General features: G+C 39.9%; 2 protein-coding genes across 2 annotated transcripts; both read right to left on the reverse strand.

Moving 5' to 3' along the window:
* Positions 1–21,706: 21,706 nt before the first annotated feature.
* On the reverse strand, positions 21,707–26,489 carry LOC140301838 (ammonium transporter Rh type C 2). Its single transcript, XM_072380464.1, has 11 exons — positions 26,197–26,489; positions 25,418–25,610; positions 25,137–25,287; positions 24,874–25,021; positions 24,577–24,743; positions 24,326–24,463; positions 23,799–23,935; positions 23,415–23,539; positions 23,135–23,208; positions 22,978–23,051; positions 21,707–22,895 (listed from the first exon to the last, which is right to left on the reverse strand). The coding sequence occupies exons 1-11, from the start codon at positions 26,420–26,422 to the stop codon at positions 22,862–22,864; spliced, it is 1,467 nt and encodes a 488-aa protein (XP_072236565.1). The 5' UTR covers positions 26,423–26,489; the 3' UTR covers positions 21,707–22,861.
* A 10,123-nt stretch (positions 26,490–36,612) lies between these two features.
* On the reverse strand, positions 36,613–54,523 carry fes (FES proto-oncogene, tyrosine kinase). The gene is made up of 18 exons (XM_072380472.1): positions 54,195–54,523; positions 53,077–53,250; positions 51,241–51,337; positions 50,906–51,089; positions 48,433–48,570; positions 48,238–48,357; positions 47,966–48,088; positions 45,723–45,918; positions 44,857–44,937; positions 43,956–44,165; positions 43,493–43,615; positions 43,112–43,165; positions 41,292–41,410; positions 41,116–41,210; positions 40,900–41,023; positions 38,491–38,648; positions 38,249–38,371; positions 36,613–38,102 (listed from the first exon to the last, which is right to left on the reverse strand). Exons 1-18 carry the CDS (start codon positions 54,417–54,419, stop codon positions 37,960–37,962), a joined length of 2,487 nt encoding a protein of 828 aa, XP_072236573.1. The 5' UTR covers positions 54,420–54,523; the 3' UTR covers positions 36,613–37,959.
* Positions 54,524–56,706: the final 2,183 nt, after the last annotated feature.

Raw genomic sequence — 56,706 nt, forward strand, 5'->3', positions numbered from 1 at the left:
AAAACGTGCTCCACCAATACCCGTGATTGTCAAAGAAAACGCACATCAATGGGAAAAAAAAATACAAATATTAGACTTTAATGTGGTCATTCCAAGACTGCTGGGTTGCATGGATTCTGGTGTTCTATTGATCGTGGACCTGCAGTTTATCTGGTGTTGACATGAGAACAGAGGCGTTCACATCTGCAAGAAGCGGGTGTGGAAAGAGTGCAGCCCGACCACCAGAGGGCAGTATAACATCGTCACTGAACATTTGGGCTAATGTTGCTTTTCATCTACACATAGACTTGGATATATATATATATATATATATATATATATATATATATATATATATATATATATATACATACAACAGACCTTTTTTCTCTCAGACTGAGTTCCCCAGTCACTTTTTAGTCTCGAAACAAATCACTTCTCGGCTTTGTGCTCTGACGGCTCAAACATAAAGATGACAGCTGCTGCTCCACGAGTCTGGAACCACTTACCATCGGATGTTGAATCAGTCTCAGAATACGTGTGCTTTTGTGGCTGTCTGACCTTTCACTCGTTTCAATCTTTATGCTGACACTCGTTTTTTTTTCCACAGCGCTTTTGTCAGCTATTGTTGTATGTTTAAATGCGCTTTAAATGTACTTATATACTTATCTAATACGACCAGGTTATCTAATATAAAAAAGAAGAGATCACGTAGCACTCTTGTAACTGCCATTAATTTAGCCCTTCTTGTGCTGAAATTATGTTGCATAACATTGGGTTAGTTGGGCCAAAGTGTCGCTGCCTCACTTAGAGTTTCCTGGTGTTGCTGATGTCTCATTGAGACCTTCTGATTCAGACAGAGCTGCCAAAAAGCAACCTCCAGTTGTTTTGGAGGTCAAAAGGTAAAAAAAAAAAAAAAGGGATTTAGTTCATAATAAATAAAGATAAATTCATGTTTAGGGGATTAAAGATGAAGCCATTCCACGTTTTTCTAATCTTCATTTAAAATTGATTAAATGCACTTATAAGAATACATACACTTGTAGGACAATGAGAATTGATTACATTTAATTAAATATCTGAGGAATTAATGAGAAAACAACCCTCTCTCGTGAAAATCATTTATTTTGGAGGTGGTACGTTCAACGAAAAGTTAAAGAGTTTCCATAGAAACCAATGTTTAAAGTGTGGTCTCCTCCGAGACCACGCACGTTTCCGTACTCTCTGTGCTGCATTGGTAGGAACAGGACCCAGCAAGCATTGGAGACCGCGGGGTTTGATTTTTCACCCCCAATATTTAATGGTAGTCACCGCCGCTGTGTGGCGCTACAGTCGAGCATCTTCCAAAACTCTACGATGGATTTACCAAGAGGAGCATGTGATAATTCTTCATATCCTTTGGATGCTGTGAGACAAAATATCATTAAGCAGTCTTATTAAGAGATGATCTTCAATCATCATGATTTTTAATTATTTTACTGTTCACTCGTTTCTCCAAGTTCCTCTTCAGCGCAACAACACGGTTTCAACATATGTCCCACGCCGCCGCATCTCCAAAACACGCGCAGACACGAAGGAGATTGTTCGCCATTGGCTACCAGCTTTTTTATCATTTTTATGACGTCACCACAGGGAGGAGGAAGTGCTCAGAGAGGAGGTGGGAGCAGCGGGGAGGTGAGAAGAGATCACTGGAGTGTCTCTCAGCCTCAGGACCGGAGACTGAAGCGAGTCTTTGGACAGGGCGGATGAGAAGCTCCTCTGTGAGGCAGAGCATCCCGCGTCTCTGTTCGTCTGAGGGGAACCAGAGCATTGGACCCGGGGAGCCTCCTGATCACGGATACAAAAATGCACGGTCCACCGAGGATCTCTCTTCCACAGCACGCCTCGCAGCCTCGGCACAGATGATGTGGGATTTATCGATCCGATCCACGCGCTTGCTCACCTGTTTGTCAAAGAGGGTCTGCTCAGAAACTCATGCACATCTGGAGCCTGAACGATGCTGCTCCGGCCGGCCCTCGGTGCCACATTTGGATGTTTTAATCTCCAGGAACTCAGGAGGCATCTCCTGCGATGGAAAGTGAGGCTTTTGGATTGAGTGCTTTTAAAAAAAATATATATATATGTTTTATTAGTTTCCGCACATACAAACCTAAGACGGGCGTGTTTGAATCGGTGCATCTTAGTCTCAGTCTGCAGGTGCACAGTAGACACATTTCAGATCAGCGCGTTCCAGTTCGCATTCATTTCACTGAAACCCTTTAGTGTCATATCCACAGCCGATAAGGATGCACGCGGGTGCTCTAATAGTGAGCAAAGTCACATTTCTGGTCTGAGAGTCGCACATGAAGTAAATCCATCACGCTGTAGCCTGTGTAACAAAGCCAACGACACAGAGTGTTTATTGTTACAGGCCCGCTCTGTTTCACCCCTCACACCCGTCCAGTGCACTCTGTCGAAGGCAACTTAACACCAAGAGTGTGAGATTCAGAGTCCCGTTTGTTTCAAATGGTCGTAAATATGTGTCGCGTGTATTTAAGTGGGTTAATTCACAACAGAGGTATAGTATTTGCCCGTGTTTTCTTCTAGTTATGCAAAGAAAGTGACGCACGCCTTGTCGGTGCATCTGTTCCCCAATTAAAACAACCTACGTCAGACGCACTGACAAGAAAAAGAGGCGTGAGGTTATGATGTTGTTTTGAGTTCACATGTATTTACTAAATATAAACAGACGTGAACGTGCGCTCTTGCATCGTTAGGATTTGATGGACGTTTTTTTCTTTCTTTTCTGTTTCTTTTCCGAATATGACAGATTCCTAAGAAAAGCGGCTTCCTGATAGAGTCATTGTTACAGCGCAGTAAAGCGCCCCAAACTTTGTTGTTGTTAAGGTCGTTACTGTGAGGTACGATGAATTTCGCTCTTGAAAAAAAGTGACAAAGGGCTCAATTTTCATTGCACAAAAAGTGCCACCACGTTAATGCCATCATATTTTTCTCTGTTCTCAGGAAACCTTCAGACTTACTGTTTGCTGCTCTGGTGAACAACGGAGCCTGTTCCCGTCTTTGGTTATCTAGCTGTATGAGTGTTAATCGTCCATCATAAAGCTAGATAACCGAAAGCAGGAATGCCCTCCAAAGCTCCAGCTTCTTCCTCGCATCGGCTGACACAAGGAAAAGAAATTAAGACAAAAATCGAAACAAAGCCAAAGGATATGATCTGTTACAGGTATGTCATGACTAACTGTATTTATTTTTTGTTTTGACCAAATTATATCTACTTTTTGCAAAGAACATTTTATAGTTATTTGACAGAAAGGTTATTTTTCAGTTAATAATGTCAGACTCTGTCTTTGCAGACCTTCTTATTTGTTAGTATTTATTGTGTAAGTAAGTAAAAAAAAAAAGAGGACCTCATCTAAGGATTTAGGCATTTGCACAGGCCCATTTTATTGTTTTATGACAGATGAAAGACACTTTATGAAATCATAAGGTCATTTGTTATAGTCTCATAACCACCATGAGACGGTTTAAGTTAAGTCTCTTGAACACTTGTTCTGATAAAAACTAGTTCTGTGTTTTAATACTAAACTAACTGTATTTTCTTTGATCCTATCCGATTTATAGAGTTATTATTTCTCATGATTTGGAAATGTAAAAGCTAAATAGGCCCCCAGCTGTACATGGCAGTGTTTGTGCTTCACTGCCTTTAAATTCTGGCTTTTGATTTCTAACTTGTAACAGTTTTTTCTTTTTGTCCCACTCAAACTTTGATTTGAGTCCTTCTTATACATTCCGCTGTTTTGCTTAAAATCCTGCAAATGAAGTGGCTGAATACAGTCTGACCAGATTTCACATTTCAGACAAAAAAAAGCAGGCGACAGGCTCACGAGTTCCTTAACCACAATATTTCTTTTAGCCAGAACTGCTGCTGCAGGCAAGAATAAGCAAGGGATAGCTCGGAAAAAAGGACCCAAAATGTCTCCTGTTCTTGTTAAAACACATATTTTTGATTTATTCACAGTCATTAAACAGGGCCTTACTGTATTACATTAATCTCTGACTGAGAGATCTCCTGCTGGTAACATGAAAGGATGTGTGTGTCATACTGAGCATGTGAAAGCTCAGCCTCCTTCAGTGCAGGGAAACACCATTTTGTTTTTTGTTTTTTGAGCCATCTTGATGAAGTCTTTCTGCTGCCTTAAAAACACATTTGTTGATACAGAGCCGGGCTGAACTGAACTATTTGGTCCATCATTAGCTGTCCATCGGACTCTGATCGGACCTTTCTTGAAGCCTTCATCCTCCTCTACGGTGTGATCGAGATGGAGCTAATTAAGATCCATCTCTGTGGCCTTTTGAAGGTCACTCAGTGAGTCACTGTATAACGACCACTACAGCTGAAGAAAAAGTCAGTAAGTCATTATTCAGTCATGACATTTGATCACACCAAAGGTGCTGGAACACCCCCCCCCCCCCCCCCCCCCCCCTGACATCCTTGTGATCCTTCTCGTGTTGTATACAAATGGAGAAACTGTTTGAGCAAATGAAGAATCCTGTTGGTCCTTCAGTTTTTCCCAGAAACAAGGAAAATGACTAACCTGCCAGTTTATAGTAAGGATGATCCTTAAAAAAACAGATATATTCACATTTTATTCCTCAACCTCAACTGAGAGCCACCACCAGTTCACTTCTCTTCTCACCCACAAAGTGACAAAAACAAATATAGCTCAATTATTTTCTAACTGAAAAAAAAAATCAGAATTAATAAAGCATGTCATATCTAAACACCTACAAGGTTCCAAATGCTTTCCTTTTTTTGTTGCCACACAAACAAACCTGTTCCTAATTGTGCCGCTCGCTCAAATTTGCAGAGCCAAAAAGAAATTAGAGAATTGAAAAGAGAAAAAGACCAGGCCTTCAGTGTGGAAACCTCCAGCTCTGGTAAAATGTCATTCATTGTCATCGGCTTGTGTTCACTCAGATATTTCCTGTTTCCAGATGATTATTTTAGGCAAAAGACAAACTGAACATTTAAGCTGGAACATTTTTTTTCTTAAAATGATTAAATGAATAACAGAGGTATGAAACTCTGAAAGGTGATCTTCTTCATTAACACCCCCCAAAAAAAGAAAAATACAAATTGAAGAAGACTTAAAACCAGATGTCAGTTCTTTATTCTAAAATCAACATTTTACTCATTTTACCGTCTAAAACTCCCTAAATTCTGTGATATGTCGATTGAAAACAACTTCCTCTTTTTATTTTCGGTGTTTAGATAATTCTAAACACTTCCGCTGACGATGACATTTAATGTCCTGTCATGATATCGTTTGAAACAAACGTACAGGCTGAAACGGAGGTCTGTTAGTGGGCCTAATTGCGCCTGGTCAGACGGTACAGTGCACTGCTGTTAAAATGGCGCGTACGCGGTCAAATGAGAAAATGGCCCGGGTTATTCCACTTGGAAGATGTAGCTTGGAAACATTAGGACACTGGCTTATTAAGCGGGTTGTTGTATCCGCAGTGATGAAACGTAAAGAAGACCACAACACACAGGACTGCGCCTCCCCCAGCGTTGCCCATCCGACATCAAACCTCGTTGTGGGTCTCCCTAACGGATCCTGGCATGAGGGATAAAGCAGGCCCGCTAAAAAAAAAAAACCGAGAACGCTTGACAACGATGTAAAATAAAGGAAACAATCACGCAACTCTGGCCAATAATGAATAGGAGGCAGACAAGCTTCGCATATTAACATAATTGCATAGAAACTGGGAGCAGAGCGAGAAGGCCTGTTTAAAGGCGCAGCAGCACCCAGCGTGTCCCCCACAGCAGCACCGGGGACAATCAGTAGCTCTTTATTTAGAACATATGACGTTCATTCCCCATCAAATGGTGCTTTTTCTCTCCCTGTAATTTAGCCTGTCTGTAAAAGAGACTTAATCCTGCTTCACAGTTTGAGTAGAAATGATCTTTCTGGTGAAATGAACCTTTTTCAATGTTGGCAAAAAACTATATCTCACCACATCCTTTTGAAAATGTCAAACCAAGATTGTAAGACGAGATTTTTAAAAATCCAAAACTTCCCTCTGTATTTTGCTACATGTTAAATGATTCATGATGACACATCAGTGCTGTATAAAAGCTTTCGCTGGAAAGGCAGAATAATCTTTGATTCCTCACTTGAAATTACCCTGTTTTAATACAGATATTTGACAGAAACGTTTTTGTTTTGATATTGTAAACTTTGCTGGGTGGGAAAGATTTTTCAGAAACAACACAAAGATCGATCAGACCGTGCTTTCACTGTTTTTCACCTTTTCTGAGTCAGAATAATGTATCAGATACAGAGGGAGAACTGTTGAAGGTCTGAAAAACTTTCTGTCCTCTGCACACCTGCCATGCTTACGCAGCAATTATTTAGTAAACTGTTTTCCTATCATGTCAAATACAACACTCTGCTTTTAGCAGTCACCGCCACGGCTTGGAAAAAATAACAGGGGGGACTGTTCCTTTATTAGAACAGCAGGCTGTAATTAGACATGCAGCTTGGGGGAGGGGTCCGTGTGAAGCTGGGTGATTAAAGGAGCTCATCCACCAAAATACCTCATAGCACAGATCACATGAGCAATTCACGCTCACTAGCTTCTTACTGTAGCATTTTACTCACGGATTAAAAAATGAATGTGTTTGGGTGTTTGCTTTACAGAGTCTGCAGGTCGGTGTCCTGCACTGCAGCCACAGGAGACCTGTTGGTAAACAGCGGTCAGAGACCACGTTATAATTCTGATCCTGGCTTCTCTCCACAATGGCTGCTTTGAGAAAGGAGCCCTTGACAAAGGTCCGCCACTTCTCTTTGCCGACATTATATATGTGAGAGGCTGCTGCAGTAAATGCCGGCAGTCCAGACCAGACAGTGGCAGGTGCCTGCATCAGCGCTGCAGACACAAGAGAAAAAAGTTGGCCCATTGTTTTTCTACGTCTTTATGTCTACCGATGGCTCTCCCGCAGAGTGCATGGGCGTGTAATGTGCAGCCTCGTGCCCGAGATAATGTTAATGTGGAAGAATGTGTCCCATGTTCCACACTGATAAAGATAGTCTTATCCATGATACTGAGACTTTTTACGGCATGTTGTTAGATTAAAAAATCTAACAACTCAAAAATGTGAGAACTTGAGGAAATGTTGAAACACTGGACTTGAGCGTGGCTTGAGTGCAGGGAGTTCTAAAGGTTAGAGGATTTTGGGGGGCGTTCTGTTGCCATGTATGAGACAGGCAACATGTTAATAGAGATACATATTCAAATAATATGCACAGATCAGACTGGTTGCCTCTGTCTGGGTGAGTTGTGCTTGTTTGGTAAGTGAGGACTTGTGATGGACAGCTGTCAGTGATGCTTTAGTGTCTCCGCCATAGTTTTACGGGAATATCCATGAGGAGAATGTACCAGGTCCATCTCAGACAACTCGTCTCATATCTCTCTGTCCAGGACTCTTCTAAAAACAAGACATTGTATGTTTTATGCCCCTTCAACCCCCCCCCCCCAATTTACACACACACACACACACACACACACAAGGATACAGCAGCTGCGATCTTGTCTTAATCTGGGGATAAACATGATTATCCTGCTATGGCTTTGTAACAGCGACAGGGGACCTTTCACGGCTCTTTTTTTCCCATGGTCGAGTGGGTCTGAGCAGCTAAGGCCCCCGATGCGGACCTATCGCCATTCATCAGCTTTAGGCCAGAGCAAACAAGCACAGCACACCGACCCTAAGGCAGCTTTAGATGTTAAAAATATTGGCTACAGGCATATTGAGCAGCAACAGTTTCAGAAGAACCTGTCTTCTGTCCGGTTCTTTGTTCTGGTACATGGACTTTGTGCATTTTAAAATTACGATGAGAAAATATTTTTTCATGTGATAAAGAATCTGGCTTCATATGGACTGTGTGTAGTGACTGTATTAGAGGAAGGTGGGAAAAAAATCCTAATAGCCTTTTTTCCCATAACATCTCAATATGCTATTATAATTTACATGTGATAGTGTTTGTTTTTAAATTGTTTCTGATTTTTTTTTAATCTATCCAATTCAATCTGTCAGGTTATGAAATCTAGCAAATTTTCTTTATTTTCCTTTTCTGCCTTCCTGGTCTGACCGAACCTTCAAAGTCTCATACATTAATGTTGCCTAATCCTGCTAAAAACAAACAAACAAACATAAAAAATCTCATTCATGATGCACAAAAAATGTCCTGCATCCTTAAAATTTAAATGAATTTAATTTGACTTCATCACAAAATAAGTTTCCCAGGACCGAATTTCCATTCGAACCCGCCAGTGGTTCAGTCTGTCAGTCAAGTTCAAGTTCACGGGTAGAAGCGTCTCGCCTCTTCATTCACGCTGTCGTTCCTCCCACAAACTCCCACCCACTTTCCCCATGATCTGTGATGACTGCACGGCGTTTCTATGACAGAGGGGCTGTGGCGTTGTTATGGCAGCAGGCTGGATGGCCTGGCTATGTGCTGGTGAAAAGGACAGCCTGTCAGAGAGACCAAGACAGAGTCAGGACCCCTCCCCACCGACACCCAACAGCTGGGCACAGTACCCCCTCTTGCAGCCGCCTCCCCACACTCAGGCCTTTCAAACATCACCCAGACCCTGGGAACAACCAAGACTTTCACATTCATCATTCTCACACACACCCTTCTCAACCTGCTCCCCAACCAACTATACATCCTTAAATCAATCCGCCATACCATGTTGCTCTTTAACTCCAGTCACAACAATCCATTTCACAGGCACACACCCACATACAGATGCACCACACTCCTCCCCTTAGTGCACCACCTGCACGCTGTAATAATCATTTGAGATTTACAACAAATTGAATTTAAGGAGTAAAGATGTTTAAGTGTATCCCCATCAGGAAATGTGTATATGTGTGAGTGTGTGAGTGTGTGAGTGTGTGTGTGTGTGTGTGTGCCGGGGGGTAGGAGGCGGTGGATAGTGAGATTTTGCTGAGGTCTCATTCAAGTTTAAGCATGAAAGGCTGATCATTTGCATAAACTGCTTGCTGTCTGAGGGGTCTGGGGGTGGCAGTAGCACCAAGAAAAGATATGAGAACATGGAAAAAAAGGAAAGCACAATCCCGCATTGTGGAGCTGCAAGAAGAAAGAGGAGGTTTGAATGAGAGAGAGGGTGAAAATTGGCAGAGAAAGGGCCTTAGCATGTGTCCCAATGAGATTAAATTGTCGAGGAACTTCTTTATATATAATTTGGTGAATCTGGCAGCAGCATGGCTGCAGGGCTGAACTCAGCCTGATCATACACCCGTCTGAACTTCATTTGGCCAGATTCACCTGTATTACTAATATAAAGCAAACAGTTCAAAAACAGTTTAAATGCTCGGTGAGGTTCATTTGACATCATTTAATTGGCTACTTTGTACTCAAAGAAAATGTTGCGTTTGTGTTATATTACAGCTGATTTTGATTTCCTGTGTTGTTTTTGTCTCTCTTTTTTTCTTAGATAAGACTATAATGACGCTTTTGATCATGAGAACTTCTATCAGAGTGCTGGATTCTGATGCTGATACATGAGGCCTAAAAGTAAAGTGACAACCTGACTGAAGATGCTCTGAAGATGCTGCACATGGATCCAACTCAACACTGACACATTATAATTCAGCAGTACATCTGTGTTTTGTTGAATAACTATCCCTAACAGTAGTAATGATTCAAATTTACTGCATTTGAACAAAATGAGCAATAATTGTAATGGATTTTTACAAAAATAGAGTTGTCCAATTGACTAGATTTTTGCCATGGATTGTCAAGGCCACAATTCAACAAGGACATTTTGATTATTTATTTAAATTTCTGTCATTTACCTAACCATTACATCTGAATTTGAATGCTTTGTCTATAAATGATGAACACAATGTTGAAAAGCAGTCATGTTCGTTTTCTCTCTTTTTAAATCAATTTTCCTCAATAAAACATACCATAAATATGATGACTGTGATATTATTCACTGTGCTCAAACTCTTCTTACGAGCTGGTTTCTGTCAGCACCTTGGACAGAGGCATTTGACCTGAAACAAATGCTGCACATTTTAAAGCAAATTTGACCAAAGAACTGATGTTAAAAGACAAAAGAGCATAAATCTATGGTCTACTCAGACAAAATCATGCCTGGGTCACCTTGTAAAAATAAAAAATAAAATAAAATAAGCTTAATAATAGGCAAAAATAATGTTACATCACATAATACATATTTACAAAGCCAAAGAATATATAAAAGTACTGCATCTTGATCATATATATGAACAGAAACATGTCACACAGACATGAAGAAAATGTTACAAGCTGTTGATATCGTCACATATTCACACAGATTGTGTCCACCCACTCACTCCTTGTGTTGATATGCAGTCTCTCTCAGAAATCCCCACCAAGAAATCAAACTGGAAGTGAAATCAACTATTATCGGTGTTCTCAGCATACTCATGCATGTCTCTGCTTAAGAAAGAGTTATTATCATTCTGTTGCTGGACAGAGAGTCTTGACCTTTTACTCTCCAGGGAACACAGCTTGACCCGACACAAGCCAACAGACACGTGTGTGTTCCTCCACTGACACTTTAGATGTTGTGTCGAGCGATGTCTCTTTATTTCCCGCTGTAAGTCCACATGAGCCAGACTTCTGAGATGAGGTGAAAAGTCAGATGGCTACAGCTATCCACTATATTTTTTCCACATCATAATGTCAGTTTAAACATTTTTAACTATTTCTGCAGATCAAAATCAATTAATTTCTTTGGTGTAGCATTGCACACCATCAGTGGAGTTGACTTTGCAGAGTAATTGTGACTGGTGCATGTTAACATGTTAGCCAAGGGATGAGGTTCAGGCTGAACATGCTTTCTCTCATGGCCCTCAGTGTGTGAATAAATTCCTTCATTTCGACCAGATCTTCTACCCTCAACAGATCTTGTTCATTTGTGAAGTCAACAAAGTTAAAAAATGAGTTTTCCTGCTGCACCTTGAGAAATGAGGCACACCTTCCTGCACTCTCATCACGGCATTTCATTCATTATAATGTTACAAAGCTAAAATGAATAAAGTAGGTGATAGTTTCATGTGCCAGGACAGAGTTTAAGTGTTTGTCTGAGCTGTCACCCATTTTAAAACATGCACATATCACCTGGTGAGCAGGAAGTGAGACATTTAGAATGAACTCACATGAGTAGGCTGCTTCAGTCTATGGACGGCTATAGATGATTGTCCAGTCATTTATATCTTCCAACTCACTGAGCTTTAGGTCTTGTTCTCCACGTTTGCATAAGAATGGACTCAGGTCCTGTGAACTTCCCCAACCTATTGACCCAGCTCCCCAGACGTGAATAGCACTGCTTAGAGGCTCCCCAGTCTCTCAAACAGGCTTTACCCATGCCTTAAGTCCCAATCATGGTAATTTAATATATCTTAAGCCCCTGGCTGTTTTGCTGGAGCCCCTCCACAGTTTGTTTTAGACATCCTCTCACCTCAACAGCACGTCACAGCAATAAATTCAAGAGGGTGCTTTGGTACTAGAAGTTCCCTTTTAGCAGCTCAATAAGCTCTAGTTTTATATGATTGGGGAAAGTTTTTTCCTTTTGTTGTTTAGTCTTTTTTATTCACAGAATAAAGGGAAATCTTAAGGAGAGTATTGAAAAAAAATATGATGAGACATTTGCTCGCTCATATATGAACAATGAACAAATCAAACCTGTTAAAGTGCTGAAATCTGAATTCTGTATCTCATATTTACCTGTTTTAAACTCAGAATAACATATTTTTCTGTTTTGATAAAAACATAGAATAGAATGTGCTATAATTATATGTATTTTTTTAGAAGAGATGGTCACACTTTTAGCTAAGATTATGCTGATAAAATGTGGGGAAAAGACCATTTAAAAGGTGGCAAAAAGATAAGAATGACTGCAAAGCTAGACAGAAAAACCTGAACTCTGAGGCTTCACAAGGTTTCAGCGCACTTCTGAATGACACCCATGCTGCTCAAATTCACACAGCTTTATCCCGTGCTCATTAGTTGCACAAGAGATTTTTTTATTTCCAAGAATTGGAAAGAGAATTATATAACATGTTATTTTTTAAGGTTTGTGCTTTGATGTCTCACATAATCACCAGCAACACTGACAGACAGATACAAACACCAAATTTCCAAGTTTTCCCACCTGAAACAGCACAAACTACCTGCACATGTACTGTTTATAAATCAGGATAGTGTCATTGTTTAAAAAAACAATTGAATGAACTCAGACACCTCTTAAAGCTTAATTCCCTATTATGAAATGAAGAAATATTAGAAAAAAATCAAGCATTGTACACTTTTGTTAAACAGAAACAAGAGGCAGCTTGATTGTTTCATATTGATAAATCAGTTTCTGAAAGGCTTTTCTTCACTCTAGCAGAAATATCTTTCTATGTTAAAACTCTGCAACACTTCTGTGAGCGAAAAGTGTTTCTTCTCAAGGGATTCCTTCCTTAAAGCTGCCGTGTTGCCTCATTGAATTTATCATTGTTGGGAAATAGGAAATATTAGTTCACTTCTTGGTTTTTTTCACTTTATAAAATTTAAACTGTATGTTCTTCAGTGTCCATGTCAAAGAGATTTGAAATGGTCACATAAACTCAAGGCAGATGTACAGTATGTGAGCATGAGGAGCGTCATGGAAGGAGAACAAAGAATAGCTCTCATATTCTCAAAAGGTAGAATGGGAAACTTGTCTCAATTCTTTTTCTAAATTAAAACATAAATCCTCATTTTACATTTTACTTCCAGAATGTGTTTCTTTGTTGATCTGTCGTCGTCGTTGTGGCACCACCTGCTGGAAATGAGGGGCATGTTCCATCACTTTAACGCCTTCTCACCTGCGTGCACCTCCTCCCACAGACACAACCACATTAGAACTTGGTCACACAGGTAATGTGCACGAACAGAAAGAGTTGGGAGCCCAAAAACCTAAATATGCTTTTGTTTCATGTTGCAAGCAGAGAGTCACATCTCTCTACATTAAATTCAGTTTACAAGTTCGTTTTTCATCTTTTTTTAAACTGTCCTGGGCTTCTTCACTTCAGATCTTTCTCGTCATATACCAGCAAGAAAGCAACAAAAGTCCGGTGGTGCAAATGATTGTTTCACCAAGAAATATTCTGTAAAAAAAATATCAAGGAGTAACTCAATTTTTAATGAAGAAAATGTTTTTTTGCTTGTTTTGAGAGTGAAAACATGAACATAAATAGAGCTGTTAACATAATGCAACAGCAATTTTCATAAAATGCTATACTTTAACTCCTGAGTTGTAAAAATGATACAAAAAAGTCACAAACTTTTGTGGCAAACATTTGAACTCTTATCATATTTTCATGTTTTTTTGCCAAAAAGAGTTTACCAAGCACACGTAGACGCATCCCAACATTCAAAGTAAACCTCTCTCAACTGCTAATGTCACGTCTTCAATACAGAGCATTGTTCCAGTCTTCTGTGATGGCTGATGAACAGTTGGATATTTTCCCAGTGGCTGAGATGGGACTGGTCCTGAAACAAGGACCTCATCAAAGTTCTGGCCACAAAAGCCTTCCGGCTCTGCAGATACGTAAACCTCTGAGAGAAAAGATTTGAACAAGACAACAAAGCACACATTTGTTTCTCTTGTCCTCGCGTCCAAATCAAAGCCTCTAATTAACACGGCTTCTTTTCAGATAGTGAAGATCAAATAGTAGCAATTATCTGTCCAAACTCTGATGAGGTGGAACCCCGTGCGTTTATGGCTGAGAATTCGACAGTATTCTCCGTCTCTGGTCTGGTGGGTTTAACTGCCAAAGCCTTGTGAGGCCCACTCTGATTATTATTTTCTTTTCAAATATCAAAGAAAACAACTAAATGATCTCTAATGAATGTTCATATGTTGTTGTGCCAAGAAATTTGACAAACAAAACAACAGCTCGCACACATACTGACATCCACGTCCCCTTGCTTTTTTTTTCATTTGCAAATTACATAAAAACGCCTCGATTTTTTCACCACTTTAAGCTTGTAAATTGATTAGATTGCAGAAAGTTGTAGATGTACAGGACTGTGCTGAGCATGTTCTCACAGAGCTAATATAGTGGCTGTAAGCTCTCAGTGTATTCATTTGCGATCACATGTTGTGTCAACAGACAGTGATTGAATGAGACTGATTCCGCTTGCATTTAAATCTGATCAGTCTCATTTATCATCTAAATTCTGAGTTCAATAAAAGAGATGAATACGTTCAAACAAAGTACATATATGTGGATTCATAAAGATAATTCATGCATTTAGGCAGGAGCAGTGCTGTGGCTGCTCACGTAGGGGTGCATTATTTCCTGAGAAATTGCCCCATTTACGCCACAAGACTGAAGCTTCCGTTGTCACTAATTGATGGACAGCACTCAAAATAAATCCAAAATCAATCAAATGTCTATCATTCAAAATAATTTTTAATTCAGCTTGTTTTTTTTTTTTTTCAGAAGACTTCTCATGCATTACAAATACAAACAATGCTCATAAAACAAGATCGGGTCTGTGATGCTGGGAGGGAAAGGGTTTGAATTTCATCAGTGGAGCACACAACCACAAGGCCACAGTGTGTCTCTGTAGCCAGGCAAGCCAGTGTGTGCACATCAGGTTTTGTGAGGCTCTGACGAGATGTGACAGCCCAGCTTTCACTCAGAGATCCCAGAATTTGGTCCATTTTTCTGCCTTTTCCATTTACAATGCTTCAGTGGAGATTTCTTTATTTCAGAACGGACAATGGTCTCTTTCTTTCTCATTCCCTACATCTCCCTCGCTCTCAGACACACACGCAGACACACACAGACACATGCACACACACAAAGCCTCGTTGGCAGACGCATGCACACTTGCTTGCTGTCATGCTCATTTTGATGGTAATTAATGACATCACCACTGCGTGCAGGAGCATGGTGGTGTGTGGTGTGTGTGTGTGTGTGTTTTGGGGTGGGGTGGGGGGGTTGCGTTTGTTTGTTGAGCAAACCGTGGGAACAGGGAGCTCTCCAGGGTGGCGAGTCAGGGCCTCCAACAATACATATGCTGTTGCTTTTCACCCAAACACCCTCCCTTCCCAAGAGAATCATTGCTCTCCCCGCCTCTCCTGTCCCCATCTTTCCCTCCTTTTTTCCATGACTTTCCCTCCGTCGTTTGCATTTCGTCGCAGTGGGCACCGTGAGATTACTGCCCCCTCTCTGCCACTATGTCTCATCAGTGTTACAGTTCGTTTGTTTCATTTCTTTTGATTTCATATTTTATTTGTAATTTTTTTTTCAAAACTCTTCACACATTTAATTCAAATAAGTCAAAGTTGATAGATCACTTTTAATGCTCTGACACTAGATACATTCAGAGGCCACACCCTGTACACATACATAATTTCCTGTGGTCGTTTTGTTACGTCAAACACAAAGGTAAAAAATGCACATATTCCTAAGAGGGGTACACAAGCCTTTGCTTCATGTTTTCTTTAAAAACCTTGTTCCTGGCATGAAGAGGGGACGAGTGAGGCTGTATCCATGTTGATCTGTAATTGTAGGGGACAATCCAACTTTTCATTGCTCTCTTCCAGTCACAGAGTGGCTTATAGCCAATCGCAGGATGGTGTCATTTTTCCTTCCAACTTACTCTCATTTCTCAACACTGCGGGAGACTTTCTTTCCTCCCGGATTTCTGAGTATCTGCAATTTAATGTTGAGGACGAGACAAAAGAGTGTTTCACTGGTGTATTGCAGGACAGGACACTGGCTATGGTTTCTATAGCAGTAGGTTCTACTGATGCCATTCATTTACTTTTGTAATTTGTGTAAGAATGTTGTCCATTTTTGCTTTGGCTTCATGCTGTTAGCTCTTTTTTAATATATTGTGGCAAACAGTTGTTGTTGGGAAGTAGGTGGTCACCAATCTTGAACAAAAACTGCAGATCCAGAAATGTGAAATAACTGCTGCGTGGCACAAGTATCTTTAAGATGTGAAATTAACTCTACTGAGCTTCAACTGACTGAAAAGAATTGTTTGATCAAAAGGTGCTTGTTACCTGGTCTGGTGGAATTTCAGTGTCTAAAAGGCAAAGGTGTAGTCCCTCTAAGTCATTTAATTGAGAACTGTCATTAATCAATGAGAAACTTTGGCCAACCACTACAATTCTGGACAATTACATGTGCAAATACATTTTAAAATTTTACTCACAATAAAAAAAAAAGGCAGCACTGACTTCTCTGGGCCTTGAGGCATCTGGAATGGATCATCACAGAGGAAATGTGTATTGTGGTCAAAACAATAAATGTTCTAGATCCTTTTTGGAAGAACTGGGTGCAGTGTACTATGGAGCAAAAGCACATTAAAAGAGACGTTTGCACAAAGAATGGGACAAAATAGGAACTAAAATCCATGCCACTTGTGAAAGGAGCTTTTCAATCTCAAACAGATATACGTTGGTTAAATAAAGTTTAATAAGTTAAAGTAAAAAAAGTGAATGTGGAAACTGCATCACTTCCTTCTTTACTTTTACATTTTCCATATGTTCCTACTTCAACTTTTTTTTGATAAAGGGTTTTTAAAACCTTCAACTAATTCAGGAATACAGATAAAAATTCTGACCATTTTTCTCTTAGACAAAGTCTCTTCATTGGAACAGACTCTGTGAAACATAATTAGTGACTTTTAATGAAATGATCAACATAACATTATGAATATTATGATGGTAACTGTTATTATATGTATACAGTCCAGTCACTATGACCATCTATTACACTGACACTTAAAATACACATAAAGCTCTCACTAACTGTACTTGTTTAAGGTGGGTTCATATAAGTACTCAGCAGGTCTTGGGAAAGAGGAGTATTGATCAGGTCTTATTGATCTATCATACACGTTGCATAATTGAACAAATCAAACTCATGTGTTGGCCAACAATTGAGGACCATGACTCATTTTAAAACTTCATACTAAAGGCTTAGAGAGAAAGAGATTTTCAGACTAAAACATAGAATTTTGAACTTTCTTTCTGGGTACCTGGGGGTCTTAACAGTGGAGTTTGGGACATATTATAACAGTTTCAGAAATAGAGACAATGTTGGCAGTAAAGACAGTTAAACACCATCACTTCCATATCAAAACCAGTTAAATGTCCTTTCTTTGTGAGCAGATAAGTAGTTCACTCCCATCCCTCTCGGTAGTTATGTCCCCATATCTTACTTGAAGAATTTGATTTCCATCACTTTCCAAACTCCTCATCTTATATTGCCACACGAGTTCAGTTAATGGTCTCATAGGTCTTGTTGGATTAAGACTAGTTTGTTTGTCTGTCAGTCTGTTGATTTCCCCTCTAAGGTTCTCAAACTTTCTTCTGAAACAAGTTAATCTGCAGTCTTCCTGGCATTCACATCTGCCAAATTGCATTGAATTAATTTTTTTCTCAAGGTTTTACGTGCTGTTAATAATTCAAAAGTAGAAAACAAAGTTTCTGTTCTGCTGGTACTTTCTTCCCAACAAATCTGGGCTGGATTTTCTCAGAACATTGTTGTAGAAAGAAATATTAAATGTTGTAGTCATAGTGTTGCATATCAAATTGTATGCTGGTATCGTCAATATTCAGAACACAAGCAGACAGCTTTTTTTTCTTTTCTTTTTAATTTGTATTATAAGAATCACCTATTATTTCTTCATCATTATTTAGGGCTTCGAGGGACAGGTGCACCTCATTAACTCAACCATTCAGTTCGGATCCCTCACATGTTTTAACCAGCTCTGATTTCTACTTCTTTCAATCTAAGCAGGGAACCAGTGGCCTTTGTGCCCAAATCAAAGCACACCCCTGCCATGAATAGTGATTTCGCTGGTTCTCCTCTTCACCAGATCTGGGTGAGAGGTCTTCCCCCCTGAGACTTTCCCCTTTGACCCCAACAAATGGACTTTTGTGAAGTGTATAAAAAAGTAGTGATTGGTCTTTAGTGATGTCTTGTGTTCAGGCAGTGAACATTTGATGAGAAATCACAATGGCAAACAGGATCGGGCAGAGAGACGGGTGGAGCTCTGCATTCAGTTTGGCATCTTGTCATATGACATAAGCTTTAGGAGCCCAGAAAAGTGAGGCGGTTCATTACAGGGTTATCTTTCAACAAACCACGAATGCAGCACAGAACAATGAGCATCATTAGCCTGTTGTTGTTTTCAGATGAGAAAAAAAATTATGACAGAGTCTAACTTCTTCAATGTGACTAATGATTGTCGCTGTCATGTAGCAAAGAAGCTGGTCAACTCAAGAGTTTTACTTAGGCCACAACAGCCCCTGATATCTAGCTCAGTGGCCTGGGGAGATCATTCATTAGGAACAGTGAGAATATGCAGGTTGTCTCCATTTATCCATAAGCCCACATGGACTCTGAAGCCTGCGCCAATCAGCTCAAAAAGGTGATATAATTGCCAGGGCAATATGGGACAAGGCCGCTGCCTTTGGAATCCCCTCTTTTTTTCCTTTGCACCTATTCTCTCTGGCTCTATACTCACTGATTGTACTCCCCTCCCTCATTGTCCCACTATCCCCCTCCAACAACAGGCCAATTTGTCCCTCCAGCTTGGCTCCCGCCTCCCCTCCTGCTGCGTTATTTAGCCCCTCTTCTGCACTTCAATGGCAGGTACTGATTAGAGAACTTCCACGACCTCTTCACTAGTCCTTAAAAATCCCTCCTCCCCTTCCCAGCAACCTTTAATCTGATTACAGGCTTTCTGCGGCTTTTCAGAGGAGGCTAGTCCCAGGAGGACAATAGCAGAGCAAGTGGTTTCACAAACACTCTCCCCAGGGTCATATGATTCACAAGAGGAGGTGCGTTTACTCTCCTCTGGCATCAGGTCCTTCAAGCTCCTTCTGTGCAGTGATTGAAGAGAAACATCTCTGTCAGAGTGCCTCTATCTTTCACCTCCTGCATCATGTCCTCAAGAAAGATTTTCAACATTTCTAAACACCCTTAATTTGAGTCAAGATCCATTATGTCAATATTTTTACTGTGTGAGTGTGTGTGTGTGTGTGTGCAGCCAAAAAGAATGAGAGAACATTAATATCTTCCTTTTCTATTTGGTCATATATAACATCATATTTAACATTTGTGGAAGAAAACCTGCCTGAGCTGATTCTACCACTTGGTCTGATTACTGAAATACTGAAATGAAGTGATGTCTCAATCAATAATTGCGCCCAGGAGGTGAAAGACTGCTCAGGGAGGACATTAAAGGGTTAGCAATGACACTTTTGATTGTACAAGCACACAAACATTTCAACACTACTGGAGTCCAAATCTGATCCTGTTTGTTTAACAGTATGTGTTTTTTTTAGCTTTGTTTGTCTTTTACATTAAAATAATTTAGCTTTGTTTGTCTTTTACATTAAAATCATTTTATAAACACCACTAAAAATACTTTTTCGTCCTTAGAGAGTTTGAATTTTCAACTCAAATTTTAAGTCAAATGGCAGAATATAGAAGATTAATTTGGAATAAAAAGCATGTCATGCCTGCCTTCTGGTAAGATGAAATATATTCCAATGCAGCAAAATATATATTTACAGATTAAAACGATTAACAATTAGTCTGGACTATTGGTGAAGAGAGCCAACAGCTAAAATGACATTTAAATTAGAGTTCAGGTCCAGTTACATCTTGCATTTTTAGAAAAAGGACCAGGATCTGGAGAGTTGAGATTTATATCCAGGGCTGCACGGTTCCAGGTTCAATCCCCAGCTGGGGCCTTTCTGTGTGGAGTTTGCATGTTCTCTCGTCTATGCGTGGGTTCTCTCCAGGTACTCTGGCTTCATCCCACCGTCCAAACTCATGCATGTTTGCTTAATTGGCAACTCTAAAATTGTCCTTAGGAGTGAGTGTGAGCGTGTGTGGTTGTGTGGCCCTGTGATGGACTGGCGACCTGTCCAGGGTGTACCCTGCCTCTCGCCCGATGACCGCTGCGATAGGCTCCAACCTCCCCGCGACCTGGCCGACGGATAAAGCGGGTATAGAAAATGGATGGATGGAGATTTACATCTTAATTCATCTTAATGCTTTACACAGTTTATGTTTAAGAATGACCCAAAGTGACACCCTCTGACATGTAAAATGCTGTCACAACAGAGCTGAATTTCAGTATTAAATGATGTTGTATTTTTGACATTCAACAGTGTAAACAACCAAAAAGCCTAAATATGCCACCAACATACGCTTATCTACTGTATGCAGTGTATATTTATGGAAAGCTTGCTACAGTATCATCTGAATGTTGCTCTAATACACAAACACTTAGATCGTCTAAACTCTGTCTTTTAATGATACCATTACAATACAACATGACACCATGTCAGTAATGTTGCTTCACTGAACTAGTAACACACACACTGAGGTCATTCCAGTGGTGATTTAACCCCACAGATAACTTATTTAACCTCATCACACCTTTTTAGAGACCTCCTAACTCAATAAAACTTCTATCCACAGCTGACCTGACAAAGCCAACAAATATATGTCAAGCCTGTGTATTTAGAGTTCATTAATGTCACAGTGATTGGTCAGGAGATGATCCTATTGACTGGCCTGTCCAAGCCTCATTACCATCAGAATGAAGGGAGCAAGGAGGCCAAAAGCCTCAGGCGAACAAGTGTGCCTACAATAACCTCAGGGAGTTGGTTTAACAACCTCAGCCTCTCCAGACTCACAGTTTAAGTCCAAAGGAAGCTACAACATCTGTGAAAGAATTTGACTTTAAGAAGGTGAGAAACGGCTTTGAAATCTGTGACTGTTCAAATGTCATCCTCTTAAAGTGAGGAGTTGAACTTAACTTTCACTGATATCATTCAAAGAAAAGACAAATAGAAATAAATTTAGGGGGAAACTAACAAAAAGGTTTTGTCTTTTAGTTTTTCTCCATTTAGAAAAAAAATGCCTGTCGTTTTGGGCTTAACAACTTACTGTTGTTAAACATAAAATGTCCCCTGTTGATAAAAAACTGATTCAAACTCAGAAGTTGTTATGTTGGATAGAGAGATGTGTGACGATCCTGCATTCATCCATATTCATTATCTCATAGCTCTACCTTGTGGTGTGAAAGGGGAATTTAATCAAGGAAAAAGTGGACATGTTTTCTGAGCTGTGTGTTCTGTTCAAAGATGCAGTGGCTGTCCATTGTTCTTCTCTCAGTACAGTAAGACTTAAATGCACCCAAAGCGTGTATTTATCCACATACTCTGTATTGTAATTGCATTACTTGATTTTGCAGGGGTGCATCAGCACAGCTGATACTATTTCACTCCAGAGTGTGAGACAATCCTCTTCTGAGATGAATATATTCTTATATTTTAATAGACAATGATCACTGCTATATCACTACACATATCAAATATTACTACCACTTATGACTACTTTGAACATGTCAGACCTGAGGCCATATTTACAGCATTTATGGATATATCAAGCCACTTTGTTAATTTATTTAGGCTACTTGCAATGCACAGATGCAAAATCTCACATTCCAGTTATTGAGGACACATGGTCACTCAAAAGTACAACTGTTTAACTTTAACATTACAATGTTTTTTATTGTTTGTTCCTAGCTGATCTGTGTCAAAAAATGAGAGAAATGGTTAGATGTCAAGACAATAATATATCTTTATTGATTTTTAATTCCAGTTAAATGAGATTAAAGTAAAGATTTTCATTTGGAAAAATAACATGTCAATATAACATGCAGACTGTACACATGTACTGTATACTGATGTTCAAAGAATGTGCATTAACCCCCTCCACATACACACACACTCACACATTGTGACAATATGTATGACATATTGTATCACGTGCTACTTTCAGCCAGATAAGGACGCCCTGCAAGAGTTGCAGTCATGTCCTGCTTTTCTGAGGACGGGCGACCCTTAGTGGACTTTCCAATATCTATTAAGAATGACAGAACGGAGCAACTCGAACACCTCCAGAAACATTTCAGCTAATAATGTTGTGTTAACAGAACAGTAGTAAAATGTTTGGGTATTTTCATAGCAGCTGTCTTTATCCTAAACTAATGTATTAGTAGATAACTCTATCCTTAATGCAACATACTGATGTAAAGTGTTGGAACTGCAAGGGTCCCATTTCATGTACTTTCTTTAGCTATTGGAATTCAACACTACGGCAGTCAAACTGGAGGAAGTTGTATCATTGTTACTCTGAGTTTCTACACCACAGTAAGATTAGTTGGTTTGTTTGTTTTTGGGATAAAGGTGGAATCTTACATAAACACATTAATGCTTACAATAGCTAATTGAACAAAAATAACTAAATATGATATTGTATAAAAAATTTCATTATTTGACAGCACAAATACTTTTGATTCCTAAACACCCTCTCTTATATCTGCAATACACAAAGTTGTCCTTTTCAACATGGCCACTAAAGTGATTTTTATATATACTCGCTCTGATGAATGAAGTAATACATTTCAGAACTCACAGATATTGTTCTCTGAGAACCATTCTCAGCTTATATTACATATAAAACATATCACTACAACTTACCAAACCTGACATTTTCTACACAATTTCTATGACATTCATCCAAATTGAGAATGAAAGCAAATCGGATTTAGTCGTTTGAATAGGAGCCTGACAAATCTATCAGGTGTAAATGGTGCCAAACAAGAGCGAACAAGGATCTTTGCTCATTTTTTTGTCTTCTTTATAAATAAATGTTGCCCCACAGCGGCATCAAGTTCAACTTGATATGATGGGTTTGGTTTCCCACAGCAAGGCTCTAACTTTGATCCACGGAGAAGTTTGACTCGGATCTGTTATACATAAAGAAGTCACAGTTAATGGAAGATTCATGCGAGGAAGAAGAAAATTATTTGCAATTGGGAATTAGCTTACATGTCTTGCTGCTTGTGTATCATGTGGTTGTTGTACTCCAAAACAGGAGGAATGGTCTCCTCATCCTCAGGAAGCTTTAAAACACAATGTTGAGTGTTTTCAAAGTTGCAAATCAAAGGCAAAGACCACCATCTAGTGGTAGAAAATGCTCTCTTACCTCCCAGTAAGCCTCATCATCGAAACAGTGGTCATCAGCAGGATCGCCCCAGATGGGGAACTTCAGGATGAAACCTTTAAAAATGAATTAAACTGCAAGTGAGACTTCCTACCTTAGTTATTTTCCCCCCTGATGTAACAGTTTCTTATTTTACAATTAAAAGCACAGCATCAAGTAGCTCAGCATCTTCAAGGTGAAAAATCTCTGAAAGCTGCATATGGCAGGGAGATTTTTTTTCATTGTTTCTGAAGACATTGTGTTACACCGGACAACAACTCACCAACGAGGGCTCCTCCAATAAGTCCAAATGCAATCGATACACATGTGCCAGCGGCCTGAAAGCCCCCCTGTGTTCCCAAAGATCTGTCTGCAAATTCGCCTTCCAAGTCGAATGTGTTGATCAGCCTGAGCAGATACAAAACAACAATCTAGAAACCAGATGTTCCTGCGGGATCTTGCGGGGTTACAGGATTTAAACCTGCTAATGTGTTTGTGAGTAAATGTGAGCACAGCTGTTAATTGGAATAATTTGACCAAAGCTTGTTACATGGATGTGTGCTTTCATGCCAGAGCATGTATTTCATCCACTAATATGACTCAATAAACACGCCTGGTTAGGTTTCCTGAATTTCAGGTTAGATGTGTGCTTATGTCTGTCTCTCACCCCTCTTTGCTGTACACTTCTTCAGAGGCTGCAGCAGCAACGATTGCACCGATGAAACCACCAAGCATGCCTGGCACTGCATGCAGGTTGTGGACACCGCATGTATCCTGAATCTTGAAAACCCTCTCTAAAAAGGGCTGAGAAAGGTAAACAGTGATATGCTGATTAGAGATCTGTTGTCACATGATTTAACAGAATACTCATAGTCTCTGTGATAAGAATGTGGCCCCTGCATGCATTTACTTATTTTGCCCAATTTAACTAGAGGTAATTCGTAAAATACTAATGGAAATTTGCACTACAAAATGCTCTATCAGACATGCCACAAGATCAAATAGTTTGTGGCAACCTCTTCTAACTCTTTGAGGCGTGGATCTGCACAGTTTCTGTCTCACAAACAGTACTGAAAGACAAAACACCTAAAATAACTCCTTATATAACCTTCCAGTAACTACGTACACAAGCGAGTTTTTGTGTGACACAGTAACGACAGAGACTTGAGATTAAAAAAATTACTATGTGCTTACCGTGACAAACAGGTAGCCAAAGGTGGAGATGATGCCCATGCAGAAGCCAACAATTAGGGAGCCGTAAGGGGTGATCATGAACTCTGCAGCTGTTCCCATGGCAACAGCACCTGCCAGAGAGGCATTCTGGATATGTACCTGCAGGATAAAACAGCACCTTAGCCTTGTGAAATACAGGGGTGTTACCTGTCTGGTAGCAGAATCATTCAGGATTGATGTGAGCATTTGCATGCTTTATTTTGTAGCTTTACCATGTCCAGTTTTCCTCTCTTCTGAGACATGCTGGAGATGGCCACAGCAGTAAGAACGGAGGAGGCAAGGGCAATATAGGTGTTGATAGCTGCTCTGTGCTGTCCGTCACCATGGTCTGTGATGGCAGAGTTGAAACTGGGCCAGAACATCCACAGGAACAGTGTGCCTGTGAGATAAGACAAAGAAACCAAAACATTTTAGGATTAATCCAAAATCTTCAGTGTCCTAAACGAACCACTGATGTGTGTGAGGTTAAAAAGAGTTCAAGTGTAAATTGTAGATAGCCCGTCACTTACCAATCATTGCAAACAAATCAGAGTTGTAGTTGGACCCTTGGAGGCGTTTACTTTGGTGGAGGTTTGGTCGGTAGAGCACCCAGGAGATAGCCAAACCATAGTACCCCCCAAAGCAGTGAATGACCATGGAGCCACCAGCGTCTCTGCACTGTGAAAACAGCAACTCATTACAGCTGACTGCAGTACAAACTACAAAGCAAAACTCCTTCCACCGAAAAAATGATTTGGTTTCTTGTGGGTTGACGGTGGCTGATGGGACTCACATGAAGGAGGTCGAGGATGATGTATTCCTCCACAGCAAACAGTGTGACACCAAATAAGGTGACAACCAACAGCTGGACAGGGCTCACTTTACCCAGGATTGCACCGTATGCAATCAGAGAGCCGGCACAGCAGAAGTCTGCATTGATCAGACTGTTTGAAACAAGAAGAGCTGATAAATAACAGGAAATATTTTTTTTATAAAGATCTTCCCCTCTGATAGGCAAAAGAACGCGGTTTCATTTTTGAGTTATGCAACACACCTCGGAGCGAAGGCACTTACCTCTCAACTCCGATGTAGATTTTTCCTGTTTCGGGGTCAAGGGAGTGGAACCAGCCTTGCATCAGAAGAGCCCACTGCAGACCGAAGGAGGCGATCAGGAAGTTGAAGCCCACACTACTAAAACTGTAACGCTTCAGGAATGTCATGAGGAAACCAAAACCAACAAAGATCATGACATGGACATCCTGGAAACCTGTAAGAATGGAAAAAAATCTTTTTTTAATGGGTAAACACAGGCTACAAAATATTTTTTACCCAAGTGAAACAAAATCCAAAAACAAATCAGATTCTTACATCAAAAATCTATCTGTTGCATTTTTGATTTTGTATGAACTAACTGGCATAAAAGTTTGCATTGTACTGGTATGTCTACACTGTGCTTGTATGTTAGACTTTTATCAATTAAGAGCTCAAAGATTAGAAAAAAATACCTTTTTTTTAAATCATTGTAGAACATTTGTGGTGTTTGTTTGCTGGCAAGCTGCCAGATTGTTGTATGTAAGCCCAGAAAAATAAAGAAAGTGTTGATAGCTTATTATTACACATAAGTGATGGTCTTTAACCAACTGATAAGTAAGCAACAGGATGGGTGAAATTCTTTTTCTAAATGGTTGCAGATTCAATGACTGTAAATGGATCTTCAACTCTTTGAATCAGAAGGAAACAAAATCTCACCAGGTCTCACCAAGAGATTAAAAAAACAAGTTATACAACACAAACAAAAAATAAAGCACTTGCAAATGTGTAATCTGAATTAGGTGTGTCCCTGCTGTACTTACTGGGATATCTGAAGTAGAAGTCATTCTCAACATCACTGGTGATGTTCTCCTCCCTTTTGGTCTCCGGCCAGTGTGCGTCTGACTCCTTATCATACCGGATGAAAACCCCAAAGAGAATAATCATAGCAATCTGCCAGACGAAGCAGACGGCCGGCAGGCTGACACGCACATTGGTGTTCTTCTGTGGGCCGAAAAAGTTGGCAGCGCGATCACAGCAGTTCCCCATGTTGATGACTTTCTCCTGGTGATGCTTTAATCACTTCTTGGACAGGCCTCTGTCTGTGACTTCAACCTGTGTGACAGCATCTATATATACAGATCTTCGGATGTGGGATGTGACACTCTCCACCACTCACAAACAAGGTGTGGACTCATCATACCTGTTGGGAGGTACACCACTCCTTATCTGCTTTTTTTTTTACGGTCTCCACCCGCGAACTTGATTAGACAGCAGGAGGAAAACAAATGTAAAGTAAATGCACACCTTCATTTTGGGATTTCATAAGCTTTCATAAGCTTTCCCAGGAGGTTAAAAACATGGCAAACATCATGCTCCTGTGTAACAGTCAAGATACTCAGTATCTGTAAGAGCAGGGGAGACAATGACAATGACTTTAGGTGTCACCTTTGTGCTCTATACTAACAGTAGGCTGTTCTCAGGTGAACACAACTATCAATCGAGCTTATGTTACATAAACTGTTTGATCAGATATATCTCAATTAATCAGAAAACGTCCCAAGACAGCTTGCAATGGGTACATCAAAAAAAGGTAGTAAAGTCTACATTTAGCCTTGAGAATTCTGAGATGGTAACACATACATATTTTATAAAACAAACTATGCTTTTACATCTGACCGTGTTTATTAACAACCCCCAACCATTTATTTCAAATTGATAATCCTAACAATTAGCAAGCACCACATGATGTCCTGCATGAGAGTCACCAGACGAACACCAACCACCGCCGCTCATCTTTATATATGACCAAATCTACAGTGTGTAATATGTGCCTCTTGCAAAGGGAATGAGTTTGGGAAACTATGGTGATGGTACCATTTTGAGTACAGCAGACCAAAATGAGTTATTATTTGTTCTGTCATGAGATTCAGTTTATAAGTTACCTTCAGGAGGATTTAACAGACTCTGGAGTAGTTGTGCGTTGTTCTGCTGTGCACCCACATAAATATGACCTTCATCGAAGAGTCACTGAAAGAAAACCATGCCTGCTCTTTCATGATAAAACACTGAAATTTGCAAATCAACATGTAAAGAAACTGTGGATTTTGGAAGATAGTTTGGAGGGCAACGATGCAGGAAGTGGGACAGGAAAAATCCCATTTTAAAAGAAGACTAGATTTGATCATGTGACAGCACATTTTTTGAAGGAAATGTGGAAATAAAAAGTGTTCCAACTCTAATTGATAAAGAATTGATTCTTATTTAACTTTATGACTGTCAGAAATCAGGCCATCCTTTACTCACTTAACTACTAACAGTCACCGAAGTTTGGAAACTTTTTTCCCTAAATCAAAGTGAACGTTGACGGTTGACTCCAATCATTACCTTATAAGCTCAGTCATTATTCAGATCATTTTTGTTTTGCTATACATATAAGTGATCATCGAACACCAGTTGAACTATTCATCATATGTCAGGCATTGCTCTCTGACTGACACAAAGAACATTCCACCTGATATCTGTTTTCCTGCTTCAACATACAGGTGCTGTCCTTGAGCTCCTTATGCAATACAACGTGCAAAGAGATTTTCCTTTGATAGTAAAAGGAGATGTGCCAGAGAGTTATGTGAGTCACACTCTCCAAACGGTGAACTCAAATTAGCTACATTTCATTCTCGGGGCACGTTGAAAAAAAGATGACAGGAAGTCTTGTGTTAAAATCTGAGGGCAGGCTTGATGCTGAGACGATTGCCCTGCTCACGTTGCCATGTGTTGTCTCCTGATTTGAAGAGGCAAACAGAAAATATGTAAATAGTTTAACTAAACTCTCGAAGTTGATCAATTAAGCTGTGTTTAGATAATCTAATTCCAGTTAGGGAATGGCATTTATATATTCCTCCATGCAGAAAAAAATATTTAGAATGAGTGTTTGTGACTCATTACAAAAATTTCTATGAGTTATAAATTAGTCTTTTGTAGCTTAAAAGCAGAAACATACACTGAGGCATTTTTATTTGTAAAGGTTACTTTATTATTACTACTTTTTTAAGACAAATCTAAATTCATCTGTGGAGGTCGACTCCACTGCTGCGCGATGCCCAGTGCAGGGTGGCAGCTTTCAGCATTTTGTATACAAAATCCGTTTTTTGTTCTTGCACAGCAGTTATTTTGTAATCGGTCATGTTCTAGTAAAAGTACATGTTGTTTTCTTCAAAGGTTGGATACTTACAAGGGAATAATTAGGAGTAAAGCAGTCACAGGCAAATTATCTTTGACAAGGCTGACAAGAACAAGCTCAAAATTAGGTATTATTATTATAATTGTAACAAGCTTAAAGGGACAATTGGGGATCATTTTGTTTATCTTAGAGGATGAAAAGCACACACTAAAAAAGGCTTTAATACAGAGAGTTCTCAGTCTGGCAACAGGGTATCATGAAGAAGAGGAGGAATGCTCAGTTACAAGGTCTTTCTAGCGCAGGAAGCATTCACTCAGCCGAAAACACCAACGAGCAAAAATAAGTTATCATACGGTGACATGCAAATGTTTGGGCCCTGGGCAAAATATCAGCTGAAAGTGAGCCAGAAATCAAGTTATCTCTAAAGTGCATTAAGTTAAAGATTAATCTGTTTTTACATTTTAAGTAAGGTATTTTTGGGGAATTGAAAAGACCAGAAAGGTGTGATTTTCCACAGAACGCACGTGCTTGACTGTGCAGTTTATTCAAGCTCCAGAACAGGTAAAACTCATTCAATATGGCTGATGAAACCAAACAGAAAACGTCATCAAACATCGCGATCAAGACCACTAAATAGTTATACTTATTATTATACTTAAATTATACTTATTATCACTAAGTATCGAATGTGAAACATGCTGCTTTTGAAAATGTTGGGGAATTATGTACATTACAGTCACTACAGTAAGTCACTTTTTGTTTAGTAATTTAAATTTGAAAAAAAAAAGAGCAAACATTTGGACACAAAAAAGACATTTCAGCTCTACAACAACTTCCTTTTTATTATCTACACCTGTAAACAATCTCCATTTAAAAAAGGTGTGGTGATGCAAAATTTAGCTTTATGAATAATCTGAGTCTTCAAGCCCTTTCCCAGCAATGAGTAGCTCCTCTAAACAGCTGCCAAGCAAGGAAGACAATAAAAGAAAATGGCAATGGTAGTTGTGTCCCTGAGTTTGTAATGTAAGGAGGAAAAGTCAGTTTGACAGGTTGTCAGGCTGACGTCTGGAAAGTCCCAGATAGCTCTCTGCTAGAACAGAAAATCAAAGTCCCCATTTACATTGGGAGGGTGCATAATTGTTGAATACTGAGTCTAGGTAGCTGGGATGGACCCTGCAGTCACCGTGCAGGTAAGCATTAGGGACTTGAACTTGTTTTGGAGAGTCACTGGTTTACCAGTGGAGTTCATTGAGTAATGGAGAAATGTTTTGGTTTATCAAACACTGCTGCACTCATAACATATGATCTTTCTTTATGACACAACATGATCAGAAAAGGTAACTGATCACCAGTAATGACATCCTGGTTCCTAACAAACATGGTTGGAGAAGAAAGCACATTGGTCATTTTCATTTTGGTGTTGTGAGTTTTTACTGGAAAAGAGCTTATGAAAACTCTAGCACACTCTTCAGTGGTGTGTAACTCCTCTGGTTGAGTTACACACCACTGAAGTTACCACCTACACAAATATGATCTGCATGGTAGGGTTATCAAAAGCAAGCTTTTCTTGTGGCTTTTCTTGTGGCTGCATATCATTTTGCAAACAAGTCATGTGAAAGCAGAAGGTTTTGACGGACATGAGCAAGGCTCAGATGTTTAAACATGTGACCAGTATGGAGGTTTTAGATCTAATCTGTTGAAGGTATCTAAGCGATGTTTCCGTCACACGGTATGGTGCCTTCAGCCTTAGCGGCAGTCAGCTGTGGAATGATCACGCTGAAGATATTAAGTGCTGCTGTCAGTTTTAACGTAAGTGAGACACAGATCAACACACTGCAGCTATTCAAACAAACAAGACATATCAAGATTCTTCCTATAATACTATGAATGACCTGCCACTGGCATTTAGTACAAAAGTCGAAACTACTGAACAAACAAATTGAAAGTGGTGCATTGTTAGTCATACACACATTCATTGCACCTAATAATTACCTGTCAAATGTAAAATTTTAGTCAGTGTCACAAACATTGATGCCCAAGCTGTTGAAATTATCACACAAAAAGTGAAAAGGCTTGAATTGTTTCCTTTGAGAATTAAGCAGCAATTAGTTGTCATGCATTTCAACATTCATCTCAAATCTCTCTCATAATGTGACAGATAACTGAAAGATGAGCCCATCGTATGAAACTGATTTTTGGCGTACACCTGAATAATTGTTCTCTTTGTCTTGCATAAAGTAAAGATGTGTCAGTCAAGCTACCTGCACTTTGATTTAATGTGTCACCTGCAGCCTGAGGTGTGACTAAGCGCAGAGGAATTTCCTGGAACTCTGCAGGTACATACAGTAACAACACACGGGCAGATTTAGTCCAGATACGAGCACGTCAGGCAGTCTGGTGTTTCTTGGTATTGGAAGACAATAGTACACTCCTGAGAATGATGGACTCTGATAATCAACAGCAGCAGTCTTCTGGAGACTTTGTTAAACAGCATCTTTATCTGTCACATGTTTCAATCACGAGACTTCAGATTCACACACACATACACACACTGGCTAGGAGGTATCACACAGCCTCACATGTCTCAGGTGGTTCTGAGCAAAAGGTGACAACATTCCTGGTACTGAGGGGGGTGGTTACAATAGCAAAACCAGTGCTAAAGATTCATTTTTATTATTCTTTCATTATTTGTGCGCATTTATCTTTTTGTATTTTAAAGAACTTGAAAATAAATTAGTTATTCGTTTTTTTTCCTCTCAAAATGTGGTCACCATTTGACACGTAGTTAGAAACATGCTACAAATTGAATTATTTTTCTTTGAATGAACGAACCTAAAGAAAAATATAGATGCAAGAAGCAATTTCAGGTGTCTAACTTCATCAGATTTGAGGGAGGAAGCAATTCATTTGGCCAAAATCAAGGGGACAAGCAGCAATGAGCTCTTGTTGAACTCAACATAGCTGAAGAAAGTCACAGCTTGTCACAAGGTGGTAAAGGTGAAGGAAGCAAGTGCAGGCTCATGGGCTGGGGGCAAACAGATTGGGGCAATAGAGGACTTATTTTAAAATGAACACAAAGCAGTGCACAATAGCAGAAAATCCAAAAAAAAGCTAAAAGTACAACAAACTGGAAACAAATAAAGCAAGGATGCAGTACTGGTTGACACTGATGAGAGACAAAGAAGATAATTAGAAGGATCTGGCAATGAACAAAGAGACCCAATGAGCATTTATACTGAGAGACTAACAAACGACTAACAAAAGGCAGGTGGTGGTGATCAACTAAACGAATCCAGGTGTAAAACAAGAACAGGAAGTGATCTCAACAGGAAACATAAGCATCAAGGCTGTGAGAAATAAAACAAGGAGGAATGTCAACTGAACCACAACACGAGACAGAAATCAGAGCAACGAAATACACAAACAAAAATGAAGAACGTGTCTGTTTCTGTCTTGAATACTTTGGATCAGCATAGAAGAGTTGTATACTGTATGTGTTCAGTGCCTCATGTTAAGTTGATTTTGATGAAGGAAAATCCAGCAAGCCAATGAGCAGAATTACATGATAATTGAAAAACACCCATATGCATCAATCATTACAGTATTTCAAATTTTCCTTTATACATGCTCCTGGACCACTTTATGTTAAGTCAATCCTGCAGATGTTAGAGGTAAAGATTTGGGGCTTTTCATGTGACCCGCTATGAGCTCGAGTAGAAAATAATCTAAAAATGAATAAAATTAAAATCCAAAAGACAAATGTTGCTTCACTGTGTGGTCAAATCTGTCATGTTCACTTAAGATGTACAAGAGAGTGTTTTGTAGAACAGTCTGATATTAGTTTAAAATTTCAAGGTGGGTGGGTGTGGAGTTTGAATTATTCTTTTATTTTATTATTATTTTCAATCACCACACCACCGTGAGGGTTGGTCCGTTATTTCTGTCAATGCTGGCCAATTTCAAGGCGTGCTTTTGTCAGTCAGCAGATAATAAGACAGCCAAAATGAAGACCTCGTTATGTGTACACCACACTCACATCCACCAGTTATTATGACACTTCAATTAGGTTAAACTTCCCCAAAGATCACCTGCACCAAATTTAAAGAAATTCTGTCGAGCAGACGCCTTTGTAAGTTGTATGGGGTCCGAATGATATAGTTTGTCCTTTTTCTATACACACCCTCAACATATGCGCAACACAAAAACTCTGCTTCATGTTTAAAGGCAATTAGGGAGATTTGAGTAAAAACACGAGAAAGTGAACAAACAAGGAAGCAGAGACAAGTAAGACAAACACAAGTATGAAATGCAGAATCCGACTCATTAATATGAAAACCAGAGCAATTAAAGCCCCCAAACATCAACATAGTTTGATCAGCAACAAATGAGAAATAGGGTGAGAAATAACTAAGCATAGTTGTAGCAGAAACAGAAGGATCTGAGTTTGTTTCTGAATGTGGAAACTGCTGTGATGGACCTCAGCAGGCAGCTTGTTACAGACAGAGGGCCACAGTAAGTGAAGACGCACCTCAGCAGATTTGGATCCAGTCCAGGGGCACAGCTGGTCTCATGCCTGATGACCTGAGAGAGTAATCAGCGTATCGAGTCAGAAATGTATGGAGACATCAAAGTTTTATGCTCCTAATGGAATCCTGAGGGCATTTTGAAAATGATCATCAGATTTTTTTTTTTTAAAAGCAGCTGATTTAGGTCAGATTTTAAGAAATCTGAATTAGGCACACTTCAGGAACACCTCATCAACTCACTTTGACTCCAATATTGAAATAAAACCAGCTCTAAAGCAGAACAGTTGGATTGTCTTAGATTAAACAAGGGGTAGCTTAAAAATAGAGGATAAGTGAAATAACACACTCCCTGTTAAAAATAAAAAGTCAAATCACAACTGTCAGCCTTTTAATTTGTTGACTATTTAATGTCATTAGTCCTTGTGTTGGCTGGAAGCATAAATCTGTTTTCAAATATGTGAAATATTCAATGTTAGAGTTTGTCTTAAAATCCACATGTTCATCAGTCACTCTGCAGTAATCACAGTCCTGGTCACTATGACATGTATACCAGGGTTGACTAACCCTCACACTCAGTTAGGTGTTACAGGCTGCTTTTAATTATTTTTCTCTAGTCCCCCATCCAGCTCCTATGTTAGTGGATTCCTTTGTTTTCCTTAAGTTCCTGCAGCGCCAATGAATGACTTTCTAATGTACAGATTAAAGGTTCAATTGAATTCATTAAATGTAAGCAGATTCTCTCCAGAATGTTTATCTTGGATCATTCTTATTGTTTCAACATCGTTTGAAATCAGTGAGCTGGCACAAATATGACCTAAGTCACCACCCTTTTCCACTTGACAATTCAGGAAAAAGTCGGGTCACGTTCTCCACGAATCACTGATATGCCCAAATATCTATAGATTATTACTATTACATAACTACAGGTACAACACCATTTGGGACTGCTCACACTGTCAAACTATGAGAGGAGTTCAAAAAGTGTTGAATGAAAAGGAATCTGCTCTACGTGTTTGTATGATGAGCATTCTCACAAGATACTCATATGACTAGAAGGTACAGAACACGCTCAACCGGTGAGGCATCAATTACAAAACAGCCTCAGTTAGAGAAGTGATAAGTGACTGGGGCCACACCTCATTACACAAACAATATTTCTTATTTTAGAAAAGAAGTCCCCCACTGGTTGTAACATGTTCATTTTCCTCTTCAGTATCATGCATTTGTTTCTGGTTCCACCTCTGCTTTAGCACATTCAATCTTTTTTTCCAAACTTCAACCTTCAGAAAACACTTGAGCATAGGGATCATTCTACTAAGTACTTGCTTTATTCTTTTGTTTGTGGATCCGTATACGCCTCAATGATGTTAGCATTGACTCACGGTGCAGACGCTGTGCAACATTGTTTTATAGTCCAGCACCTCCACATTGACAAGTTTACATGTGCATTTTTAAAAAAATGCCTTATCACTGAAACATGAGAGGGATTAGCCACACCAGTGCATCTAATATATATTAAATAGAGCTAAATTATGAGATCAACTACAATGCTACAGTGCAGTTGTGATACCAAAGCAAACATATCCAAGGCCAGACTGCCATGTCACAGACAGCAGTGTTTCCTTAGAACTGCCTCACAGTACAATGTAACCTCTTTGTGACATTACACACCCACACCGCCATCATAAAGACATATCAGTGTCACTCAACAATGTCACCTGCCTTGTCTCAACAAAAGTAGCTGATATGATGCATTTTTGTTCTCATGTGTCAAGAGAACAATGACAAAAAGAAAATAAATAATTTTTAGTTTTTTGCTAGAAAAACAAGTAGTTTTAGTGAAGATCTTTGTTTGCGCCATATTAAAGAAACCAGCTATATATCTTTTAGTGAGCACACAGCAATAACTGTGCATCACAGCCAGTAGTTGGTGGTGGAAGTAACAGCTACTACATTGGAGCTGACAAATACTGTTGTAAAACAACAAGCTAAATGAACCATTTGACTATATGCCACAGCTGCAAAATCAATTCACCATTTCTTCCTCCACTGTTAAAGAGGCTGCCACCATCTTGAATCTGGATGGAAGAAATTAAGTTATCAACTGTCCGTGAAATGTCTTTTGGTATTTGTCATTGTGTAATTCATCATTCTGAATTATGTTTGTTATTGTTATGATGATTGTTCATGTTCGTAAGGAATTATTTTTCAGCGGACGGTCACACTTTCCAGCAGTAGTCTTAGTGTCAAACAAAACAAAGCAAAATGAAAAGAAACACTGTGCTTCTGGTTCATTTTCACACAGCCTGATGACGATCAATCACCGCAGACTACTGAAACAGTGAGTACTGCAGCAGCACTCTTTTGTAGATGTCTTTTGCAATTATTTACTGAGAAATGTCTCAATTTGAAAAAGGTTAACCAATGGACTAACAGAAAATAAATCAATACACGTTGACTGTTCTTGCCTTAAGTCAGGCTACACAGTGATAAACTAGCCTTGACAGATGTGCTTTCGCACTTACTGGCTAGACTTTTTTTTTTGTACAACCTTACAGCATAATAGTTTGAATGCTGAGCAAAATGTACTTACAGACGGAATGCAGTGATTTGTTAAGGAAGTCTGTACTTTGTAGATACTGTGTGAGTTTTTATCAGGATTCCTCTAAGTTAAACCTTATCTACCCTGCCTTCATACAAGGCCGCCTGAGTAATACAGCCCCACTCCCATAAAGGTCTGGGTGCTGTGTAAGTTGTAAATAAGAACAAAATACACAAATGTGTAAACCTCATAAATCCTTATTTTACACAATAGAACATAGCTCATCTTCAATTTGATGGCAATAACATGTCTGAAAAATAAGGGGGAGAGGGGCAACAAAAGGCCGTAAAATAAGTGGTGCTACAAAGAAACAGCTGGCGGAACATGTTGCAACTAATTAGATTAATTAGCAACAGGTCGGTAACGTTACTGGGTATAAAAAGAGCACCTTAGGGAGGCAGAGTCTCATCAAACGAATCAGAGTATCTGGAGACATCTCTGTGTTCAGGCTTGTAACAGCACTAATGGTACAGGGATGCATTCGTGGCTATGGAACTGGCAACTTTCACATCAGGAAAGGCAGCATCAAAGCTGAAGGGTGCATACAGGTTTTAGAGCAACATATACTCCCATTCAGATGTTTGTTTGTTTGTTTTTTCAGGCAAGGCCTTGTATATTTCAGGAAGAAAACATTCCACTGTTCTAAACCGCACACTGCAGTAGTAGAACTGTCTGGGTGTTGGATTTGCCTGTCTGCGGTCCAGACTTTTCACTTATTTGGCACATCATGAAATGCAAAATATGTCAAAGAAGACTCGGGACTGCTGAGAAGTTAGAATCTTTTATCAGACAAGAACGGGACAACATTCCTCTTCCAAAGGTCTAGGAAATTACTTTTTTAAAAGAAAATTGATACAAAGTGATAAACAAACTTTTTTGAGACATTTGTTGCCATCTGACTATAGATGAGCTAATATGTTTTGGTGAAATATTAGAATGTCCCACTTAACAATTGGTTTAAGTTTATATGTTCGATTGAGGGCTGCATGGTGGTGTCTATGTGGAGTTTCCATGTTCTCCCCGTGTATGCGTGGGTTCTCTCCGGGTACTCCGGCTTCCTCCCACTGTCCAAAAACTTGCATGTTAGGTTAATTAGTGACTCTAAAATTGTCCTTAGGAGTGAGTGTGAGTGGTTGTGTGTCTCGTTTGTCTCTATGTGTGGCCCTGTGACAGACTGGTGACCTGTCCAGGATGTACCCCGCCTCTCGCCCGATGATCGCTGGGATAGGCTCCAGCCCCCCCGCGACCTGACAGACGGATTAAGCGGGTATAGAAAATGAATGGATGGATGGATGGATGTTCTATTGAAAAATACTGGTTTATGAGATTTGCAAATCATTGCATTCTGTTTTTATTATATTTTACATAACATGCTGACTTCTTTGGATCTGGAGCTAAAACAAGTTTAAAAGTTGCATTTGTTACACACTCAGTGATGATGGCCATCCGGAAATGCTCTTTAATTAGGCAATAAATGTGACGTGGTTGTATCAAAGTTGCTTGAGTCCTAGCTAAAAATTGTCAGAACAGGTTCAGTCACATCATTGTCTACTGACTCACTGTTAGACGCTACAATTAACCGTTTCAATTAAATGGAAGAGTAAAATGTGATGAAGTCGTGGGAAGAGGTGTGGGAATGATGAAAAGTAGGACTGTTGTATTTAAAAATTCCCTCAAGTGTCTCTTTTTTTGTCATATTGACCCTTTTAGCAGTGGAGCTGTTACTAGTTGAATTTGTGGATGATTTTTCAACTGAAAATAAACAGATCGTCCAGGCCTTAAAGGTGTTAAATATCAGTCAAGTGGAAGAAAATAAGATAATGAGTTGTCATCAAACTCTGTATTAAAAGCTCAATTATTTTTGTATATACAGTGCACCTCACCTCAGGGATGAAGAGTTGGAAAACAGAACTGAAGTTCAGCTAGTGAAGTGTTCACAGCCTTGTCACATATCTACATTTCCCTCTCACAGGAGATGCCTTGCAAATGCGAAAAAAAAAAAAAAAACGAAACCTTGAAGGGCCACAGGAGGGAAAAACATGAGTGCTGCCACCATTTGGCCCACTAACTCACTACACACTCCCAAAACAATTCTCTTGTTCAGTTTCACAATAAAATGAGTCTAAAAATAAATATTACCCAGGGACTACTGTTTTGTTTGATCTGTGAGTTCTGTTCCAGACTTCCCTCTTTTCTCAAAAGGGAAAAACACAAACTAACAAGCGAAAAAAAAGACGAATGCTAAAAAAAATAATGCTGTCCAATGAAGAGGCTGGCATCATGTAATTTTGCTGTATATGGCACTGAGCTCAGTGCGCAGTTTCTTGAAGGACGGCCTGTTTCTGGGGTCATACTGCCAGCAGCTGCTCATGATCCTGGAGATTTCCACAGGGCAGCCGTGTGGTGCAGACATGCGGTATCCTGCAACACATCACAGAGAGTCACATACACAGTGAGATGGCCGGAACACAGCAAAAAACAAAGACATCTGTGTCAAAATCAACTATCCTTGCCTGGATCTGAACAGTTTTACACCCCATCTCCCCTTGCCTGATACGAGTCTTTACCTTTCTCCACCTCATCACGTGTCTGTTGGTTGTTCATGCTTGTATAGGGCGTCATCCCCATGGAAAAAGTCTCCCAGAGCAAGACCCCAAAGCTCCAGACGTCACTCTGTGTGGTATAGCGACCTGGTAACAACAGCAGAGGGCAGCATTGGCAAAGGCATGCATCAGTTTTTAAACTGACTACTTGCAGAGTTTAACAGGGAAAATGCTTTAGGTTGTGACATCATCGCAGAGTGACCCACCATAGTTCAAGGCTTCGGGAGCCGTCCATTTGACAGGGATCTGTCTGAGGCTGCCCTCTGCAGAGTAGACGCCATCGTCTTGCTGACGGGACATCCCAAAATCACTGATCTTCACCACGTTGTGGTCTGCAACCAGACAGTTTCTCGCTGCAAGGTCCCTTAAAAAAAAAAAAGAAAATGATGTAAGAGGTGATGTGAAGAGAAAAAAAAACAAAGGTAACAAAAAAGCCACAATACCCCTCTGAGGGGAGAAAAAACATGAGAAAACAGACAGCACTAAAAGGAGTGAAAGAACTGGCGTTCCTGTCATGTCTCTGGTGTTGCGTGTGAGTTCATTTTGACATGCAGTGTTAGAGGCTGAGCTGCTGCCAGCAGCCTGCTCTGATCAGTCCCCACTGGGCGAACTGTACAGTGCTCCTGTAATGAGTCGGATATCACAACCACCTCCTCCTGTGCCTCTCCTCCTCAAGCCCTCACAGCTGTCACTTATGCCTCATTCAGAGCTTCCTATTCAAAGTGTCTTATGAACAGCACAAAGATCTTACACACATTTCCTATTCAGACTTTTTCTGCAGAATTTTCTCTTAAAAAAGAATGCGGGTCCCTTTTTTGCATCTAATTTCTCATTTTTCTTTAAAACAGCCTTTGAGAACGCTTCGTTTTAAGCTAAATACAAAACTCCATGTTTGATCTTTACATCCTGCTCCTGCTGACAAGTTCACGGTCTTTTGAGGTTGTGTTTATGTGCCTGCAGTCCGGGTTTTGAACCAGTTTTTCACTTGACTTGTGAAAAATATTCAAAAGGATCTCATCACGCGCATCTCTGCATTTTTGCATGGGTTCCCTGTCTATCCTACACCTGACTTAAAGAATATTACAATTAGGTTTATTAGGCTCTGAATGGTTTTGCACCAAATCAAACAGCCTTGCTCTCAAATACTCAACTGCTGCCTCAGGTCATTGAACAATGAGCATTCAATCTGCCAACAGTTAGGCCAAAGACATAGAGACAGGCAGCTTTTTGTTGCTGTGAATCAAAAGTGAAATAACCTGTATATTAACTTCCCAAATGCAATTTTTGTAATTCCTCTTTTTCTCTAGTGGTCTGTTTGGTATTTCAACATTAGCAGCTTAGGTTAAAGTTCTTGTTTACTTTAACTATGTTGTGTTTTATTGCTTCATTAATTAAATGTGCTGCAGTGTTGAATTCCCAGTTGTGCTTTATTTCACCGTAATAGAAAATCATTTAAAAAAAAAAGTGAAGAAGAGCTTCCTGCCAGCTTTGATTATGGGTAAAATGTTTTTTTTTTCCTGTTTCTGTAACAGCAGCATCAACATGGGAAGTGCTGCAGCGCAGACAATTGTTGTTTGAGGGGAACAAAGTGAGTGATGTTTGGTATTTAAAGGTTTAGAAAGGAATCTAACTGCCAACTACAGAAAACAGCAGCCTGGGGAAATATTTCCATTTCACAATTTCCAGCGGGGTCGTGACACTACTACGTTTCGGTCTTCTATTCAGCCCAGTCTCTGTGGGAAAAGCGTAATATGTGCTTTTTTTGTCAGGTGCCTTGTCAGTTTGCTGCCCAGATTCATCGTTATTGCATAGAAGGAACTCTGTGTGTTTCCAGCTGACAGGTTGTATTCATAAAAAATAAGTTTCTACAGTATTACCTTCAAACAATGATAACAATTTAAAAGTTTGCCCATAATGAATTTTATCACAATCATATGGTAATAATCACAGACTTCAGTCATCTTGAAACCTTCTTTTGGTGGTAGCCTGATTATAACCACAATGACAGGAAAACATCTTTTATTACATCATTATTAGGTTATTATTATATTTATGTGATTATTTTACTGTTTTTACTATTATTAACCATCTCTATAGTTAGCAGATTATCATATAATTTCCTGATGTACCCATTGTTGCTGACAGGCTATGACCCAGTTATTACGTTGGTCATTACATGGTGTTAACTAATCACTGCATCTTTATTATCTAAGCATTGCCTCACAATCTAAAAACTGTAATGTATAAAACATTGAAACGCTCATATGACTGAAATCCCACCTGACTATTTGTTTATTGTGAGCAGCACAACTTCACTACAAACATGGATGAATTCATTCATGGATTAAATCGTCATCGATGAGGCATGAATTATGCATTGAAAGTGTTACTGGGGCGTTTCCATGTTGCTACAGAGTGAGCAAAATTCAAACTATCTGCAACTGTAAGCAGTAGATTTCTGGCTGGTGAAGATTAACTCAACATTTGCCTTTATTACACAGCAACAGAGATTCAGGTTGTGTTAGCAGAATCACTCCGACTTCAGTCCAATGAAGTCGGGTAGTTGATCTGTGTGATTAAATGATTGGATTATAGCACTGTAGCTGCTGACCAACCTGTGGATGCACTTCTTGCTCTCCAGGTACTCCATGCCTGCCGCTACATTTTCTGTCATTTTGACCAACATCTTAGGCTTCAGACTGTGGCCCTCATTGCGCAAGAAGGAGAGAAAATCGCCACCTTGAAATGTTTCGAGAGCAAATTGGATATATTGCAATAAATCACTGGATAGGACAAATCAATGCCGCTGTTGGGGGAGTGAGCCGTGTTACCTTGAATGAGCTCCATGATGATGTAGATGGGCTGTTTCTGTGTGCACACTCCGATCAGCTTCACAATGTTGGGATGGTTGTACTGCTTCAGGATCCTGCACACCAAATGAGGGGAGTTACAGAAGGTTTTGAGTGTGTGTGTGTGTGTGTGTACGTGTGTGTGTTCATGTACTAACCTGGCTTCCATCAGGAACTTACTCTTGTGCTCTGGGGCCAGGTTTTCTTTGCAGGATTTCACAGCCACAGGAGTGTCATCAGAGCGTAAATGACCACTGTACACCTCTCCAAAGTTCCCCTGTGGAGTCAACGCCGACATTGTCAGTTTTTAAAAACTTTTTAAAAAAACTGTTTAACTTCGTGGCGAATGAGTCACGATTTGGCACTTTCATCGCTCAATAATGATTTCCTTAATGAAATGAGCTGTATGAGCAGAATTTTATTACTTCCAAGCTCTTTTATTAAGTGTTCGTACCGAAGATGAAAACATTCTGTAGCCTTTTAACCTACGCCCCCCGGTTTCCACAGCAGTGTGGATGATGAGTAAAATGCAAATAGAAAGAGAAAGCAGTAATTTGCAAATCATTTAAACCCCAAAATTGTCTTGAGAATATTTGAACAAAGGTACTTTATTAAATACTGAGAGAAATCTGCTGTCAGAAATTCCAGGGGACTATTCAAAACTGTGTTGCATTACCTGTTCTTTTTATAATCTTGTTAGTTATTGAGACTTCATTTTCATTCTTGCTTGATAAAGGACCTCAGCTGCTCAACAGTTCGGGGAATCTTTTGTTACGTTTGCTTTATTCTGAAATGCTCTAAACCTTCTTCAGTGGGTGACAGGTCTGGACTGCAAGTCGACTAGTTTAGAGCTGTGCTGTTGTGGTTTAGAAAGAGTGAGTTTAAGATTATCTGCTGAAATAGTGCAGCCCATGGAAAACAAAGACATTGACTGGATCGGAGCCTATGTTGCTCCAAAATCCATGTATATGCTGTATAATACAGAATTAATGTGCATTAATGCACCCCCAGAGCACTACAGATGTGGAATTTTGCACTGTTTGATAAGCCAGATGGTTTCTCTCATCTTTACCCACAAGACGTCACATTCTTGATTACCAAGAAGAAATTAATAGTTTCAATCCATTTCAAAGGAGACTCAGAGAAGGCTGTAGTGTAATTGGATCTTGGGCTTATATGTATTTTCTTTGCATGGTAGATATTCAACTTTCATTTGCAGATGCAGAGAGCGCCTGTGTTTATTGATAACTGGTTTTCAGAAGTGTTCCTGATTGCATGCAGAGGCTTCCACCACCAAATTATATCTGTATTTAATAAAGGGCTGTATGATGGCACAACATAATGGCTATTCAATATTAGTTTTCATGTGCACAGATATTTTTCAGGAATATATGAGTCTTTAGATTCATATTATCTACCATACATACAATCAAGAGGAAGTCTTCTGCTGAGTTGTTGCTCTTATACCCTTTAATTATTGTTCCACAGGGTTTTTCACAGAGAAGTGATCTCCTCCCCATCTTTACTTGTGAAAGATTCAGTCTCTCTGGGATTCTTTTATAAAACCCAATCATGTGACTGAATTGATACCTATAAACATACAGTAATTAGCTGTGAGACCACAGTTGAGATATTCCCCCCACAGCAATTTAAATTTAAGCGAACAAAGACAACATCAGTAGTCCTCTCGGTGTGCAGAAATTATTTCCTGAGTTGAAGTGATAAATTTGAAGTCTGTGTTGAACATCATCATTGAAACAGAAAGTGAGTATCTTCCACAGTTGCACAAGAGAGAGACAGGAACACAAAGAGGGAAGTTTGTCTTCAAATATAAGCAACTGTAAAAAATAACCACATCAATTCCTATTACATTTAAATCACTTTACGGGATCTGTTAAAGGAAGTGAAATAAAAACAGAATTTTGCTTTTCCTCTTGCTGTTTCTACATTTCAGTCAATAGATATCAGATGTACCCACCCGTCCAATGAGGGGTCCCAAGATGATGTCGTCATGTTCCAGGACCCATTTGTCCTATAGATGTTAAAGACAAAACACAACACACACAGCGGCGCTGCTAAAAACTGTGAGACCAGCAGGAGATGAGAGAAGTACAGAGAGTGTGAAGGAAGCGTCTTTGTAGAAGTTCCCCTTTGAATTCAGTGTGTGCTTATTTTTAGCGACTATCTCTCTTCTTTGATCAGCAGTAAATGTGTTACAAGCGTGTGTTGAGGCTCAGGACCACACAGCTCTGAGCCGTATTAAAGAAATGTATCTAAAGGGAGAGGAAAGGTTACAGTTTGTGGACCTTTTTTAGGGTCTGTGCATGTATGCATGTGCAAGAGAGTGTTTCAGCATTACCTTCAGTATAGGTTTCTTTAGGACAACGTCCGACCTCCTGGTGACATGTTGTCGGGATGACTGTAGATGCTGGATCAGCTTCGGGATGCTCTGGAAGCATTCTCCATCCAGACGGTACAAATTCTACTGACACGCACAGAAAAGCCATCACAGAGGTGAGGTGATGTGCAAACAGAGAGAAAAGAAAACTCTGTGACATGAGAGAAAAATACATTTCATTCAAATAGAAAACAAATGCATTTGTTTGTTTATGTTACTGTAGGTTCTTGTATCAAACTCGTGTTTAATATGCAGAAAATGCGCCCAGCTTGAGGTCAGCCATGTCACTTCTTCTCATATTTTACACAAAACAGATTTTTTTTTTATTCATGGAAAACTTGCATGCATCTTTGTGTGGGAGGTAAATGATTTGATGGTGTGACTTTCACAGTGATACTGTGTTCCATGCAGCAGATTTACTTACATCCGTGTTCTGAATGAGGAAATGCTTGCAGGATCCATCCCATTGCACTGAAAGCACATAACCTTGTTTCTCTTGACTCTTCCTCACCAAGAAGTCCCCGTCATTTCTGAGAAGCTGCTGGACCTCCAGTCTGGGAATGGCTCCATGGTACCAGTCCTGCTGCCCCAGAGGACGATCCACCTCCTGAACGGGGGAGAGAACTGGAAGAACCTGAAGAAGAAAAAAATGGTAATTCTTTTTTTTTTTTTTTTTTTTTTTCAAAGCTGACATGAATAACGAAACGATAAGAAGAGATACAGGATAGATTTCAGTTTGATTCTGCTGAGATTATTGGGAGACACTTCAAAGGAGAGTTTAGAAATTGAAAGTCAAACCACATCACACTGCACCCCTCCAGGGTACTGCAGGAATGGGAGATACAGAAGGAAAAGTTACTCCCACAAAAATATCTATTCATTTATATTTAAGGTACAGGACATGATAGATTTAACACTGGCAGACCAACCGCACCAACGTCAGTGTTCAGCTGGCTCATGTTACTGTCTGTTAGCGATCATTAAACGTAAATAAGCTGCCTGAGAAGAAAACTTGAGTCAGGCGGAATTATAAGAGTAGGAACTTGAGTGATAAAGATGGACCTTGAAAAATGACAACGTAACTTTATCCCAGAAGATTAAGTTATTCTTTTGTTGTGTCGTTAGAGGTCGAGGTGTCTGTAAACATGTACTACAGCAAAGCTACGCTCAGAGTCGGCCAAAAGAAAGGAAGGAAAGTGTTCCTCAGCGACTGTCCTTCATTCTACAATACAAAATGCAGTTCCAGTTGGTATCACCACTGGTTCTGTCTTTGTCTGGTATGTATAACCACTGTCTTACAGGTCGTAAAGTTACCTGCAACTTACCTCGCTTTTAGGTTTGAACAGACCGCTCAGGTTGTTCATGATCCCGTCCATGAGGACTTTGGCTGAAACTTGACCGTGATCCTGAAGAAAAAGAGCCAGAATGCACAAAGTTACTAACTGATTAAATGTAGGTGTTCTGGGGGCTTATTGCACAGCCCAGACACAATGTTTTGGGTTTTTTTAAACACAGAAAACCCAATTTTTCAGTAAAGGCATTACAAAAAGCATGAAAAAAGTTTGCCTTGTTTTTTTTAATATTGTTGTGTTGTTCTTTTGTTTTCAGCGGCCTGCATCAATAGACAACTTTTGTCATTATTAGAGATATCTCAGCAGAGGTTCATTTTTATATAAAACATCAACTGATAAAAGCACAAAAGCTTGAAAAAGGCAAATTTCTTCAAAACTGCTGGATGCAAAGATTTCGTTTGTGTTTTGTTTCAGTGCTCATTTTCTAAAACAATCTGATAATAACACGTTCTAAAGATGAATTACAGTCACTTCAACAACAGTTTGATGCAGTGAATTTTGTCTCGAGATTAATGTTTGTAATTGGTCACCTGGCTCCTGAACAAATGTGTTGTGTTTTGCTCCTCTAAGGCCACAGCAGCTTAGCATCCAAAAGAGTTTAGGATGTTTGGTTGACGCTGAACATGTTGGTCATTAGATTTTGACTTCCATCACAATGACCTTTGTCCTTTCTTTGTTTCAACAGAATCCAAAAAGTAAGACATTCAGCAAGACACTGCACATAGTGAAGTTTAGGTAGAGTTTACATGGAATGCAAAGCCTATCAATACACTGAAAGAGCTAATAACCACAGGCAATTAACCTGAAAGCAAAGGAAGCCTGCAGCAGAGAGAACTTACATTGCTTGTGGTGGATGAAAGTGAAACAGTGTCTGAGTCCAGCTTCAGAGCAGAGGGAGGTTCTCTGGAGCCAAGCTGGTCCAGTTTCTCCTTCAGTAGAAGCCTCTGAAGGTCCAGTTTGGCTTTTATGCCCTGAGACAGAGCAACCTGCTGTCTGCACTCCTCCATTGCATGTCTCTTACTGAACTGGTAGACCCTGGAGAAAGAAGAAAGCAACAGTGTATCATGAAATAGAAATATTCATTATATTTTAGTCTGATGCCAGAGGTTGCACAAGTCGATAAAACAACGCCGAGTACATAAAAGCTCAGACTTGATAAACATAAATCTTTTGATTTTCAACCAATAAGGCATTAGCATAATTTCCAATCATTTCAGAAGAGAGTGTAAATGTAATTGGCTTTACAATATGCACTCAGAGTTTTGTCTGAGTTTTGTTGAGACCAAGTCTGGTTTTAAGGTTTCTGCTCCCAGTGTGCTCCCATTTGAACAGTGGCAATCTGTGTCTAATCTGTGTCTAAAGGGTGTCTAAACTGTGTCTAGACTGTCTAAACTGTCTAATCTGTGTCTAATCTGTGTCTAAACTGCGTCTAAACTGTGTCTAACCTGTGTTTAATCTGTGTCTAAACTGTGTCTAATATGTGTCTAAAGTGTGTCTAAACTGTGTTTAAACTGTGTCTAAACTGTGTCTAATCTGTGTCTAAACTGGGTCTAAACTGTGTCTAATATGTGTCTAAAGTGTGTCTAAACTGTGTTTAAACTGTGTCTAAACTGTGTCTAATCTGTGTTTAATCTGTGTTTAAACTGTGTCTAAACTGTGTACTCCTGTTTTCTGCTCCTTGGTTTCTCCTCTCTGCCAGCGTCTTGTTGTTGGTTTCACCTTATCAGTTTATTCTTTTTCTTGTATGTGTGTACCTCTGTCCGGCTTCTTCATTGTTTGAAGTTTGTTTTTGTTTTGTCATTTTGGTCCTGCATTCAACTGTGGATCCCACAGTACCTAATGCTATCATAATCAGATGTTGCAGGAAAAATAAGGTTTTTAAAGATGTAGAAAGGCCAACTAAGGTATGCTGAGTGAGCACAGTGCCACAAAAATGAGGCATCGAGATGGTTGTGTTAAAGATATGTGTATCAGAGAGACAGATACGAGTGTATGAAAGGGACTGATGGTGTGGAATAGCATGGGGACAAAGCAAGATGGGAGAAACTGAGTTGGTTTGGAAGTTTGAGGAGGAGAGATGTTGGAGGTGATGGAGCTGTTAGATTCATGGATGACAGATGCAGAGGACAAGAAAAGAAATGTGCTGTAATGATACATAATGGAAGAGGCCAGAAGAGGAAGAAGATACTAAGAAGTTCCATTATTTGCAGATTAAGTAATAAAGTTAATGTAATTAGAGGTAAAAATATTAATTGATTGATAAGAATCTAATCAGCAGCTATTTGAATAATAATTACATTCTGCTGTCATTTAACAAGCAAAAATGTCAAACCTTTTCTTATTTCAGTCACGGAAGAGCGAAGATTAGCTGCTTTTGCATTATAACTGAATTTCTTTGCTGGGTGAAAGAGGTGCTGGGATCTGCACCTCTCTGACATATAAAACGAAACTGATCAACAATGCATATAATAGATTTGAATGCTCAATTTGAAGAATTGAGCAGAGCTGTATTGATAAGAAACCGCTCTCATCATGATGTCAGAGTAGCTGGTCAGTCTGATCGCTTCAAGAGGTCAAGCTGATTTACAAAATGTTTCTTCAAAATACAAACCAAAGGGCAGAATAACCTCTACTCACCTCCCGAACAGCTCCATCACAATATGTGCCTCCCATATGCCATCAATAACCATCAACTTTTTGCGGATAAACACATTGTTCTCACTTGTCCTTCAGGAACTTATTAATAATCACTCCCACAGGGCCACAAACCTCTAACACCCCCAGACAGCCTCATCAACCAAGACAAATGAGGGGATCGTGCTCCATAACTCTGAACATATCGGTGCGTTATAATTAATAAGGCTCTCACTGCCCCCTGAGACCACACTGGCTATTAGCCAGTGCACAGCCAACAGCACACTGAACTCCCCAGTGGGAGGGACTGCCCGCGAGGCAAAGTGAAGGCAAACTTTAGTAATTTGTCCTCACAGTTTCCAAAACTTGCGTGCTTTGACTCTCAACTCTCAGCTGCAGCCTCTGAACATAATTGCACAGCATATCTGATGTCTGTGGCCCCCCTCACCTCTGGCCCTTTTTGACCCCTTCCTGCTCCTCGTCCAGCTCCAGCTCCAGCTGCTCGACAGAAGTCTGCTGAGAGCCTAGAGACCGAGCCAGGTCCAGCAGCTCTTCTTCAACCGCAGTCAGTCTAGGAGAAGAGGGCAGAAAAATCACGTGAGAGGAGGAAGCAAATGAGAGCAAATAAAAGTAGATAGGAAACAGGAGTTTAAAAATATATATAAACAGGGAAGTAGTTGAGTGTTGTCATTTGAATGAGATTGCGTTATTTGTTCTCACTTGTGCTGGAGTTTCTCAAGCGTAAGGTCATTGAGTTCAATCTCTCTGGGATTTAGCTGCTCAGCATCTTCCAGGAGGCTACAATCAAAATCTGCACAGGCAGGAATATCCCCCACAGACCTAAAATCACAACCACAGTCCACATCATCATCGCTGCCAAGGGTTGGAGTTCATGATTGCCATGTTGCTGTCTACCTGTTCTGTTGAATGAAGTTTTCGTATTCTTTTTCAGGATCTATGGCTGTTAGAGCGGATGATATCTCCCTGTGGATCCGCACCACTTCATGATGGAGGAAGGTGGAGATGTCGAAATACTCCTGCAGGATCTCCTTTCTGGAACAGGAGAAGCCGGGAAGAGCAGATGAAAATAGACTGGCAGGGCGAACAGCTACTAAACTAGCCAAATGCATCAGATTACTGTCCTTTTTCCAGGCTTTTTTTTTGGTGTTTCTGATTACGTGTTCATCTGTTATAATTTTTATATCAATACTACCTGGCCAATCTTCATTACACTTTCTGAAAGAGGGAACATGGGCGAAAGAACAACTCATTAACTTCTGATGTGTACCTCAACTATTGTAGCACAACCAACGGATCAAAGTGTCATTACGCAATTATTATATCATTAAGATAATTATATCAGCAAGATTATCACAGTTGAAGCACTATAGGATTCCTTGGATCGAGCCCTGTTCAAAGCCTCCCGTTATGTGCGTTTCGGTTTCATGAAGAAGGTTGAATATTTTCTAAAGGACACATACTTTAACTAAAGTCTAGTAACTAAAGTAACTAAAGATAACTAACAGTTATCATATGGATTTTTGCCTTTTGAAAGCATTCAAACCGAATGTAACTGAAATCAGACTGAAATCATACACTGCCAAAACAGGATCTGTGGTCATGTCTCAGCAGGTTTTGATTTTAAAAAACCTCTTGTGCCTCTTCTCAGTTCTTTCTGTATTCTAATCTCTGAATTTAAAACGTCTGCATCTCAATCAGCCTAACAAGGTTCACGAATGTTTACTTCCCTTTTCTACCAAAGCACAATGTGATTTCACCACAAATTCAAAAAGTTTACGTCTCATAATCTTGATAGGAAAAGCCAGGACTTGATCTGTGTTGGTCTGTAAAACACTCAGTGTGCATGGTTTATTAGAACAAATCCAAATTTTTAGACATTTCAAACCTTCCAGATTCAGAAAGAAAAAAATTTCCCCACATTCTTGAGAGGTATTCTTTACTGTCTCAACTTCTGCAAACGTAGGTGGGAAATCTTTACTTCCCAGTGTCGCAGTTACTTTTCTTAGTTCAGTTTCTTAGTTTTTACACTCTGTGAAATGGAAAACTCCTTCAAGAAGTTGATAGCTCATTAGTTGTCTCCAGTTTCTTTCACATTAATCGATAGGATGTAAACAGGAACTTTATGAGCTCTGTCACAGCTTTATTATGCCAAGATTTGGATATAAATGTTTTTAAGGGGGTAGTCCCTTTTTACTAGCTGATTAAATCCTTTCCCACTGCCAGTTGTAGCGTGTTCACAAAGCGTGTTAAGACAGAGCTGTTTTTTGGAGCGTGCCTCTGAAAGAGCCCTCTCGCTTCATCTTACCCCTCGATCTTAGAGTGAATCGGAATAAACTGCCCCTTGCCGTAAACATGCAAAATGTTGGGGTACAGCTGAGGGGTTTTTAGTGGGTAAAACAAGCCTTAGTAAGTCCTCATTTATGGGGATACAAAGGTTCAGGGTTCATATCTAAAGTTCTCTGTATGTGACAGCATCAACAACTGCAGCTTGTCATTATATTTTGACATTTTAACACGCCTAGCTTGGCCTTTAAAGGTATTTCTTGTTGTGGATATCATGAAGTCACAAAACAGGCTTGTTTGCAAACCGTCTCACAAACTATAAGATCGTCTTGCTGCCTGTAAAATAAATATTCCACTGTTTTGCTTCTTCTCTTTGACCCTCTGTATGATTTGAGTTCCAAGCCTGGTACCAAAGTTTTGTCTGTGAACTCTCAGAAATAAAGGACTCCATTTCCTTGAATGCAAATGAACATTGCAGAGCTGACGTGATGTGAAGATAAAGATTGCTGAGATGATGTTGTAGGAAATACACAATAATAGTTACAACTGCTCAGGCAAGTGTCCATTCTACGCAAATTATATTTCATCAGTCAGGTGACAATGGACTATATTGAGCAGAAAATGTTTTGAAAAGCAGCAAAGGAGAGCTACCAGGATTTGAAAATAATGGGCAAACATTCACACTGTGCTGTGATTAAATAATGTGTATTTGAGTGCAGCTTTTCTTTGTGTGAGGGTGCATACAAATCAGGTGTTAACAAAGCACGCTGTTATGCTTTAGTAAATATCCCCACTGTATGGAAATGAGGGCTCCTGCTCTATCCTCATGTGTCTCTCATTCCCGTTCAGTAAACACACACACACATTAGTATTTGTTTCTAGATCCCCATTGTGGCACTCGTCAACACAATGCACCCTAAGGCCCCCTACTTTAACTATAACCATCATAAAAATGAATGCATCCCCTACATCTTATCATATCCTATTTCTAGCTCTAACTCTCAACAATCAGTTTTTGGCTCCCATCCTGATACATAAACATGCACACACAGACATACACATGCCTCGTAAAACATGATCTTACAGTAGGAGCACCATCTCCTGCTGCAGAGTCTGCAGAGCGTTGAGGAGGGCCGGCTGGATGTGACTGTAGTGGTGCTGGTGATAAACTTGAGCAGCTTGCACAGAAAGGACGTACTCATTATGTAGCTCATGAAGTTTCAGTGTGGCCTTTATGTAACGCTCTTTGTTCTTGCCTCGATCTTTATCTGTCCACACAAACAGGAAGACGCCAACACAGAATGGAAAGATGATAATGCATATCAGCTAAACGCTGAGAACAGGAAGATGAAAGCAGACTGTACCATCATGATGAAACCGATTCTATTTAGAGAAGTAAATAATGCCAGGAGTCGCCACCTTTACTAGTGTCCTGATATTTCCTCTTCGCCTGAGCTGCATCTTTCGCTGCCTGTCTGTAGCTGCTCTTCAGCCTCTCCAGCTCTGTGTGCGTCACCTGAAGCAATCAATGCAGAGAGAGGGAACATTTGGAAATGTGAATATGATGATACAAATCTGGCTCTTCCAACAGGGGTGTGTGCTGGTCCATAGATTAGCCTCATGCTTAGGAAGTCAGCAGAGGAAGAACATTTAGGTTTTTGAAAAAGGGGTAATATCTTTTCTACTTTTGGAGTCAGCAGGAGAACACAATTTACAGTCTTTATCTGCAACAAAGGGGGCAAAATGTGTCTACCTTGGCTTTATGATTTTACTTGATAAAAGAAAGATTCAGTGACCTACTCCAGATAAGTACCTGAATTACCCTAAGGTAAAAATTCAGTTCAGTTCAAATTCAGTTTTTTTTGTCTCTTGTCCTAAGGCCAAGGCCATGAACCTGTGCATTAGGCAGAGGCTCTAAAACTGATCCAAGAGAAACTCCGCATATTTTTCTGGAGAGTTTGGAGAAAATTGTTATTGGCTGCTAAGATTATTCTGTCTGAACAGATGAGAGGAAAACTAGTTCAAATACTCTTCATTGAGTTATAAACAGTATAAAAGCAGAGCTCAAATCAAGTAGCTGTGCCGGTCGTTTTCTTACAATGACAGATTTAAAGAGCGAAACTGAAACATTTCAACTTGATATCTTCATTACGTTCTACAAAAAAAAAAGAAAAGAGAGAGAAGCACACACAGTAGCATCTTTTACAGCGCACAGACATCTGAAACATAAGATGGAAGGGAAGGAGGGGAGTTGCTTGTATGGGTGAGCGCTACATAACACATACACAGGAAGTGGACAGCAGATCTGTGAAAGGTTGCGACATATGAGGAAATGATCTAACCTTGGTTGTGTTGCTGACAGCAGTATTTCAACCCTCCTTCATAGCATTTCTGTCAATGTTGCTGATTTATCACACAACAAAAAAGATTTTTGTATTGTATAAGTACAGAGAGATGCTCACAAAGTTCACTGGTGGTCCGGCTGCACAGCAAAGCAAGAAGCACAACGATCTACAAACTGCCCGACAAGCCCAACATGGATCACTGATAAAGCACATATCATCTGCTTGACGTAACTGGGTAATAAAAACAGTACATGGCTCTCTCCAGCTAGAGATAGCATCAAAATACAGTATGCATTCATTCCAGTCTATTGATTTTTGATGGATTTGTAGTCTGTTTATAAACTGCCACTGCAGATCTAATACATGTGATACCAAGGTGACACAACATCTTCTATCTCAAAAAGGACTTCCCTTTTATTTTATAAAGCCTCAAAAAACACGTATAACTGAACTCACAAAAGTCCAACAGTGGTTGTTAAAAATAAATAGATAAATAAATACAAATCTTAAGCTTTTTCTTTTACTTTTTGTCCGTATGAAAAGCATATATTCAACCAAGGTGATAAGACTCACAATAAATAAAACCGTAGCTTCTTTTGAGCAGTGGTGTTTCTTGTGATAGTCAGTAGACTGACCATAAAGGCAGCTAACCTGCCTTTTGGGATAATTGTAAGAGTTTTATTGGAAGTGGTGTAGTGGGAAAGTTTTCTGGATCCTGTGAATGACTTCACATAGCGGCCTTCCTATAAAAAGGCCCTCTAAGTTAGGTTTGGAAGGAAATGAACACACGCTGCTTAGTATGTCCCCATAAGTAGTGGAAACACCTGTGTGTGTGTGTGTGTGTGTGTGTGTGTGTGTGTGTGTGTGTGTGTGTGTATGTGTGTGTGTGCGTGTGCACTTTTTCTTCCACCTTGTTGAGCTCCTGCTTCAGATGGTTCCACTGGTCAGCGTATGTTTTGCGGAGCTGCTGTTTGTCTCTGATGAGAAGCGTCAGTTTGCTGATAGGACCGTCAAGCAGATCCTCAGAGTGCCTCTTCATCACCTGACTGAGAGACTCCGTCTGCGAAACCAGCTCTCCCCAGGACTGACAAACAAACAAGATAATCACCAGAATGCAAACAAATCTGACTGCTTTAAGGAGTTTGTTTCTCAGTTTGAGATGGATCTCAATCGAATTCAGTACAACCGGCTTAAAGTTGGATCAGGATCCAACAGCAAGTAGGAAGTCGTGTGAAGAAAATCAAAGCAAGTGTGGCCCAAACTCAAAATATCCACCTTTTATTGCTACTCCTGCTTATTTGCTCGGTAGCTAAACAAATAAGGTCTTCAAGTACTTTCCCATTTTGCAGTCACTGGTATTTCACCTACAGGTGCATCTGTCGCAACAGTTTCCACATGCTTGAAATCTTGAATTATCCATGCAGATGTGCTGATCTGGTAGATCTAAAAGCCATGCAGATGAAAAATTGAATATGCTGCAAGTGCTCTCTTCAGTAAGTGCTGTCTTCTTTGGAACTGAGGACACATTTGACATTTAAATAATGAGGCAAATGGAAGGAAGAAATGGGTCAGTTACTTTACCTCAAAGAAACCGAGAAGTACCTGCTGTTACAAGATGTAGTTGAGATACTATTTCTTACTTTGTACAAAATGACGATCATGCTGTGACCAGAGCCTTGTTTAAAAATATATGGACTTGTTTTCATGCGCTGAGCAGGGGTTGTGGGTTGTTTTTCTTTTTTTAGAGGTTTCACTTTATGTTGATAGAATTAGATCCAACGGTATGACTCCGTGACTTTAAATTGCTGCAGCCAGTCAGTCACAGTTCAGTCTTTCCGCATTTTTTCTCATGGAAATCTTGATAACGAACAATGTTCACGAATACTTTCTGAACCGCCCCTTAGTTTTAAACAAATTTTCAGTGAGTGGAATGACTGCAAGCATTGTTCTGTTCTGTTCTGTTCTTTTCTCCTCTGGGAAGTAACCAGTGATTCTCATCTGATAATTTAGGTGTAGAGAGGACCTCACCTTGTTGAGCTGACTGATGTAATCTAGTCCTGCACTGGTCTGAGGTTTGTCCATCTTCTCCGCCACGGCAGTCATGTGGTGCAGCTGCACCGAAAACTCCCGCTCACTCTTAGCTCGCTGACCCATCCACTTCTTCATGACCTCCATCAGATGAAGCTCTGAGTCCAGCAGCCGCATAACTGCAGCGTGCGCCTGTGGACACCGCAGGTCCTCCCCAAAGCCCATCCCTGGATAATAGCTGTCCTCCTGCCAGTGATTTCTTGTGAGCAGTAAATCCCACAGCCAGCTCTCAGGAGTGGAGCAGAAACAGAGTGGAGCGGCTGAAGCAGCTGCTCTAATAACCAAGAGTATCTATCTCTCTGTGGCCGTAGATAGAGGGGTTTCACTTCCCTGTGAGCAAAAAGTGTTCAGCGGTTCGTTTGAGGCAGCACTTCCTCATGTCTGTTTGAACTGGCTATACTCTCAAGTCAGGAACAGCTTCAGAAGCACATTAATTTTAAAAAGCTATATTTTATTTATTGTACCTGTTGTTACCATCATAGACCCTTGCTTCTAAGGTATGTAAAGAATAACAAGGAAAGGTCAAGCCAGAGGGAAACCACAGACCTAAAAATGTATCCTAATCTGCATATTTCATCAGGACCACTGTTTGTGCTGCTCTGTGCAACACAAACCTCAGATGCAATAATGATCGAGTTCTTGTTAAGTTGTGACATGTACTCAGTTAAACTTCTATTTTCTGTCCCTGTTTCTTTGATCCCTACTTCTTCATTTCAGATATATTTATGTTCCTTCACTCCTTTCACCTCACACTTATATTTAGGCTACAGATATTTTGGATTTTCACGTGAGAAGATCATTGTTTGGAGTTAAGACTCAAATCTCAAACAAACAACTAACAGTGCAGTTGTGGCTCAGAGAGTGTCCTTGGTTATCGCCGTAAGTCGGAGGACTTACGAAGAAAAAAGAGACATTGTAAACCTCACTGTAGAGCCACTAAGGTTAGCAAGTGTTGTATAAAGGCAGAGCGTTTCAGAACGATCAAGCAGTTTAGCACTGAAGATCTCGTTTTAACGTCTTTGAGTTCACGTTAAGAAAGAAACAGTTTAAAAAAAACGTAGTTAAGAAGTTAACCTGTATCCAGATTTGTGTTTCTACACTTGTGAGATCTCTTACTGTTATGAATCCTAAATATTTACTCATCTTAATCATCTTATTGTACCGTCAGATTATTTCCAAGCCCATCTCACTGCCATTTGTAAAACTGTGACGAAATGGAAATTGTGCTCTTGCACACGATTTTCAGTTTATGACACAAGTCCAAAGTTAGCTGTTGAAGGGGATGGCAGGGTTGAGGAGGGAGAAAGAAGCATAAGAGAAGGCTGTAGTTTGATAAACACACTCAAAACATCCAGAAAGAGGCAATGACGGCCAGAGAGAATGAAAAAAGTCCCGCTCTAAGAACGTGAATGAGAGGACAGAGACGACAAGTCAGGAGGACTTAAAGCTACAACCATTGTTTGGATGGTGCTCTGCTTGAAGGACAACAAAAACACAGGGTTTGTTTGAGAGAGACCCGGTAACTTTCAGTTAACTCACATGAAGAAGATCATGGATTATGCTGTCAGTGAAAGGGTAAAAAGGAGGGATAATGCTAACAGGTTCACAGCCTGAAGTCAACAAAGAGTCTGCAACTGTCTGAAAGTGAAGCATAGGATGAGTTTTAGATCTGGATTTAAAGGTTTAATCAGAGTCAGACAGTTTCTGGCTATAAACTGAGAGTTCAAGGTTATGAAAGGACATACCTAGCGTTTTGTTAATTATTACAAGGCCCTTAAAGTATCATTTAACATGGATCTGGGAATTAAATAAGGCTAAAGAAATGTGAGACTAATCGAGACACACAATGACAAAACTGAAAGAGTAGGCGCAGCTGTATCAACCGCATGTCCATGTTAATGTTTTAAGTACTTCCAGAATATATACGCTGTAAGGAAGGACTGTTATAGTGCTTTAAATAGATTTCTGGCTGGATGAAGAACAATGAGGTGGGAGTTCACACTCCATTTTTAAGTTCTTTATGCATCAAAAGAAAGAGGAATAGGAAAACAATCGGCTGATGAAACAATCTGGGGAAATAAAATAAATACAGTAAACCCAAACCTGGACACCTGAGCTCCCATCAGTCCCAGCTGGGACATATCAAGGGGGGTGTATGATGCTGAAAGGTTTCAAACCATCAAAGATTCCAGGAACGACACTGAAAATGTGTCCACGGCAACTTTAGCTCCACTCGGATCCTTTGCTTAGGCGCATTATGTTTAATTTCCAACTGTGTCAGACATTTAATGGTGTTACCCAATGCTATTTATCATGCAATAGCTGGTGGGCTGACATTTTTGAGCGAGCTGTTGTTTCACAGGTCGACCACAGCAAAACAAACATCTGCTGTGACTGTTTTATAAAATGCAATGCTTTTCATTTGGTGGGATTACTCTGACTGTTCATCATC

Source organism: Leuresthes tenuis, unplaced genomic scaffold (assembly GCF_036924035.1).
Source record: "Leuresthes tenuis unplaced genomic scaffold, fLeuTen1.0.hap1 SCAF_2, whole genome shotgun sequence".
Taxonomy (NCBI): domain Eukaryota; kingdom Metazoa; phylum Chordata; class Actinopteri; order Atheriniformes; family Atherinopsidae; genus Leuresthes; species Leuresthes tenuis.

What these genes read in the sequence shown, in the direction of transcription:
- fes (XM_072380472.1), bottom strand. Translation starts at nt 54,419, where the DNA reads ATGGGCTTTGGGGAGGACCTGCGGTGTCCACAGGCGCACGCTGCAGTT. An exon ending in CAGGAGATGGTGCTCCTACT is followed by an intron (nt 48,571 to 50,905) that starts GTAAGATCATGT and finishes CTCCTGTTCCAG; the next exon opens with AAAGGAGATCCTGCAGGAGT. An exon ending in AACTTCATTCAACAGAACAG is followed by an intron (nt 48,358 to 48,432) that starts GTAGACAGCAAC and finishes TTGTGATTTTAG; the next exon opens with GTCTGTGGGGGATATTCCTG.
- LOC140301838 (XM_072380464.1), bottom strand. Translation starts at nt 26,422, where the DNA reads ATGGGGAACTGCTGTGATCGCGCTGCCAACTTTTTCGGCCCACAGAAG. An exon ending in TATTGGAGGAGCCCTCGTTG is followed by an intron (nt 23,209 to 23,414) that starts GTGAGTTGTTGT and finishes TCATTTTTAAAG; the next exon opens with GTTTCATCCTGAAGTTCCCC. An exon ending in ATGATGAGGCTTACTGGGAG is followed by an intron (nt 23,052 to 23,134) that starts GTAAGAGAGCAT and finishes TGTGTTTTAAAG; the next exon opens with CTTCCTGAGGATGAGGAGAC.